Genomic DNA, 72089 nt, shown 5'->3' with positions numbered 1-72089 from the left:
TGATTTGAATCACTGAACCACTGAGAAGAATCAAATCTTTCATAGTTCATCATCATCACACATTCTTGCTGTTAGTGTATTACAATGTAATCCTGGTTCTGCTTGTTTCACTAAGTATCAGTTCATGTATGTCTTTCCAGGTCTTCCTGGTTCATCATTTTTTGTAGAACAATAATATTCCATTACCTTCATATACTATAACTTATTCAGCCATTCTCCAATTGATGGACGTCTATTCATTTTCCAGGTCTTTACTACCACACAAAGAACTGCTACAAACATTTTTGGTACATTTGGGTCTTTTTCTCTCCTTGTGACCCAATAATTGCATTGCTGGGTCAAAGGGTATGCACAGTTTTGTAGTCCTTTAGGCATAGTTCTAGATTGTTCTCTAGAATGGTTGGACTAACTTACTTTTTAAATTTTTATATTTTAACTTGATCCATGCTTTTAAAAAAAAAATTAAACAGAATGGAGTACAGATAATTAGATATATAAACTCAGATCTCAGAAGTTATTTATTCTGAGTGATTATTTTTGTCAGAAACAGAATGTGAGAAGCATGGTATTAATGACCTTTTGCTTTGTAATTAACTATAAATTAGATGTTTATTTCAAGCTTACAAAATTTTGAAACTAGCCAATTTGCCTTACAAAGAAAAAAAATTTTTATTAAAGTGAATGTCTACAAAGCTTAGAAATTATATCAAGGAGAAAAATGATTTATTTTTTAAAAGGGAAAAATCACCAGATATGTGGATGAAGGACAGTATACAGAGAGAGAAAAAGGAAGAGATTTTTGCAGGCTAGAGAAAGGAAAGTTCTTCACCTTTCACATGGGAATAGCATCATAGATCACAGGAATTTTGCATAGTATTGTAACTCCTTGTATAGTTGCTTTGTAATGTTTCATGGGGAGAGTGATAAGAGTAGCTCATACTTCTCAAAACTGTTACAGGAGGCATGGTTCAAGAATTGGGGATGTTTATCTCAGAAAATAGATCAAAGTAGGAAAAGATAAGAGTTTTGTTTTATTTTTTTCATAATTTAAAAGACTCTTCAATAGAATTGGTAGTAAAGGAAGGAAATTTGTTCCATTTATCAGACTATCAGAAGGAGGCCAATTTTGGTTTAGCATAATAACTTGGAATTGTGTGTGGAAAGACAGCATTGAAAAAGTAGTCCTGCTTAAATCAGAAGTCCTAGGTTTAAGTCCCTATTTCCATTGTGTGACTTGACTTTGGCCAAATTGCTTAACTTTTTTGGAGCTATTGTAAAGTGGGGCAAATACTTACAATGTAATAGAGTAGAAAAAATGTGGGACTTGGAGTCAGGAAAAGCCTCAATTACTTCAACTTAAAAGAAGCTTTTTAAAATTAGGCTTTGATGTTCTTTTGATCTAATATCAATATTGAAATATTACAGCAAGTAGTATGTAGTCTCTGACTTAACTTTCAGGTCTTATGTGAAATTCTTCACATATCCTGTGGCCTAGTCAAATTCTCCTTCCTGTTCTTCATATATGACTTTCCACTTTCTAGTTCTGGATCTTTTCAGAAGCTGTCCTCTGATTATTCCTAGTGAAGTATTCCAAGTATTCCTTAGATGAAGCCTTTTTTCAATCCTTGTAGTTTTCTTTAGCCCTTATCCCATATCTTAATTTTATTCATTCATTATTATAAATACTAGTCAATTGATTAATACATCCTGTGATGTTATGCCTGTGCAGTTTGGTAAATTCCTATCTACATAACATGTACTTTAAAATTTTTATTTCATTGATTCACTAATTATATCAGCAGAAGAGCTCCCTCCTTTGCTTTTTCATTTGGTAAAATTTTTGTATTTCTAGAAATCACCCAGAGTTATTTTCCTTCTTTGGTGAGGAACAGAATGGGACAATGAGAAGGCTGGATTTAAATTCAGATGATCTGAATTTTAACTCTTATCTCTAAGTACCCAATAATTTGGGCAAATCGTTTTACCTTCCTGGATCTCTTCATTTTACAGATCAAGAGGAGGGGAGAAAGGTCTTTGGGAATTCTATAAATACTTCCTCAAGCCTTGATGTTTACCTTTAATCTTTCAGCATCATCTGTCCTGGGGAGAGGGAAAAGTGGGGATAATTTGGATGGGGCAAAACAGGGAAGGAAGCCTTTGGCTTCTTAAGATTGCCTCTGCCTACTCCTAATAGCTAGCATTTATACAGAACTTTGCCAGTATTATTTTATTTTTACAATTACTATGAAAAATATCTCCATTTTACAGTTAAGGAAACTGAAGCAGACAAATGATTTGCCCAAGATGTCTGAGATAGATTTGAATTCAGGTCTTGACATATCCAACACCTTATCCACAGAACCCCTTAGGTGCCTTGTAATTGTATAGTTTTCCATTTCTTGAAAGTTGAATTTATTCCCCAGTTTTGACTTATAAAGCTGAGAAAGTCTTGTATATTCATATGTTGGAGATGGGAGAAATGATGCTGTTGATGGATGAAGGGATGTCAAATATGTAGAAATGATTAATTATTCTACATACTAAGGTCAGTTAGTCTTCCTCTTGCTGGAGAAGGGAGTGGGTGGTCATCAGCAGTGGCCTTATGATTTTCTAGGGTCTTGGTCTCCCTCCACAGGGTAATATCTCTGACTCTGTTCTGCTATTCCTTCAGGTGATGATATTCTTCATACCATTTTGTCCCTGGCAGGGTTTGTGGTATTTGCCCCAAGTACAAAAGCTTAGTATTTTGTCCTGTTAAATCCTTACTTAGCTTTTTAATCACGTGGTCAGTGCCTTAAATACAATTTAGATGTACAACAAATAAATTGTGGCACTTGGGTTATTTCCATCGTGCACATGGGTGCCACCCACTTAGATAAGTTCTCCCAGCTTCCTGGTACTCTTTGGATCCACTCAAAAACTAGTTCATGAATCCACATGGATACTTTGCTTTTATTAGTCAGAGGGCACAATTAGTTCAATACAAAGGCATTTAATGAAAAGTATATAATGTAATGATTATATATGTATATATTTTAAAAGAAATAGCATAGCATCACTGTGGAATGGCTTGTACTTGATTTTTTTGTGATAGTTAGAAGCCAAATCCTTCTCCCACCTTGCTTTTCTACTCTGGGAGGCATTTTAGAATGTAATCATTTCTTTGATCACCAGTCTTTTCTCACTTCTCCATTTCTCTCTTTGCAGCTACACTCTTATTAGCTCACTTTTTTTTTTTTTTAAACCCACCAGTAATATCATGGGCTTTATCCATATACTACATTTGCTGTTTATGGAGTTCATATTAAACAAAATGTTAGTGGCTTATTCACAATAGTTCAAAAATACCAGTTAGACAAACTCCTAATATTAATTTACCATTTTGCTTTTCCCCAAATATATGTAAAAACAAATTTTAATATTTGTTTTTAAGACTTTGAGTCCCAAATTATGTTTTTTCCTCCTTCCCTTCCCTCCATTGAGAAGGCAAGCAGTTCAATATAGTTTATATGTGGACAGTCATGCAAAACATATTTCCATATTAGTCATGTTGTGAAAGAAAATACAAAAAACAAAAAATTTTAAAAATATGTTTCAAACTATATTCAAATAACAGTTTTTTGAAGATGGTTAACATTGTTTATCATAGGTCCTTTAGAGTTGTCTGATCAAAATTGGTTGAGAATAGCTAAATCATTTACAACTGATCATCTTACATTGCTGTTACTTTATATATAGAACAGTTCACTGTGTGTTTTCTGAGCATATCCTGTTCATCATTAATCATATACCACAATTTATTTAGCTATTTCCCAGTTGATGGGTATCCCTTCAATTTCCAGTTCTTTGCCTTGAGAAAAAGCTGCTATAAAAATTTTTAATAAGGTTCTTTTCGTTTTTTTTTTTTTTTTTAAATCTCTTTTGGAATGTATGCCTACTAGTGGTATTGCAAGATAATGGATTTGCATGGTTTATATCCTTTGGGCATAGTTCCAAATTGCCCTACAGAGTTGAATCAGTTCAACACCAACAATAAATACACCAATATCTCATTTTTCTCACATCCTCTCCACCATTTGTCATTTTCTTTTTCTGTTCTATGAGCCAATTTAATAGGTATTAGGTAGTATCTCAGAATTATTTCAATATGTATTCCTCCAAGAAATAGTGATTTACAGTACTTTCTCATATAACTATAAATAGCTTTGGCTACATCTGAAAAGTCTTTATATCTCTTAATCATTTGTCAATTTGAGAGTGGCTCCTATTTTTATAAATTTGACTAAGTCCTTTAATAATTTGAGAAATGAGACCTTTACCAAAGAAACTTTTTTTTAGTAGTAATTGCTTATTATCTCCTTCCATCCTCTTCCCCTTTTTATTCTCTCTCTTTTCTCCCTGTCCCTCCTTAAAAGTGTCTTGCTTCCGACTACTGCATCTCCCATATCTTTCTTCAATCTTCCTTTTTATCAATCTTTCCTCCCCACCTCTACCCGCCCCCCCATTCCTTTCCCTTACTACTTTCTTGTAGGATAAGATGGATTTCTCTATTCAATTGAGTGTGTATGTTATTCCCTCTTTGAGCCAATTCTGATGAGTAAGGTGCGTTCACTCCTTCCATATCCCTTGTCTTCCCCTCCACTCAAGAAATTTTTTGGGGGGTTGGGGGCCTCTTTTATATGAGATAATTTATCCTATCCCTCCCTTTTTCTTTCTCCTAGTGCATTCCTGTTTCTTATCACATAATTTTATTTTTTTAGATATCTTCCCTTTATATTTAACTCATTTATATTTTCTGTAACTCCTAATTGTCCTAATAATAAGTTTTTATGAATTATAAGTATCATCTTCTCATCTAGGAATATAAACAGTTTAACCTTAAACATAAGTCCCTTATGATTTTTCTTTTCTATTTATATTTTTTATACTTCTCTTGAATCTTATACTTTAAAGTCAAGTTTTCTATTCAGCTTTTGTAAAAGGCTGAAACTCTTGAGTAGGTGCACTGGAATCAGACAATCAAGCACTTAAGGCTAATTACATATTGGACAATATTCTATTGGCATATGCTTAGAAAATGGCCCTTCCTACTATTCTGTGCTGGCTGGATCTTTTGGTGTATATAGAGAATTGTAGGAGGGATTAAGGGATAGAGTAAGACAAGCCAGAGTCACTCTTCTGGTGGATAAGGAGAGGGGAGGTAGTGGAGACCTTGTGTCCATTCCCTTCACTTCTCATAAAGACCAAGGACTTTTGTTTATCCTGACTCCGGCTGATTCTAAGGCATCCAGGGTGCTAACTCGGTCTTCACAAGCTCTGGTCTTTTCATCAAGAATACTTGAAAGATCTCTATATCATTGAATGCCCTGAAAGGTTTTATTCAGTTTTGCTGGGTAGGTCATTATTGGTTGTAATTCTAGTTCCTTTGCACTCCAGAATATCATATTTTAAGCTCTCTAATCCTTTAATGTAGAAGCTGCTAAATCTTAATGTCATTCTTACTGTGACAGTACAATATTTAAATTATTTCTTTCTGGCTGCTTGGAGTATTTTCTCGTTCACCTGAGAAATCTGGAATTTGGCTAAAATATTCCTGAGAGTTCATTTTGGAATCTCTTTGAAGAGGTGATTGGTCGATTTTTTCATTTCTGTTTTAGCCTCTGGCTCTAGAATATTAGTATAGTTTCCTTCATAATTTCTTGAAAGGTGATGTCTGAAATCTTTTAAATTGTCTCTCATGGATTTATTTTCCAGGTTAGTTGTTTTCCTAATGAGATATTTCATGTTATCTTCTATTTTGTCATTCTTTTGTTTTGTTGTTGTTATTCATAATTTGGCATTAGCTTTCATTTGTCAATTCTAATTTTTTTATTATAGCTTTTTTTATTTACAAAACATATGCATGGGTAATTTTTCAGCATTGACCCTTGCAAAACCTTCTGTTCCAAATTTCCCCCTCCTTCCTCCCAGTCCCTTCCCTAGATGGCAAGTATTCCAATACATGTTAAAATATAAGTTAAATCCAATATATGTATACATATCCATACAGTTATCTTGCCGCACAAGAAAAATCGGATTTAGAAAGAAAAAAAGAAAACCTGAGAAGGAAAACAAAAATGCAAGCAAATAACAGAAGGAGTGAAAATGCTATGTTTTGGTTTACACTCAGTTCCCACAGTTCTCTCCCTGGGTATAGATGGCTGTCTTCATTACTGAACAATTGGAACTGGTCTGAATCAATTCATTGTTTGAAGAGAGCCACATCCATCAGTCAGTTCTAATTTTTAAGGAATTATTTTCTTTACTGAATTTTTATATCTCCTTTTTCATTAGACCAGTTGTACTTTTAAAGGAGTTTTTTCTTCTGTGAATCTTTGTGCTCCTTTTTTGTTTGACCAATTTTATTTTTCAGGGCATTCTCCTCATTGGCTTTTTGTGCCTCTTTTTTTTTTTTTTTTTTTTTTTTTTGGCTGAGGCAATTGGGGTTAAGTGACTTGCCCAAGATCACACAGCTAGGAAATATTAAATGTTTGAGGCCAGATTTGAACTCAGGTCCTCCTTACTTAAGGGCTGGTGCTCTATCCACTGTGCTACCCAACTGCTCCTTTTGTGCTTTTTTTTTTTTTTTTTTTTTACCATTTGCCTTAGATCTGTTTTTTAAGATATTATTTTCTTCAGTATTGTTTGTTTCTCCTTTACCAAGCTGTTGACTCTTTTTTTCATTTTTTTCTTCCATTACTTATTTCCTTATCAATTTTTCTTCTACCACTCCTACTTGATTTTCAGAATCCTTTTTGAGCTCTTCCGTTCCCTGAGATCAATTCATATTTTTCTTGGAGACTTTGGACTTTGCTATTTTCTTCTGAGTGTGTTGATTATCCTTATCACCATGGTAACTTTTTATGGTCAGAATTTTTTCTATTGTCTGCTCATATTTCCAATCTATTTCTTGATTTTTAACTCATTGTTATAAAGTGGAGCTCTGCTTCCAGGTTGGAGGGTGCACTGTTTTTTATTGTTTATTTCCCATTTATATTTTAACCTGATTCTTCCTTGCACTCTTATTGCTGAGATTGACACTGGTGGTCTAGGCAATCACATTTTCTGATTTCCAAAGTATGAGTGCTCACCCTGTAAATTTAACTCATTAGTTGAGTTGATTCCAGCATCTCTTGGATGTCAATACTCCAGAATCTTTGGGAATAGCGAATAGCTGAAACTTCTGCCATCCTAAGTTCATTCAAAATAATTGGACTGGGAGTCCAGCAAAGTCTGAATTCACATTTCAATTCTGAACCTTAAAAACTTTGGACAAGTCAGTTACTATTATTCAGCTTCAATTCTCTCCTTTGTAGGACAGGAATAGTAAGAATGTTTGCCTCACAGGTTTATCAGGATCAAATGAGATGATATATCTATGACACTTAGCTATAATTAAAGCAGTATATAAATAAGAACAATTATCAACAGAAAGGCAACAAGCATTTATGTGCTTATATGCTAAACTTTAGAATACAAATATAAAAAAGAAAAAGCAGTCTCTGCTCTCAAATTTATATATACATATATATATATATACACACACACACACACACACACACACACACACACACACACACATATATATATTCATATAACATGGTGGAAAAGGAATTGATGGATTGCTGACCTGTGATTATACCCAAAATAGACCCAAGAAACTCGATGAGAGAAGGGGGCTGTCATGTTGGAGAGAGTCCCAAGCTCTGAGGGACATTGCAGAGTGAGAAGGAGCTAAGTAATGGTGGTGAAACCCTAAGAATTATTATTATAGCTTTCACTTATATAAACCATTTCAAAAGACTTAGTAACTACGTTTTAAGTTTAAATTGCTTTGAATAGCACTAAGACTTTTGGGATACTTTGTGTAGTACTTTAAAGTTGTTAAGATACTTAAATATATTTTATCTATTTTCTTAGTTTTTTGTTTTCCAATTCTACGTAAAGACAATTCTTAGCATTCATTTTTATGAAAATTTCAACTGCAAATTTATCTTTCCTTCCCTCCCTTCTCCCTAGAATAATAAGCAGTTTGATAAAGATTATATTAGATGTGCAATCTTGTAAAACATTTTCATATTAGTCATTGTTACATTAGTCAAGAAACAGACCAAAAGGAAAACACACACCCCACACATTTTTTCATTAATTTCTTTGATATTCTTAATCTTTTGTTATTATATCCAAATGAATTTATCCAATTCTATAATATCATATTTTGTCCTCCAATTTCATTATAACTTTGTGCCATTATAACTGGTAGCAAAATTTGTCTTGATTTTTATATGGCATTCTGGCTATTCTCAAGATCATATGTTGGGTGACTAGTACTAAGGGAATATAAGGATTGGCCAGATACATCAAGTATGTTACATTTTTCAGAAGTTAGGAGAAAGTAATTAGTGAGGAAAAGTGGTCTAGGAAGAGGAAGGAAATTATTCCCTATAATGAGTCAGGCACCAAATATCTCATTTGAGACTCATAACAATCCTATGAGTCAAGTTTTATTATCATCTTCATTTTACAGCATAGGAAATTGAAGCAAACAGTCAAATGACTTCCCAGGATCATACAAATAATAAATATCTGAAGCTGTATTTTAATTCAGATCTTCTTGACTCCAGCCCCAGTCTTCCTTGCCACCGGTTTTGTTTCTGCTCCTCTAGGAGGAGGGAGGGCAAATGAGCAGAGTAGAAAATGATGAGTGAAAGTTATGAAAATGAACATTAAAGAAAAAATAGCAAACAATAGGAATAGCATAGTCATGAAAAAGAGAAACTAAGAACTTCTGATAGGACTGGATCCAAAGTTATTCTTGCTCTCTTCCTCCACCACCACTACCATCATCATAAAATTATCAGGAGAAGAGAGAAGAGGAGGGCATGAATGAGATAAGAAAGCAATTGAAGAATCATAGGTTTTGAATCTGATTGAGATTTTGGATCATAATAACTACTCTCTGAAGGTGAATTTTGAGCCACTTGTCCCAAGTGTTATATACAGCTTTTGTTTCAGGTGTATGAGAATCCTTATGAGAGGGACTAATAACAAGAAAGAATTCATGAAATGTCTTTATGAGAAGCACTAGTGGCAAGGCAGAACTCATGAAATTTATCAAGTGTGGAAAAGCAAGGCATATCTGGGCTGAAAATCTGGCCTCCGCTGGGTGCTCTTGAACTCATCAGAGTTCCTTTTAGAATGTGGCACCGAGTATGCAGTGGTACACAGAAGCAGTCCTCCCATGGCAGTGGACTTCTTCCTTATTGTGGGCACTCCGATCTTATGAATGTAATCTAAGATTTAATAAATTATTTCAGCTTCTAATGGCTGTGATCTCATATTTTTTGCCTTGTGGGATTAAGTTGGGTCCAAGAGATTCATTCATTGTACTTGGAAGCAACTAGATGGGCATGATGTATTGAATACTGGACCTGAAATAATGAAGCCTAGAGTTCAAATCCAGCCTTAGATACTTAGTAGGTATGTTAGCCTGGATACATTACTTCACCTGTTTTCTTGATTCCCTTAATTGTAAAAAGAGGATAATGGCACCTACATCACAGGCTTGTTATAAGGGTCAAATGAGATAATACTTGTTATTTAGCACAGCACCTGACATAATAGGCATTCAATGCTTCCTTCCTCAAGAGTTCAATTCAAAGCTTGGATGGACTAACTTATTAAGGTACTAATGTAATAGGTAGATGTTTTTGTAGGACTGGTGATTTTTGAAAATAAAGAGAAGGAGAAATGTTACTACTCTGAGAAGAGTAGAAGTTAAGCTTTAAAAAAAAATAGGGTAAGATATTTCATTCTTCAGTCTATAAGCTAGTGAGTTTCATTTCAGTTCTTGGCAAAATACTAGTATGTGCTTTGAAAGATTGCTTTTTTAAAATGAAGAACCGAAGCTATGACTAACACCCAGAATGAGTCCATCAGAAGTAGATTATTCCAGATAAAACATATCTCTATTTTTGGTAAGTTTATTTGAAATGCTATTGGCAGTCAGTAAACATTGATCAAGCACTGACCCTGTGTCACACATATAGCACCTGTGTTTGGCACAACACTAAATTTGAAAAAGAAAAGTAGTTCCTACCTCAAGTAATATTCTAATGGGCGGAAAAACACATAAAAGGAAGTCAAAAAGTAGAGATGGGGGATATAACTGGCATATTATATACTTAGAATTTAGAAAGGAATTTGTCAACATCTTGCATGATAGCATGATAAGTGGGAAAATACATTTTAAATAAAGGCTTCTTAAATTTTTTCCAGTTTCAAATCCTTTTTTACCCAAATAATTTTTACATGGCCCTGGGTGTATAAATATATGAAATAGACATACAAATCAAATATTTGCTGATAATAAGTTATAATTTTGTGATGCTCAAATTCAGTTATGCAACCCCATATAGAGCTGCAAAACACAGTTTAAAAAGCTTTGGTCTAGATGATAGTAATTTAGCTTTGGAGCAAGTTTAATAACCAGATCCAGGGCAGTGATTAATGGATTAATATCAGCTTGGAATGATAGAATGCTAGGGATGACAGAAAGCTCGGTTAAATAGCCAAGAGTCAGTTCAGTATCCATTAAGATCAATAAAAACTGAAATGAAACATACAAAAAAGTAAAATACAATAGAAATAAATGTAAATAGCTATAATAAGTAAATTACTATGAAAATTCAGGATGGAATGGTGTGAGACAGTTCATCTGGGTATTTTAATGAATTAACAACGCTGAGGATGAGTTACCAATGTTACATTTCAGATAGAAAAGTTAAAGTGAACTTGGGTTTCATTAATAGAAGTATATGAAGAAGGAGGGGAATTATAGTCCTTTTCTCTATCTTGGTCAGGCCACATTTGAATTGTTATGTTAAGACCTAGACAGAAGGACTGATAAGCTAGTTTATCTAAAGGAAGGGGAACAAGAAGCTGAACAGATTAGAAACCATGTGCATAAGAGTTGGTTGATTGTAGGAATTAAAAATATAAGAAAAAGAGGCCTTAATAGATACCTGGTAGCTATTTTTGATGATGCTGCTGCTGCTGCTGCTGGTATTTGTAATGGTAATGGTGACATTTCAATTCAGGAATCATTTATAAAGTGTCTCTCATGTGCCAAGCACTGTTCTAGACATTGGTGATTCAGAGACAAAAATGAAGCATTCACTTATAGGAGGGAGGGAATGAAGCTTGTGTGCTTTTGGTTCAATTATGGAACATTTTGCTCTCCACAGCATTGAGTTAGCTGTTGCAAGTATTTTTATCTGAGCTTTATAGGTGAAGAAGCTGTGATTCAGAGAGACCTTGCTTTAAAATCATACAAATAATAATAAGAACCTAGATTCTACTACTGGAAAAGTTGTGTTGTGAAGGCACATATCACATTTTACCATGATACTGAAGTCCAAACTCAGGCCTTGCTCTGGAAAGCACCAAATTGTCACCCCATACATTTTATCTATCTATCTATCTATCTATTTATTTATTTATAGTTCAACTTTTAAAATCAGGATTTACACTTTCTTCTTTATCCTTTTTATCTCTGGGCGTGAGGTGTCAAAATGGACAGAGCTTGGGCCATGGAGTCAAGAAGACCTGAATTCAAATCTAGACTCAGATATTTGCTAAGTGTGTGATTTTGGAAAAATGACAACTTTTGTTTGCCTCAGTATATTTCTTTGTAAAATGGGAATAATAATAGCACCTACCTTCCTAATTTGTTGGGAGGATCAAATGAGATAATATTTATATAGTACTTGACACAGTGCTTGGCACATATTATATAATGTTAGGGATCATCATCATCATCATCAATAAAGGATTAAAAACTCTATTAAACTCCATTTTTCCAATAATTTGTGTGTCCTTGGCAAAGTCACTTTGGTCTCCAGATCTCAGTTTCCTTAATTGTAAAATAAATGAGTTCTATGAGATTATCTTTATTATTCTGCCACATTTACATTTAAGAATTCTTTGACTTCAGACAAATACAATTACAACTTTAGGGTTATCATTTGGTCTGTTCAATTAAGATAAAAAACAAACCTAGCAACCAAAAGCCCTAATTTTAGATTAGGTTTACTTTATCTTAAAATATAAACTTTCAAACTGATATGTCACAAAAGCAATGTCCAAGCAGGTTTCTTCAATGATATACAAATTCCAAACAATACTACTAGAAGAAGGCATATTACACAGTGCTCAAACTTGCATGCTTTTATAAAGTCCATAAAACACTTTAGAATTATGAGTCAAATGGGAAAACTTAAAATCCAAATGCTGGGCTGCCTCACTGATAGTCTATGTTGGACATCCTCTGCTGAGCCAGTGGGGCCCATCCTCATAATGCCAGATCATGAAACTAAAAATATAGCAACCTTGGCTATAACTGGTCCTTCTCTTAAAGAAATGAGCCAAATTTGTAGGTTATTCCTCCTCCACCGAAATCAAAATATTTTATTGCTCTCAGGGATGACTAGTTCTTCCAATTTCTTAGTTTCCATGGCTTCTTAGATTTTTCCTTCAAGTGGTAGTAGGCTAGCCCTCATTTAGTGCTGCTCCACTCAAGTTTATTTATTCCCCATTCTGGGATACATCTCCTCTTACCCATGCTAACCCCTGACCCTCTTTTTAGTGAATACACGAACAATACCTCGACGGATTTCCTTGGTCTTGATGCTGTAAACAATTGGATTTACCACAGGTGGGAAGAAGAGGTAAATATTGGCCATGGTAGGTTGTACCAAAGTGGGGAGATGTCGCCCAAAGCGATGCACCATGGATAGACCAATCATGGGTACATAGTACACAAGTACAGCACAGACATGTGAACCACACGTATTGAGGGCTTTCCACCGACCCTCTCTAGAGGCAATACTCAATACTGTGTAAAGGATGAGCATGTATGAGACCACAATAAGTAGGAAGTCCAGCCCAAATGTGGAAATTACAATGAAAAGTCCATAGATGTTGTTGATGGAGGTATCAGCACATGGGAGGTGGACGAGGTTGGGGTGCAGGCAGTAAGAATGGGAGAGAACATTGTGTCCACAGAAAGGTAGGCGTTGGAGTAGGACAGTCAGTGGGGCCATGAGTACCACACTCTTGAGTCCAACTGTAGCACCCATTGAAAAGATTCGAGGCAAAGTCAATATAACTGTATAGCGCAGTGGGCTATAGATGGCCACAAAGCAGTCCATGGACATGGCCAATAGGATACCCGACTCCATGATGGAGAAGGAATGTATAGAGAACATCTGGAGAAGGCAGACATTGAAGTCGATCTCAGTTGCATCAAAAAGGAAAATTCCCAATACAGTGGGAAGTGTAGAAGCAGATATACCAAGCTCAGCAAGAGCCAGCATGGCTAGGAACAAGTACATGGGCTGGTGCAAGGTGGGATTCATATGGATGACATGGAGGATGGTTCCATTTCCAAGAAATATGATGACATACATCAGGCAAAAAGGGATGGAGATCCAGATGTGTTCAGCCTCCATCCCAGGGATGCCAGCCAAAATAAATGTTTTAGGTGTGAACCCCATTATTAGACCAGAACTATTACTAGTCTGCATGATGGAACCTTGCATTACAGAAATAATTTTGCCTAATGAATAAGAAACAAAGTGCCAGTCAGTTTAGAACAATGGAGAGAACTGCCTAGGGACAAAACCCAGGACTGGGCATTGGAAAAATTACTGGAAAAGAGAATTCATACTTCTCATCCTTTGAAAACTTTAAATCTGATTAGAGAGATGATATACTTACTTTTGCAAAGACTTTTGGTCCAATGGGGAAGATGTGGTCTTTCTATCTAGTATCTAGTATCATGAGGAAGAAGTGAGTCATGTTCACAAGGCTATGATGGTCCACGTTAGACCCTCTCTAGAACTGCATAGTATATGAGCAAAGAGGTACATAGAAATCCTGAAAACTTTTGAGTAACTAACCATGGAGTTATCAGGAAAAGCTTCTTTGAGAAAATGTGAATGCAAAGAAAGAGAAGAATGTAGCTTGACAATGGGGAGAAGTGCGAATTTAGTATTATTCTGTATTACTGGAAAGGAGATGGAATGACACACTTAGAAGTTGGGAGGAACAAGTTATGTTCTCTGTAGGGAAATAGCCACAAAGTTGGGAAAATGGGTGAAAAAGAAATAAGCCAGCTGACTGATTTTTCTCTAAGACCATATTCCTTTGGCAGGAGGCAAGAGCATGGGAAAAAGCATTGGAAGATACCATGCTAAGACATAAATTTTTGGTTGCAGTTTTATCGATTATTATGTGTAAGTTTGAACATGTAACCACTACTCTGAGTATCAATGTTCTCATCTGTAAAATAGGGATAATAATAAAGTTCATTTGAAAAAAAAACACTTTTTAAACCTTAAAGTATCATATAAAGATGAATACAATATTTTCAATGGACTGAGCTTAGGACCTGGCACAAAAGTTGTTGCAGTTCAGTTATGTCCCTGTGAACCATACTATCCATGGTGTTTTCTTGGCAAAGATAACAAGGTGGTTTGCTTTTTCCTTATCCAGTGGACTAAGACAAATAGAGGTTAAATGACTTGCCCAGAATTACAGAGCTAGTAAGTGTCAGAGACTGGATTTGAACTCAGGACTTACTCCAGGTCCAGCACTTTAGCCACTGAATTCTGTCTCTCAACATTGGCTTTGCCCTATGCCTGTAATGTTCTCTCTCCTCCTCTTTATCTCCTATCTTTTCCAGCTTCCTTCAAGTCTTCCCTAAAATCCTACCTTATTTTAGCTGTACCAGACTTAAAAAAACAAACTATTATAAAGCAGCTTTGGTACAGGCTAAGAAAAAGAGTAGTTGATCAGTGGAATAGGTAGATTTACAAGACCCAATAATTAATGACTATAGTAATATGTTTAATAAACTCAAAGACTTCAGATTCTAGGATAAGAATTCATTATTTGGCAAAAATTGCTAGGTAAAATTGGAAAATAGTATGGCAGAAAGCAGGTATTGACCAACACCTAATACCCTATACCAAGATAAGGTCGAAATGGGTTCATGATTTAGACATAAAGGATAATATTATAAGCAAATTAGAAGAACAAGGGATAGTCTACCTCTCAGACCTGTGGAGAAAAAAAGTTATTTATAGCCTCAGAGAGGCCTATTTATAGCCAAAGAAGAACCAGAGAACATTATAAAATGCAAAATAGATAATTTTGAGTACATTAAATTAAAATGCACCCAATATTAGAAAGGAAACAGAAAACTGGGGGGAGAGGGAATTTTATCAAGAGCTCTGATAAAGGCCTCATTTCTAAAATATATAGAGAGAATTGACTCAAGTTTATAAGAATATAAGTCATTCTCCAATTGATAAATGGGCAAATGATATGAACAGACAATTTTTAGATGAATAAATTAAAGCCATTTCTAGTCATATGGAAAAAATGCTCTAAATCGTTATTGATCAGAGAAATGCAAATTAAGGCAACTCTGAGAAATCACCACATGCCTTTCAGATTGACCAAAATGACAGGAAAAGATGATGATAAATTTTGGAGGGGATGTGAGAAAACTGGGGCACTAATGCATTGTTCCTGGAATTGTGAATTGATCCAATTCTTCTAGAGAGCAATATGGAACACTGCCCAAAGGGCTATCAAAATGTGCATACCCTCTGATCTAGCAATGTCTCTTCTAGATCTGTATCCTAAAGTGATCATAAAAAAGGGAAAAGGACTCACATGTGCAAAACTGTTTGTAGCAGCCCTTTTTTATAGTAGAAAGGAACTGGAAACCGTGTAGATGCCCATCAATTGAGAAATGGCTGAATAAATTATGATATATGAATATAGTGGAATATTATTGTTTTATAAGAAATGATCATTAGACTGATTTCAGAGAGGCCTGGAGAGATTTTCATGAACTGATGCTAAGTGAGATGAGCAGAACCAGGAGATCATTGTAAACCGCAATAACAAGATTAAATGATTAATCACCTGTAATGGACTTGGCTCTTTTCAACAATGAGAAGATTCAGGCCAATTCCACTAGAATTATGATGGAGAGAGCCATTTGCAATCAGAAAAAGGACTGTGGGGACTGAATATGGAACATGACATTATATTTTCACCTTTTTTGTTGTTGTTTGCTTGCTTTTTTTCTCATTTATTTCCCTTTTTGAGCTGATTTTCCTTGTGCAGCATGATAAATGTGGAAATATGTTTAGAGAATTGTACATGTTTAACCAATATTGGATTTTTTGCTGTATAGGGGAGGAAGACATGGAGGAGAGAGGGAGAAAAATTTGGAAAACAATGTTTTTCAAGAGTGAATGTTAAAAACTATCTTTGCATGTATTTTAAAAATAAAAAGTTATTAAAAAATCTAAAATAAAAATAATGTTCCACCTTCTGCAAGAAACTTTTCCTAGTTCTCCTTAATTGCAGTGTCTATCCTCTGAAACTTTTCCCAATTTATCCTGGATATATTTTGTTTGAACATGGTTTACATATCATCTTTCCCATTACTGTAAGCTCCTTTAGGTTAGGTATTATTTTTTGTCTTTCTTGGTATCCCTACCCAATACTAAGGGTGTTGTTCAGTTGTCTCAATTGTGTCCTACTCCCTATGATTTTATTTGGAGTTTTCTTTGCAAAGATACTGAAGTGTTTTGCTGTTTCCTTCTCTAGTTCATTTTATAGAATAGGAAACAGGTAAACAGGGATCTGAACTCAGGTCTGCCTCACTCTTAGCGTGGTTTTCTATTTACTTTGCCATTTAACTATCTTGTTTAATCCATAGTAGTTACTTAGTAAATGTTTACTGACTGATAATATTATTCCTGTGAAGAAAGGAGGAAGGGATTTTCTTTTCATAATAATAATAATTAAAAAAAACAGAACTGTGAAAATTGGTGACTTTCCCCAAAACCATATATTCATTGATTGTGAGATAATGACTCCTTTCCAGAGTCAACTGTTCCTGAGATTCCGTATAGCTATTATAGATACTTATAGATTTATCTTTCTTGACCTGTCTCTAAATGGAATAAAATTAATGTTCTTCTTCTAATAAGGATAGGGAGAAGATTAAATATTTGGAGGCTGGAATTGAATCCAGGATCTGGAAGCTGCATCTGACATGGGATTAAAATTGGATTGAGAACTAGGGTGGGAATTGGTGAAGGAGTGAAAATAAGGGTTATGAATAGTTTTAGGAACTGGTACCATGACATGGGAATGGGGTTCACGGAAATGGGTGAAGCCATAATTATCTGACATTTTAAAAGGTTATTACATTCTACAAAGTTCTTTCCTTATTTGAATCTCACGACCACCCTGTAAGATAAGTAGGAGTATGTGAATATTACCTTCATTGTAAACAAAGGATTGAAATTATTTGCTTAGGGTCACATAATTAGCAGGATTTGAAGACCAGTCTCAACCAACTCTGAGTCCAGTGGTCTTTCCACTATATCATGAAATTGAGTTGAAGCTGGAGGCCAGTGTGCTACCTTCCTGAAAAGACTGAAATCATCTAATGTGACTTCCTTTATTTTCTTTTTTATGCCACAAAACCTCTCTTTTTTTATACCTCCCATCATTATCCCTTCTCCTCTAATTTCACACAATGAAGGAGATCTCTTTCCCAAGATTAAATTCCCTATCTATATCCTAGATCTCATCTTTTTGTTTTTAAATTGTCTCTGAAGCATCTGACCAGCAATTATCTTCTCTCTCTCATGAATCTTCAATCTTTGCATAAATATTTGAACTTTTTCCTTACTTTTTCTCCCAGAAAGTAAAAAAAACAAGCAGACTAACAAAAAAGGCACATAATACTTACCCTTGAACCCTTAAGGTGTTGTCTTAGTTCTCCCTTCACTATCAAAATTTTAGAAAGAATATACAACATTCACTGCCTTTTCTTATCAGCCATTTAGTTTTTAGTCCTGTTAACTTGACTTCCATCCCCATCATTCCCCAAGACTGCTCCTTGTGAGATAATTAAGAAATTTTTAATCACCAAATTCAATAACCTTGTCTCAGATCTTCTCTTTCCCAATCACTCTCCAGAATTTGCTACTGTTGACTACCTTCTTTCTGCCACATCTTCTTTTTTCCTTCCTCACCATTTAATCAACACTTTACATAGTTTTCTTTGATACGTCTTCTCCTATTTCTGGAGGCCTCTTTAATTCAATAAACATTTAATAATGGTGTACTATTTGCAAATTATACCAGAAAGGAGGGATACAAAGAGAAAAAAAAAAAACAGTCCACGGTACAGGATAATCTGTATCTTTACTTTTATATGTGGGTATCCTATTTTAAGATTCACTCCTCAGATTTTTTTTCTTCCTCTTTTTCTATACCCCCCGTTTTTGATAATTATAATCTTTTTTATGGTTCTAATTATCAGCTGTAATAAAGCTATAAAGAATCTATAAAGATGATTCAAAACTTTCTACATTGTCCTAATTTGTCTCCTGATATTTTGTCCTGGATCTTCAGCTTTCTGCTGCTCTTCTAAGTATCCCAAATTCAACATGATTAAAAAGAGATTAAAATGAAACACATTGGCTTCCTCTCAAAACCTTTTTTCCAACTTCTCTAATTCTATTATAGCACTACAACCCTTCCACTCACTCAGGCTCAAAATGTTGAATCATCTATGAATTATGACAATTTTTACCTCTGAAATACCTTTCATTTCTGTCTCATCATTTCTACTTCCATTATCATAGTCTTAGTTCAGATCCAATTCACCTACTTTTTGTATTATGTAATAATTCAAATAACAATTTGTATTATTAATAAAATATATTTAAATATATTTGTATATATTTAACTCATATTCAGTTATCTCTGAAATCCTGCAGGTGTTACCCAATAGATTACCCAAGTAAACTTCTTAATGCCCAGATCTGACCATGAAACTTTCCAGCTCAAAACTCTCTAGGGTTCCTCTATTTTTATTCTATGCATAGCATAAAATCTGAAGAAATCAACTCCCCCCTCCTGAAAAAAGTCTGAAATGTAAAGCCTTCCTAAATATGAATCCAATCTACCTTTCCAGCCTAATTTTATGTTTTAGGCACTGCAAATTCACATTGAAGCTCATTGTTCTTGGATCTCATCCTGCTTTCTTCCACTATTCTGCTTTTGTGTGGGTTGGCCTTCAAATCTAAAACTCATTTGACTTTCTGTGCCTACTGAGAACCTCTTTTTTCTCAAAGACTCAGATTAAGTATTACCTTCTTTGGGAGCCATTCCTGATCCCACCAACTTAAAATGGTTTTTCCTTTCTCATTTTTATGGTATTTTCTCTAAACCTCTTTTTTCCTTCCCATCCAATTGTACCTTGTATTAGATTTATTATGAATAAATAGACTTACTACTAGATACTTACTTTGCAACCTCCCTAAGGCCCTGGATTTTTCCTTTTTCCTTTTTCTGCCCCAGAATAAAGTTGAAGGTATTTAACATAGTAGATATTAATACATTTTTATTGAATTGGAAGATACATGAATGAATGAGACTGGTAACCAAATACTTACCATGATCAGAGAGGCAAATTCAGCTTCTTTTGAGGTAGAGACACCACACCCACACCGTCTCACACCTGACATCTCTTTCTTTCTGGGCATGTGGAGTGGGCCTCTACAGCTTCTTAAATCAGCTATGGGAAGATCCACCTGTGCAGCTGAGGAACTGTGGCAATAAGCAGATGGGGTGATGAAGAGAGGAGGAAGTCCTTGGAGAAATAATTATCCATGTAGTTACTATTTTCTTCTGCACTGATTTAAGGAGCTCTCTGGGAATCCCCCAAGAGACTAGAAGTCAAAATCCTCATCTGGACAATAACCTAAAAAAGAAATGTCAACAGTGACCAGAAGCACATCATATAATCTTTTTGTGACTCAGTTTCCCAATCTGTAAAATGAACCAATTGGATTAGATGATCTTTAATGCATTTTGTAGCCCTAAACTTTCTGTTAGTTGATGAAAGTTGTCAGGTGCCTAATAGACATCAAGCAGTGACTCCAAAGGAAATCAAATCTTTTCTACCTCTCTTTTCTTCCTTCTCTTTCTAGGATTTAAAAAAAAAAAAAAAAGAATGGCATATATATATGTGTGTGTGTGTGTGTGTGTGTGTGTGTTTGTGTAACTGTGTGTTATTATAGCTGTTCTAGAAAATAATTTGGAATTATGCTAAAAAATGACTAAAATGTCACAGAACCAACAACTATGCATATATTCCAATGAAATTAAAAAAGGGGGGGAAAGGTCTTTTAACTAACAAAACTATTTAGAACCATACCTTTTTTAATAATTGTATCAGAGAATTGGAAACATATTAGATGCCCATCAACTGGACAAAGATTAAAAAATTGTGTGACATGAAAATAATGGAATTTTACTGTGCCACAATGAATTGTTTCAAAGAAGCAGGAGTAATATGGAAATATATATGAACTGATTCATAATGAACTTAGTAATAACAGGAAATTAATATGCACAATAATGAAATTAAATGAAGAAAAATGAAACCAAGTGCTGCATAATTATAATAATCAAAATTGCACCCAAAGTAGAGATGAAACAATGTACTTGCTTAATGAAGAGTTGAGGCCTATAGATGTAATATTCTGCTTATACTTTTTTCCTTCTGATTTTTTTTTTTTGCTGAGGCAATTGGGATTAAGTGACTTGCCTAAAGTCACACAGCTAGGAAGTGTTAAGTGTCTGAGATCAGATTTAAACTCAGGTTTAATTGCTATGATGCATCATTGAAGGGATATGCTATAATCAATTTTTAATTTTTCAGTGTGAACATTTATATCTGAGACTTTGGTCAACACTGCAAATCAAGGCTTGATTTATTATTTTGTTGATTGTCTAGACTTAATAAAATAATGAAGAAAATGTAAATAATGCAGATTAAACTTAAACTTAAAAGTGAGTCATGCTAATTTATAAGAAATCAAGCCATTCTCCAGTTGATAAATGGTCAAAGGATATGAACAGACAATTCTCAGATGAAGAAATTGAAACTATTTCTAGCCATATGGAAAGGTGCTCCAAGTCATTATTAATCAGAGAAATGCAAATTAAGACAACTCTGAGATACCAGTACATACCTGTCAGATTGACTAGAATGACAGGGAAAGATAGTGTGGAATGTTGGAGGGGATGTGGGAAAACTGGGACACTGATACATTGTTGGTGGAATTGTGAATTAATCCAGTCATTCTGGAGAGCAATTTGGAAGTATGCTCAAAAAGTTATCAAACTGTGCATACTCTTTGATCCAGCATTGTTACTACTGGGCTTATATCCCAAAGAGATTTTAAAGAAGGGAGAGGGACCTGTATGTGCAAGAATGTTTGTGGCAAACCTCTTTGTAGTGGCCAGAAACTGAAAACTGAGTGGATGCTAATCAATTGGAGAATTGATAAATAAATTGTGGTATATGAATATTATGGAATACTATTGTTCTGTAAGAAATGACCAGTGGGATGATTTCAGAAAGGCCTGGAGAGATTTGCATGAACTGATGCTGAGTGAAATGAGCAGGACCAGGAGACCATTATATACTTCAGCAAGTATCTTCAGTCTGATAAATTCTGATGGATGTGGCTCTCTTCAACAATGTGATGAACCAAGTCAGTTCCAATACAGCAGTAATGAATTGAAAAAGCTACACTCAGCGAAAGAACTCTGGGAGATGACTATGAACCACTACATAGAATTCCCAATCCCTCTATTTTTGTCTGCCTGCATTTCTGATTTCCTTCACAGATTAAGTGTACACTATTTCAAAATCCGATTCTTTTTATACAGCAAAATAACTGTATGGACATGTATACATATATTGTATTTAACTTATACTTTAACATATTTTACATGTATTGGTCAACCTGCAATCTGGGGGAGGGAGAGAGGGGAAGGAAGGAAAAAATTGTAACAAAAGGTTTTGCAATTATCAATACTGAAAAATTATCCATGCATATATCTTGTAAATAAAAAAAACTATAATAAAAAATAATAATAATAATAAAGTGAGTCATGAATATTCTTTCACACTCTGCCTCCTCTCTCTATAACCCCTGGAGAGCTGATTTACATTTACTAGCACACCAGTGGATCTATTGAATAATCTTGAAAATAATAGTATAGAAAGAAAAGGCATGGGTCTCAGTATGCTCCTAGGAAGGAAATATCCCTTATCCAAGAGATCACACATTCATTCAAATAATGAAGACTATTTATAATGCTCTATGCTAGCCAGTTGGGATCCATAAATAAAATAATTCCTCTTTTCAGAACAGCTTACATTCTAGGAGTAGAAGAGGTAGAGCATACAATATATGTTCAGAGAAGTAAAACCAGGTGATTTGTAGGAAGGGTAGAAGTAGGTAAGAGTACTAATTGCTGGAGAATCAGAAAAAGGTTTTCTAGAGGTGATATCCAGATAGAGTTTTTAAGAAAACAGAAAATGCTTAGAGAAAGAAATACTGAGTGATATACAAATAGAACCAGTCAATAGTAGATGTGTTGTCAGAAAATATATATTTTGGAAATCAACACTGGGGGCACAATCTCTTCCTTTCAGAAATCCAAATAAAATATTAAAAACTCTCTAATCTCTATCTTGCTTCAGTTTCTCTGGCATTACAAAAGCTCTCTTCTTTTACCTCCTCACCCCATTTTAAATATGTTAACTGAGACCAAGCCAGGTTACTTGCTTTATTCAAGGTTATACAGCATGTAGCAAAGCAGACCTTTAACTTAAATCCAGCTTCTCTGACTAAATATGCTGCCTTTTTGCCATATTATTTGACTATCTCACGGGATTTGTGGAGAAATTATTGTTACTCTCTGTAGTCTCACTTTTCTGTTAAGGCCCGTGCAATTTCTGGCAATGAGGTTCTTTGGTTTAGACCTTCAAGTTGTTGGTTGAAAATTATGGCTGCAAATAACTTATTTTGACTTATTTTGCCAGAACCATGATATTCTCTAATATCAAAGTATAGTTTTTCAATAGGTGTCTAGAGATGAAAGCAAAAGGGCCTCCAGTTCTCCATGACTTTCTCCTTCCATTCTCATCTTCATGTAGCTCCCTTCCAAAGTCAGCATCTCTAGGGTAGACTGAAGAGTGTAGTGTGGATTGTCCTATTGGCTGTGTGGATGTACAGGTTTCACCTTCCCAGCACACATTTGTTTTGAAGTGTCTAGTCTAACTCAAATCTATGTGAATGCCTCAAAATATCTCTAGTGGATATGCCTGCCCTCTTTTCTAGGATTTAATCAGGTTTTGTGGGAGTTTCCCACCCTCATTTTCCAGGAAGACAGAATCTAGAGAGCTCAGGGAAGATCTTAATCCAGAATGAAATATGCAAAATTATGAGTGGAAAAATGAGTAGCCAAACTGGAGGAAAATTAATTTATTAGTACACTAAAGAAGAGCTGTAGAGATAAAAGCAGCTTCAATGGAATACATCTTGGATTTTTATAGTTTTTTAGGGCAGCTTGGAGTACAGAACTAAACAGTGGTATTCTATGGCAAAATGGAAATGGGGTGAGTGTGCAAAGCTTGCAATCATAGAAGTTGTAGTCTAGGTTCTTCCTGGGGGAAATTAATTTTTCTGGTTAGTCTTATGAAAATTCCCTGTATTGTAATGCAGGAGAAACTGAGGCAAGATTGAGTTTAGAGAGTTTTTAATATTTTATTTGAAAGAGAGAGATTGTGCTGGGGGCATGTTGTCTCCAGGGCTGATGTCTCAAAGCATCCAGCAGAGAACGTGAGGTTTCCATGAAATATATATACACATGTCTCCAAGATAGAGGGATAGACCAAGACATGGAGGAGTCAGAGAGGGAAGGGTCTATCAACCTAGTTCTGACAGGATGGGGGGAGACACTGGACATTCTGATAAGTTGAGATCAAGAAAAACAATGACAGAATTGGGGGAGACACCAAATATTCTGATAAGTAGGGAAGGTCTAGGGTCATGATGTCTAAGATAGGTCTTTCTCCTTATCTAGATTAAACATTTACAATTTATAATCTTAGTGTGGTCAGCCCTAAATTATATCAGTTCTAATGATCAGGAGGGAAGGGTGGTGTTGCAATCAGGGGGATTGAAGCAGAACAATTAGGAACTGAGGAAGAACAATTTAAGGGAAACTGAGGCAGGACAATTAGAAGGAAATCTATTAGATAGTAAAGACCTCATTTAAAATAGGATCAGACTATAATCAGGATGATCTGAATTCAAAACCAGCTTTAGTCACTCTAGCTATATGACTCTGGACAAGTCACAACTTTTGTTTGGCTCAGTTTCCGCAACTATAAAATGGAGATAATAATAATACTGTTCTCCAGAATTGTTATGAAAGTCAAATGACATGATATTTGTTAAGAACATACATAGACACATACACACATATACACATACTTTTAACATAGTTCTTGGGGTACAGTAGGCACCATATACATGTTTTTTCTTTTCTCCTTCTTTCCCATTTATCCTGTTGTTGCCAATAGGGAGGGGAAGGTAAAGTAAAAATCTTACAATTCTATTTCCTTTCTCTCAGAGGTTATTTTGCCTGGGGAAAACAAAGTTTTTCAAAACTCAGCTATCCACCTTTCCTATATAGCCAGGCAATCATTGAGGGTGTTTTTACCTATTAAGAAGACATATTCAAGATCTAAAACAAAGGCTTCTTGATTTAAAGCTTTACTACATCTCCCCCACAGCTATCTGCAGATGTTATTGCATCCATCAAGGAAGCATAACTCAAGTACATACAAATGACTCATATGAAAAGGGTATAGCCTGAGACAAGTATAGGGATACCATCAGGAAGACCATTAAGGTCTTCTGGCTCTCAGTATTTCATGCCCAGCTTATTATAATAGTCTCCTGGATGATCTCTTTTCTCAGGTCTCTCCCCACACCAGCATATTCTTCCTTTAATTTCCAATGTGATCTTTCTAAAGATCCCATCTAACCATGTTTAAAGAAAACAAAAAGTACTACTAGTATTTTGATAGGCATGAGACCTTTTCTTCTATCTTTGAACATCTTAGTGTATCTCCCTTTCAGTTGGATTTCTGAGCCAAAGATGGACATTTTATTCACTTTTTGTTAAGCATAATTATAAATTAGGGCTACACCAATTCATAGTTCCACCAACAGTATATTAGAATGTATTTATGCCCACAAAAATCTGCAATGGTCCCTTTCTACATTTCTAGTCTTCTTACATTTTATACTGTTCCACAGAGTCTAAGTGGTATAGTCAATAAAATGCTAAGCTTAGAGTCAAGAAAAACTTGAGTTTGAATTCAGTCTCAGATACTTAGTAGCCGTATAACCCTGAGAAAGTCACATAACTTTTGTTTGCTTAAGTTTCTCCTAATGAAAATTGGGAACAATAATATCATATAACTTTGAGGTTTCTTTTTTATTTTCAATAGTATTTTTCCAATAACTTGTAAATATAGTTTTCAACATTCATTTTTAAAATTTATTTTTTCAACATTCATTTTTAAGACTTTTTGTTCCAGTTTTTTTCTCCCTCCTTCCCTTATCTCCCCCTTCCCCAAGATAGCAAACAATTTGATAATGATTATATATGTGCAGTCTTTTTAAACATATTTCCATATTTGTCATGTTGTGCAAGAAACATCAGACCAAAAGGTAAAAACCATGGAGAAACAAACAAACAAAGGTGAAATTACTATGCTTTAATTCATATTCAGTTTCCATAGTTCTTTCTCTGGATGTGGATGGCATTTTCCACTCCAAAGCAATAGGAATTGCCATGAATCACCACATTGCTGACAAGAACCAAAGCTATCCCAGTTGATCATCACATAATTTTTTGTTACTGTGTACAGTGTTCTAGTTCTGCTTATCTCACCCAGCACCAGCTCATGAAAATCTTTTCAGGCCTCTCTGAAATTGGCTTCCTCATCACTTCCCATAAAACACCAATATCCCGTTACATTTACACACTTATTATCCAAGTCATTTCCTAACTGAAGGTCTTTCCTTCTTCACTCACTGTCTGGTTCCTTGCCACCACAGAAAAGCTGCCACAAACACCTGTACACGAGTGGATACCCCCTCCCTCTTTTATGATCTCCTTGTGATACAGATCCAGCAGTGAGACTGCTAAGTCAAAGGGCATACACTACTACATACACAATGATGACACATAGTAAACTCTTAATCATTACTTATTTCTTCTTTTAACTTTTGTACCCAATTTAAAAATAAAAATAAAAACTTTATTTTTTTAAGATTTTGAAAATATAATAATAGCTAATATTTGCTTTAAATGTCCTATTTTAACTTTGGAAATAGTTTTTTTTTTAAGTTTGTATCACATTTATTTCCAAATATAGCTCTCTCCTTTCTCCTATCCTTCTAGCAACAATATAAAAAGGAGAGAGATAAAGACATTAAAGCAAAACTAGCACAACAACAATGCTCAAATAATCCTTTACCTCTGCAAGGGAGATAGGGAAGTGTATTTTTAAAAATCTTCTTGGTAATTTTAACTGTAATGTTCTTGTGCTTATTATACTTTTTCACTTACATTATGATCATTTTAAAATCATTTAATTGGTTCTGCTGACTTCACTTTGTATCAGTTCATGTTTTCACATTTTTTTCTTTACATTCATTTTTCTTATGATTTAGCAATGTATGAAAATTTATATAGCCATTTCTCAGTAGGTAGATATTTACTGTGTTTTCAACTGGTATCAACTGGCTATCAGGAGAAGGTGAATGCAATTTATCTCAAGGAAAATACTACTATCTATATTTTGGTGTGCATAAAACTTTCATTTCTGTCTCTGACTTTCTTAGTGTACTCCTAGCAGTAAGAATTCTGAATCAAAGGATATAACTATCCTAGGTACCTTTTGTAACAATTTATAGCCCCAGCAACAGTGTATTAATTTGTTTGTCAATTTACAATCCCTCTCCAATATATATTTTCACCTTTGCAATTGTTATGAAGTAAAAGTTCAGGGTTGTTTTCATTTGCATTTCTTAACATAATTCCAAATTGTTTTACAGAATAGTTAGAGCACTTTACAATTTTAATAGTAGTTCATCAGTGTTCCTGTCATTTCACAGATTCTCCATGTCCAACACTGATTATTCTCTTCTTTTTTCATCTTTACCAATTTTCTGCATGTGAGATGAGATGTTAGGGTTGTTTTGCTTTGCATTTTTATTCTTATTTATTTGAAGTAATCATTTTTATGTATTTTAATAATTTTCTTTTTATTCCCAGACATGATCCTCCAAGACCTTCACCCTAAAACATACATACACATATACACGCATACAAGAAAGACACAAAAGCATAAAAAAGATAGTTGACGATGGGTGAAGTAGGGAGGGAAAGGAAAGTGGGTAAGGAGTTCAGGGTAGACAATTCAAGACTCTAACCTCAAGAATTTAGAAACAAAAGTACCAACCTATTCTCTCCCCAAAGTTTCATCCCTGCTTCCAAATCATCTCTTATTGCCACCACTTAGTGATGAATCCATGTGGAATTGTTACTCGACAACTGTTTCTGCAGCTGTGGCATTCCCTTACCACATCGGTAGCCATAGTTACTGAAGAACTGGGAAATAAAGTTTTTTTTTTACCACCAGCCTTTTTCACTATCAAATGGTTTAACAATGGAAAGAGATATCTTTGTTAGTGGAAATAACATTAAAGAAAATGCATTACCAACTATTTTATAGCTGATATCTAAGGACTTTTCTGTTTGGCTTATAGTGAAAATCCCCCTTATATGTTGTCTTCTCAAGTAGAAAGTGAGATCCTTGAGAACATTAATTATTTTGTTTGTTGATGGATCCCCAACCCCTAGCACATATGTGTTTTGCACATAGTCAGCAATTAGTAAATGTTTTTTTTTATTCATTCATTAATTCTTCCTCCTATCCTTCTCCTTTCCTCTTCCCCTACTCTGCCTAGCCTTACACACACACACACACACACACACACACACACAGTGGAAGGTGGAACAATTGATGATAAATGCAAATGACTTGGGTCACAATATAACAATTGAGTTGCTATCATATTCTGAAAGCCTCCCCAGATTGATGTCAAAGTCTTACTTTCAAAAAGAAATCCAAAGAAAAATTCTCACATGAATGCCACAGCCTATTTGAGCTTAATCTAAAATTCCCTGTGTGATCTTTCCACTATTTATCCTTAGCTGACCGTGACCCTCTTCCTGGACAGTGTTTGCACAATAGCTCGGCGTATTTCTTTGGTCTTGACACTGTAGACAATTGGGTTGACCACAGGTGGGAATAAGAGGTAAGCATTGGCCATCATGACCTGCAGCAGGGGAGGCATAGGGTGCATGAAACGATGTAACACGGAAAGACTAATCACGGGTACATAGTATGCAAGCACAGCACAGATATGTGACACACATGTGTTAAGTGCCTTCCATCGACCTTCCTTGGAGGCAATGCCCAGCACTGTTCGAAGGATAAGTACATAAGAGACCACGATGAGCATTGAGTCTACTCCAAAGGTGAAGATGACAATGAAGAGCCCCAGGATGCTGTTTGGGCGGGTGTTTCCACAAGGCAACTTGATCAGGTCTGAGTGTAGGCAATAAGAATGGGACAGAGTATTGTGCCCACAGAAAGGCAAGCGCCTTAAGAGTAAGGGCAGTGGAAGCATGAGCCCCAAGGTCTTTAGCCCAATGGCAATCCCTGTGCAGGCAATTCGAGGTAGGGTCAGGATGGCCATGTAGCACAGTGGGTTGTAGATGGCTATGAAGCGGTCCACAGACATGGCCAGTAAGACTCCTGACTCCATCATGGTAAAAGAGTGCATAAAGAACATCTGGAACAGGCAGGCTTCAAAGCTGATTTCATTGTTGCCAAAGAGGAAGATGCCCAAGACAGTAGGCAGTGTACACGTGGTGACACCGAGCTCAACTGATGCCAACATGGCCAAGAAAAGATACATGGGCTGATGAAGAGTTTGGTCAACCCGAATTACATGGAGAATAATGCCATTACCCAGGAAGATGATAGTGTACATCAGGCAGAAGGGAATAGAAATTCTGATGTGCTCCGCTTCCAGGCCAGGGATCCCAACCAGAATGAAGGTCTGAGGAGTGAATGCGAAGGAGTTGTTGAGACCTTGCATTGCAGAACTTGTCCTATAAGACCAGAATTTCCTAAAGGATTGTAAGCAAAATGTTAATCAGCCAGGGACTACTGCCAACAGGACTCTGTGGGCTCACTGTAAAGAACACTGACTTTGGAACCAGAGGAGTAGGTTTCAAATTCTGCCTCTTTCATTTAACTGTTTATAGGATCTTGTATAAATTAGTGAACTTCTCCGGTTCTACAATGGTCAAATGAGAAGTTTGGATTAACTAATCTACATAGAAATGTTCATATAGAAATTTGTGATCTTATGCACAGGGTGTCCAGAGAGGGCAGATGAAAGGAAAGGAGTAGAGAGAGTCTCATCCCTAGGCTACTGGGTAGCATGGTGGATAGAATGCTGAACCTGGAGTCAGGAAGATTTAAATTTAAATCTTCTCTGATACTTACTAGCTGTGTGTCCCTTGGCAGGTCACTTAATCTCTATCTACCTCAGTTTCCTCAACTGTAATATGAGACTGTAATATGAAGGAACCTACTAGCAGTTCCTTTATATATGGTGGTTGTGAGGATTAGCACAGTGCCTGCAAATAACTGATTATTCCCTTTCCCATTGGGCTCTTATAGTTAAACATACATGATGGTCTTCAAAGTGTGATTCAAAAATCAAAAGAGGGTGATGCTGGACTTAAGTTTTAGAGCATTAGAATGTTACCACTCCATAGTATCTTTCCTATTTTATGAGAAACAGTTTTGTATAAGAGAAAAAAAGAGATAAAAATAAGAATGAGGAAAGAAAGAAGAGAATGGGATAAGAATGGAAAAAAGAAAAAAGAAAGGCATAAAGAAGAAAGCATTTATCAAAAACTTACTATGTCCCGGATATTTGCTAAGTTAGCTCTCAATAGTCAGAATACCTGAATATGAGGAACAGTTCTCCCACTTACTGCTTATGTAACATTCATCACTCTGAACCTGTGTCCTCACATATAAAAAAGGAAGTTAATGATACTAATGCATGTACTTGTTTATTTACCATTCATTTTTTAAAAATTGAGTTCCAAATTTTTCTTCTCCTTCCCATCCCTCCCCACTCAATGAGAAACAGAGCTATATATGTGGTGGTATATACATGTGAAGTATTTCACATATTTATTATGAGGGCAAACTGATTTAAGGTATACAAAGCAATTTGTAGCCATAAAACATACACAGACACACAGACACACACACACACACACACACACACACACACACACACAATCTATCTACCTATTTATCATAGATAGGGATACAAAGATAAAAAGAAAAATAGTCTCTGCTCTCACAGAGATTACATTCAACTGGATAACCAGAATGTTATTCAAAGCCGGTTGTGGAGATCTTGAGATGTTGATTAATTAGAGACAAATAACTGAGAAAAACTTGAACACTGGGGCATTCCTTGGACTTTATCAGGACACAGAGAGAAAACTCAAAATAATCTGGGGTAATATTGTATTCAATACTTCTGAGTCAAGTTTCAGGTGCTTATGGAGAAAACAATTTCAAACTGGAACCAGAGGGTAGTTTGGAGTGCTCTAAAGAGGAACAGAAGTACTTCAACAATGCTTCAGAAGTTAGTACTGCCCCATTCCCAAAATCAAAAGAAACAAAAAATCCCTCTAACAACCAAACTTGCTAATAATTCCCCTAACCTTTTTTTCTCTTTTCACCTTTCCTTGTTCTACTCTCTTTCTTTATCCTCTTCCCCCTTCTCTTCAGCAGCTACCTGATTGAACTGGGTTTCCTGAATCCTAGACAGGAATCCTTTTTAATTCTTTTTCAATCTCAATCAGGTCCCTCTATATCTTTTATGAGGGGAAGAGATAGGGAAAAGTTGTATCCTCTTTTCCAGCAAAGACAAAGTCTAAGAGATAAGTAAGAATTAAGATGTGAGGCTAAAAATGGGAACTGTGATGGATATTAGAATGTAGGACTTGTTCCAAGAAGACTTGGTCCCAAAATCTGGATCATAGACACTTACCAAAAGAAAAGGAGACTCTTTGGAAACTCTATAAGTAGGTCCCTGGTGTTTTGACATTTGTGTGTCCTTCGCTGTAGGTGGGTAAATGTGGGCAAAGAGCTTCATTTTATGAGTCCATGAAATGTGTGAAGCCTCCAAGGTACAGAGTAGACTGAAAAAAGAAAAGCCTTTAGAACGAAATCTTCTACTCATCTGGGGATCAATTATCTAGGTAATTAATTACTCACTCTGATCATGGAGACACAATGATATTGAGAGAATAGCTAGGCTAAAATTAGAACTAGACAAGGAAGGTTTCATGAAAATAAAACAAGAAGCTCAATGTCAGACAAAAAAGTTCTAAATAATTTTTTTTCATGTGAGGTTTTCATATTGAATTGGGATAAGGTGTTCATGATTGTTCCATACCAGGAAAAAAAAATATTGGAAGCATTCAAACAGAGGCTTGATGAAGACCTCTTTGTCAGGAATATTGTAGAGAAGATTCCTATACTATGGGAGAGATTGGATCATATGGTCCAGAGAGTTGAATTTTATGTCCGAAGAAGATTTGTATTCAAATCTTGTTCCTGATGCTTACTTACCTGAGTGTTCTTGGGCAAGTCATTTCATTTCTCTTAATTTCAGTTTCCTCAACTATAAAATTAGGAATTTTGCTTAGATGATCCCTTTGATGTCTTCCAGGTCTAAATTGATAATACATTGTGACTGTGGGTCACTTCCCTTCTCTTGGCCTTAGGTTCTTCATATACAAAATAAGTATTTGTGCTAGATAAACTTGGAACTTCCTTTCAACTCTAGATTTATGTGTGCATGAGTTTATAAATTGATTTCTGAGGTCCCCAGATTGCCTTGATTTATTTTTTTTTAATTTGGAGTTTTTCAGTTCTGGTATTTCTTTACATAACAGCTATTCATGATATCATTTCCTTTATAGGTTTCTTGCTTACTTTTTCCTTTTGTGTAATTCCAATATTGATTTATCTGACTGGGAGCTGGACTTATATCTAACCTTTCTCTTTTAGTTTTCTTGCCATCTATTCTCTTTTGTTCTTAAAAGCAAATAGTCAGGCCTCATCTATTCTTCTACCCCAATATGATCCTTCACCATTTTGTTTCCTTCCCACTAAAATGCTGACTTCCTGCTACCCCTCACCTCCTCACTTTTGGTCTAGACCCCAGGACTGGGCAACTTCAGTGACTTCCTTGACTCAAGGGATAAGATTCTAATTGTATCCTAGCAGCATAGAAACTTATATGTGTCTCTTCCTTAAGATGAGGAAACTAGATTTTTTGGAGAAAAGGAAATAAGTATTTAGTAAGCACCACGCTAAGTGGTTTACAAATATCATCTTATTTGATTCTCACAAATTCTGGCAGGTAGATGTTACTGTTTTCCCCTTTTCCAATTGAGGAAATGGAGACAGGCAAGGGTTAAATGACTTGCTTGGGATCATGCATCTCCTGAGTGTTTGAGGCTAAATTTGAACTTAGGACTTCCTGACTCCAGGCCTGAAGCCCTATCCACTATGCCACCTCCCTGCTTGGGTATAGAAGCCATTTGTCCTCTCAGGAATGATGATGTAGGTCTATAAATTACACTAGATGTAAGGTTTTCTTATGAGTTGAAAGAAAAGTTAAGTGGTGGTGATTTGTGACTTCCTACTGAGTGGTACTGAGGCCACTATTTTTTTTAATTTCTTTTTTTTTATTAAAGCCTTTTATTTCAAAACACATGCATAAATAGTTTTCAGCATTCACCTTTGCAAAACCTTGTGCTCCCAATTTTTTTCTCCCTCCCCTCCACTCTCTCCTCTAAATGGCACATGTTAAACATGTGCAATTCTTCTATACATATTTCCACATTATCATGCTGCACAAGAAAAATCAGATCCAAAAGAGAAAAATTGAGAAAGACAAAATGCAAGCAAACAACAACAAAAAGTGAAAATGCTATGCTGTGATTCACATTCAGTCCCCATAGACTCCTCTCTGGGTGCAGATCGCTCTCTCCATCACAAGGCCATTGGAACTGATGATTACTATTTCTTGATTTAAAACCAACAATAGAAATAGAAAATCCTGTTTTTTTTTTTCCTTCTGGTGCCTATTCATAAGTAAGAGAAAGTACAGATGATTACTATATATGTCTGGTCATTCACATTGGCAGAAAATCTACTGCTAGAAGTAACACAGAAAGCATTGCTGAAGATGTGAAATTCAGATTAAGAAACTGAAGACTTCATGGGAGCAATGTCCCCTTTATGATTGCTGCCAAGGTCAAAGACTTCATTAGAATAAGGCAGACTATTAACAACTAGTTAATGAGTTTTTTTTTTTTTTTCTGAGAAAGAAATAGGGATTTGGGGATGGAACTTTCCAAATAGTTCTCCAGTGTTAATTCATGAGGTTTTTATCTTGTACAGAGTTCTGTCCCCTCACTTTGTAGTATCTCCATCACTGGGGAGGGGAAGGGGTTTAAGTCATAATTTAGTTTGATATTACAGACCATAGTTCAGATTCCACATTCAAACTCTGCACCATTCTCATTGGAGTGTATGTGTGTGGTCGAAGAGACTCAGATTCCAGACGCCCTTACTTCTCAAGACTTCCGTGTTTAGGTGGCTCTCCTGAACATCACCTCCTGGAATCTCTCTTGGAATCACCAGGCTTGAACTCTTGGGTCCCATGAAGATTATAGATGGCACTTAGAAGCTGAGAAAGACAAAAACTGAATAGGTACAATCATTCCCAACTCCTTTTCTTGGAACAGTTGTAGAAGAGGGAGCAATTCAGTTTTTGGTGTATATACTGTGAATTAATTTGGATTTTCATTCTCTGGCTGTAGCAAGTAAGATACAGGAAGTCATTCAAAAGAAGCCATCCTCACTCAAGGAATGGGGATACAGAGAACTCCATGGTAGGCTCTGTGGACTTGCTCCAAAATGACTTCAAGAGCACTTCCATGCTAGATGATTGGGAATGCCTAGACAAGCCTGGGTCAAACACTGAAATCTTAGAGGTTAAGGGAACCTTAAATGAGATAATAGAAATTCTTTTCTGATCTGTGTCTTCATCCTAGATTGAGGACTTCAAAATCATGTCTCTGTGATGACCTCATCCTGAAATTTCTCTCAGTATCCAGGTTCTCATCACTCTGGAACATTCAATTAGCCTTCTAGCCTCCTTAACTTGGATTATCCCTCTGTAAAAACTGCCCCCTTCTCCCACTGATGAGTTTTTTCTGGGACCTCCATTTTCTGGAAAAGCCTAGATTGGCTTTCATTTTCCCCTTGGTCTTGCTCCTGGTTCCTGGCATACTCATGACAGGCCATCTCCCTCTCCTCCCTTTCAGTTGCCTTTTGTGTGTTGTATTTCTCCACTAGACTATAAGTTCCTTAAGGACAGAGAATCTTCCTGTTTTATTGTATTTTTATGTCCAATGTTTAGCACAGTATCAGGACATAGTAAATGCTTAATCCTTCTTTCACCCTCCCTTCCTTCCTTCCTTCCTTCCTTCCTTCCTTCCTTCCTTCCTTCCTTCCTTCCTTTCCTCTTTCTCTTTTCCCTCCTTTTTTCCTTCTTTTCTTCCTCTTAGCATCTCTAACCATTGCTCCTGTTTCCTTCATCAGATCCTCATCTGGCACGAAGTGCCTTCACTATCAGGGATGTCCTATTCAGTATGCTCACCAGCTTCTCAGTATCCTTTTAAAAAATATAAATTGAAGATGGAATACCGCAAGACTAGCACTTTCTTTGTTTGGATGCTGTTCCTCAATTAAAGTCATGTTGACTTTTTTTTTTAGCTTTCACACAAGTGGCCCTAATGTAGGGATTTTACATTGTTCCTGTTTGATGACATCCTATTAGATTTAACTTGATTCAATATTCTAGTAGTAGTGGAAGAATTTGGGGGGGTCTGGTTTTGACATCTGATCTGTTAGCTTTCCCATAATGCTTTCTATCATTTACATATTTGACAAGAATTCCATTTATGCTTTCATTCAACACATTAGTGAAAATACTGCACAGAGGATAAAATGAGATAGCATATATAAACTGTTCACAAAACCCAGCAAGAAAGGACCAGGAATAATGTCCCATATGGATCAAGGCTAAGAGGAAGTTCACTGATCTGTGATTGAAACAAATCCAATGTGAAAGTCAATTTTATGAATTAGACCAAGTCAAGATAGATCATGTTGACTGAATTACATACCTCTAATTCTCCTATCTCTAAAGAATTTGTACCATCAGATTTCTCTTAGTACCATCATGTAGATTTAGCATCTAAATTGCCTGAGTATGTGCTACTTATGATTAAGAACAGGAGGAGGGACATATGATATAACAGTAAAGACTATGGACATAAAGTTGAAAAAGAATCACCATAATTTTATAGGATCAAAATCAAAATTTATCAGAAATATCTAGTCCATCCTCCCACCCAAGATAAGGGAAGCATATTTTATGGCATCATTCAGCCTTTTCTTTAACACTTTCAGCTCACTTCTCAACAATTCAACATGTTTTATTATAGGCAAAACTTTTTGTTTCTTCACTCTTATCTGATTCATAGGATTATTGTACCTTAGAATCAAAGATCAAGGACAAACTCCTTTTTTTTTAATTAATAGAGAAGAAAACTAAGGCTCATAGATAAATGATGTCACACAGACAGCTAGTGATATCATCAGTCCCTGGGGATCATGCTTCCTAACTGCCAATCTAGGACTTTTTCAGTGATCAAAATGAGGCAAAAGGTAGAAGTAGAGATCACAAACAGAAAAAAAAGTATTATTTTGTGTAAGGATATGAATTTATATGAATTGATGCAGACTACAGTGAGCAAAAATGGAATTAATACCAAAACATAAATATTATAAAAAATTAATAATTTTGAAGACAACATAAACTGATAATGAAACTAGCAGAACCATGAGAATAATTATACATTGACAACAACACTAAAAACAAACAATATTGAAAGTCATATGCTATATTCAATCTAATGACAATTCATGATTCTGTAAGACCTATTAGAATATTGAAATATGTTTTCCATCACAAAGAGGTGCTAGATTTTAGGATGCACAATGAGACAAATGCACTTGTGTGTATGTGTTTGTGTATGCATCCATTGGGGAAACTTTTTTTGCTTGACTATGAATATTTGTTATAAGAAATGTTATTTTTTTTTCCGTTTTTCTCAAATAAGTTGAGAGAGAAAAATAAATAAGAAAATAGATTCTTGCTAATTAAAAAATAGAAAGATGGGGATTGCAACAAATATTAAATGTTATATGAACTTTTGCATGAAGTTAATTTTATTTAACTTTTTATTTTATTGCAAGAGACCTTATAAAGAAATAATCACTAAATGTTAGGAAACCAAAAAAAAAAAAAATGGAAATTCAAGCATCCCTGGGGAGACCTAACATATTTTAGTATTATCAGTCATTAAAACCTCAGAGAAAATAAGTTTACCAAACAGAAGAATAGGGATCCATCAAAATAGTGACTCCTAAAGGAAGTTACCCTACCTGACTGGAGACTCTATAAGGGAGAAAGTTAGGTGGAGCAGTAGATAGAGGAGTACATGGATTTAGGAAGATCAGTGTTCTAAAACTGTCTACAACAAGAATTGTATAATTCTGAACAAGTTATGTAATCTCTGCTTCAATTTCTTTATCTGTAAATCAGGATAATAATAACATTTGCTCCCTAGAATTGTTGGAGTGATCAAATGAGAAAATATTTGTAAAAAGTGTTATATAAATGTTAGTAATTACTATTAAGGATAGGGAGTATAATTCATTCATTGCACCCAAGGTTACTTTTGGTTAGATTTTTGTCAATTAATCCAAAAAATTAAGTAGTTCCTATTTTGTATTAAGAATTGCTCTAGGCACTAGGGATACTAAATGAAGGAACTTACAGAATATTGAGAGAGACAACATTTACATATATAGCTATATTGGAAACATAGGCACAATAAATACAGAGTAATGTTGAGATAGGGAGAGGTGCTGGTTGCTAGAGGAAGTAGTGAGGACATGTGAGAAGAGATATTCACATGGAATTTGAAGGATATTAATGGTTCTTAAAAATCAGAGAAGGAGGGAGAGACTCCCTGAAGAAATGGCAGCAGTTCCTTCTTTGACCAGAAATTCCAGAGAGCAGAACTATGTCTCCCTTGTTAGAACAAGAATTCTGTTAGGTAGGGGCTATATTGCATTCCTGAGATTGGGACTTCTTCAATATGACCATTTGGATTGTGGGTGGTCTCCACCATTAGACTGTGACTCCCACCAGAGCAGGAATGTCTTACCTTTCTCTATATCCATAGCACTGAGCAGAGTGCTTGGCACATAAGTTTTTAATAAATGTGTATTGACTAACTGGATTAGAGACTTCTCAAAAGTAGAAAATACTGTGTACCTTCTTTTATTTCTCTCCTAAACACCTAATACAAAATCATTGGTAGAAAAGCCATTCCAATCTGTGTTAGAGACTCATACGTCATTGACCCCTTGATCCTACTGAGAGGATCCTGCCCACTATGTGTTTTTACTAGGAAAAGAGAACTTCCCTTGCCTTGTTCTCTGATTTTAGATTTGACCTCTTGGGCACAGGCTTTGCCAGTTGGGGTGAGGTCTTTCCTTCCAAAATCTACTATCATGAACATTTTTTCTGGAGCAGGATCTGGACCAATCCATGACGGATCTGCTTGGTCTTGATGCTGTAGACAATTGGGTTGACTACAGGGGGGACCAGGAGATAGACATTGGCCAGGAGGAGACGGACAGCAGGAGCAGCATGTTTCACAAAGCGATGGACCATAGCTACCCCAATCATGGGCACATAGTACACAAGCACAGCACATATGTGCGACACACATGTGTTGAGAGCCTTGCGCCTACCTTCCCCAGAGGCAATGCCCAGCACTGTATGGAGGATCAGAACATAAGAAATGACAATCAGCAATGAGTCCAGTCCAAAAGTGGAGGTGACAATACATAGCCCGAGAATGCTATTGGGGCGTGTATTCCCACAAGGCAACTGGATCAGGTCTGAATGGAGGCAGTAGGAATGGGATAGGGTATTGTGACCGCAGAAGGGCAGGCGCTTCAGGAGGAATGGCAGTGGAAACATGACCACCACACTCTTTAGTGCAATGGCAACTCCCGTGCGGGCAATGCGGGGCAGAGTTAGGATGGCTGTATAGCGCAGTGGGCTGTAGATGGCTATAAATCGATCTACAGACATGGCGAGCAAGACGGCTGACTCCATGATAGAGAAGGAGTGGATGGAGAACATCTGGAACAAGCAGGCATTGAAGCTGATCTCATTGGCATTAAAGAGAAAGATGCTCATCACAGTGGGTAGTGTGGAGGCGGAGACTCCAAGCTCAGAGAAGGCCAGCATACCCAGGAACAAATACATAGGCTGATGGAGGGATGGATTGCCATGGATCACTACTAGAATCAGGCTGTTGCCAACAAGGGCCACAAAGTACATGGAGCCAAAGGGGATGGCGAGCCAGGGGTAGACAGCCTCCAGTCCAGGGAGGCCTGTGAGGAAGAAGGTCTCTGGAGTGAAGTAACTACTGTTGAATATCATCCCCAAAGCCAGGTCTTTGAGAAGTGTTCAGGAAGGAATCTGGGGTTTGATAAACACATTTAAGCATTATGCATGTAAATCATGAAGAGTCAATTAAATAATAGAGGTACTAGGGCTTAACATCATGGCTCAGCTAGTTGAACTTTTGCAAGACGTGAATCAAAAAGTACAATTAAGCCAAGTATTTATTTTTCAATTCAATTTTTTATAAAGCATATATATGTACATACATACACACACATATATGTACATATGTGTACATATATAAATGACTCAATCTTTAATAGTCCTACATATTTAGTGATTTAAGGCAAAGTATAATTTTATATGTGATTTAGAGAAATATAAATACTTAGGCACATTTTAATACTTCCTTATTAAACTAACATTTATCAATCATTTTTAATCTGATTTTTGTTTTAGGCAATCAGGGCTAAAAATAAAACTCATACTGATTCATGACCCTTAGTTCCCAAAGACTGTGCCAGTGAAATGGAATCAGGGCTTACCAAATTAAGAAAATACAGAATGTTTGCCTTAGGACACACATTATTTCTGTCTTTTGAAGATTAGCTTAATTTAGTGAAAGCAAGCTCATTGAGAGGTGTTTTTTTGGTCTAGAATAACTCCTGAGGGCATATCTGGGTTTTCATCAATAGAGGAAATACCTACATTGATGAAATCTCCAATCTTTTGAATTATTGAAATAAGATCTTAGTATCAGACTATCTTTTATCACACTTTCAGGATATTTCAATTCACCTTTTGATCTGTCTGTCTCCCAAAAGAGCATTGTTATCTCCTTATTATCTCCACTTAAAACCTCAAGTGCTTCATTTGTCTATCTACCCAATCAGTTCTAAAATATTCATTGGTGAATTAATTTTCTGTTAGTGACTGTTTGATCCATATGACTGAATTTAAATGGATAAAAGAAAGGATTGTTATCTTTTAAAATGGTTATTAGCAATACTGATTATTTTGAGTTTGGGTCAAATACTTTAAAATGTATGTATGTAGATAAATAGATGATAGATAGATAGATAGATAGATAGAAAGACAGACAGATATGTGTGTGTATATTTTTCCAATCAGGAGAAGAATTTTTCTGATCCTATGAAAGATCTGATTTTATCTGTTAAAGGAGAAATCCCCTAGTTTCCCCCTTTCCTCCTAGGCAATTTTAAATTTCCATAGAATTCATTCCTTTTATTGTGGTTCAGTCACTTAGTTGTGTCCTGACCCCATCCTATCCATGGAATTTTCCTGGCAAAGAAACCTGAGTGGTTTATCATTTCTTTCTCTTTTGCCTACAGCTAATAAATATTTGAGACTGTATTTGCACTCACCCAGAACTCTCTTCACAAAGTCATCTAGATAAGCTCTGAAAAACTCTAGTTAATTCCCAAATTTGCTTATCTTTTAGAAAAAATACTTTTCCCAGAAAGTACATTTTAAAATACTTTAAAGAAAATGCAACTGCATTTTTAAAAAAATATATAATTTCTCCATAGACTCGGATTCACCAGGTTTGGGGACCAATTCCCCTAGTTTCCTCTCATAGATAGAGAATTCCTCAAAAGTAAAGGCTGTTTCACTGATCAAGGAATTCATGGGTAATCTATTATAATTTATTTCCTTTTCCTAATGAAGTAAAAATAGGGGAATAGCTGGAATCAACTGCATTGTCAATTATTACCCACAAGAAAGTAGAGTGAGATAGATGAGCATTCCCTAAAGGGAAGGGAGAACTTACAGTGTGAGGAATTCGTGTGAGGCTTGGATTTCTGTTCTAGGCAGGCAGGGCTTCTCTCTTTTCTCTAACACCTATCAAAACTCCTTTGTATCCCTGTGGGGTGAACTCCCTTCTCCTTTGTCCATCACCTACATCCATGCATTCTTTATGACTGCCGGTATTTGTATAGATAGGCTCAGTGACTAGCTAAGAACTCAGTGTTACTTGCTAAAAAAGGAGAAAACAAGGATCAAAAAGGCTTATGTTAAGCTAAATGGAAAAGAGTATCTTTTTTGAGCTTTGGGGATAACCTATGCTGCAAGTTAAATTTTGAGCTGAATGAGTGGCAGTTTAGTATTATGGATAGGATCAGCAGTGGACAGTAGCACTGGATCTAGAATCAGGAGAACCTGAATTTTAATTCCACCTCAGACAGTTACTTTCTGTGTGATGATTTTTGTGAGATAGCGTAAATCCTATGCCATCTTCATATTCCCTTGATGTTCCTGTTACAAGGAATAGGAATGAAATTTAGTTATATGGGCAGAAGAACACAGGTTCACAGTTCCACAAGAAGGAAATCTGGTTGCCTTAGATTAAACCTGAAAATTGAAGAATAAAATTTCTAAGAACAAGCATCTGAAAAGCATCAAAAGTACCTTCCATGCTTTGCAGAATTTATGCCTGGGCTTTTGCCAGGGGCTCTCAAAGGTAAAGAGGGAGACAGATAGGAAAGTTCCTTCCTAAAGAGCTTTTGGGCTTAGAAATCCATTCCTTAGGGGTAGCTGCCGTAGGTAGCGCTCCAGGCTTGGAGTCAAGAAACCCAAATTCAAATCCAGATTCAAATACTAGCCATATGACTCTAGGCAAGTCACTTAACTCTTTTTGTCTCACTGGCAAACCACTCTAATACTTTTGCCAAGAAAACCCAAAAGGGTCATGAAAAATTGTATATGATTGAAAATTACTCAATAACAACAAAACCTGGTTTTTCTTCCCCTCCCAAGACTACTTTCAATGTTTTTTTTTTTTTCCCACACCTTTCAATTTTCTTTGTGATTCTTTCTCATCTTTCTCCTATTCCCATATTCTTTCCTAAACTCTTTACCTCTATAGTTAGTTAGATAATTTTATTTCTATATAATTAGTTTCCTTTGAATTCTATTGTTATATTTATTATTACTATTTCTATTTTTATTTATTTTTGCTTTTATTTATTTATTATTGTATATTGCTCTGAGAAAGGGGTCATAGACTTCATCAAATTGTCAAAGGGTGTCCATGACATTTAAACAAAAAGGTTAAGAGCCTTTCAGAAATTATCCTTGGTAGCACAACAGGGAGTGGTGCTTCAATTTTATTTCGTGATATTTAACTCATTAAAACATACCATATTGTCTCAGAAGAACACAGACATAGTTTGCTATCTGTGCCTGTAGGGAGGCTGGGATGACTTAGCCATTTGGAATTAAACTAGGTTAAACTGGAAAGGCTTCCTGTAAGAGGTGAATATAGAGAAAGGTTTGGAAAGAGCAAAAAACTGTTTGAGAAGATGGAAAGTATCCAGGATTGGAAGAAAGGCTGGAAGGGGACATATGAATCACTTCATTCCCTACCTTTATTCTAAGCAGTCAGCAGCTCCCAAGAGTTCTTTCCAGAGAGATGGCTCTAGGAAAAGAGGTTCCTTTTTTAGCCAATGATTCAGTGACTCCTATAGGGCTGGTCCTATATGCAGACCACCTGTTGTTGTGATATGATGAGGATAGGGAAGGACTCTCTCATCTTCCTTTGTCTACAAAACTCCATCAATAAAGAGATCCATCTTTGGAGGTGAACACTGCTCTTTCTGGGTTCTCTTCACCCCAGGATTTGCACATTTAATTTCCTTTATTTAACTGTTATGTGTTTATCTGATATCTTTGCTCCAATCACTTGCTTCAGTCTATATCCTTCTTGACCTTTCTGGAGCATATGCTCCAGATTATTACTACTGATTACCTTCTTCTCTTTGATAATTTCTTTTTCTCTATGTTTTTGTGATAGTGTTGTCTCTTGGTTCTCTCTCCTTATCTGACCTATTTCCAGTCCACCAGGCAACCCTTCCCTTATTCTACCTTCTCTTTTACTGTCTAGAGTATGACAATTCTTCCAATTATCTAGGCTCATGACTTTTCACTCTTTTCACTCTTACCTCTCACCCTTTTATTCAATTAGTTGTCAAGTTATGTCATTTTAATCTTCATATTATCAGTCATAAATGCTCCTTTCAACTGATGCTGACATTATCTTGATACAGGCCCTCATTACTTTATGTCATCAGGATATTATGATAGACTACTGCTTTAGTAGTAATTTGCAATAAATTCTTGGTCTTTCTGCCTCAAGTCCATTCTTCACTCAGTTGGAAAATTGGTTTTCCTAAAACATAAGTTTAATTGTATCACATCACTCTTCTTTACTCCAAACTAATGGTTCCCAAAGCCTCCAGGACCAAATGTAAAATTCTTTGCCTTTTAGAGTTCTTCATAATGTGGCTGCTTCTTATCTTTTTCAATCTTCTTACACCTTACTCTTCTCAATATATTCCATGCTCTAATTTCATTCCTTGTCATTCCTCTCACATGATATTTCATTTCATGACTCAATGTTTTTACTGGTAGTTCCCATTCCTGGAATACTCTTCTTTCTTATATCTGACTTCTTGCTTCCCTGACTTCCTTTAAATGTCAACTTTCTGCAAGAAGTGTTTCCTAGTTTTCCTTAACCTTAATGCTTTCCCCAAAATTTATTGTCCATATACCATTTTTGTAATTATGTTGTGTTGTCTCCCTCATTATATTGTGATCTCCTTGAAAACAAAGTCTGGCTTTTTGCTATTGTTTGTATCTTTAGCTCTTAGCTCAATGCCTGGCATATAGTAAGGCACTTAATAAGACTACCTTACTGACTGACCAGCCCGCTCAGTTCTGGTACAAGTCCAAAAATCCCTCCAATCTCAAATTTCCCTCTCTCTTCAGTAATTCACTAGGAAGTTATTTACTCTAGAAGCTCTGAAAAGCTAAGAGCATAGCCATTATCCCCTTGTCCTGAGAGTTCTATAGCTGCAGACATGGGGTTCATGCCTTCAATGAACAGACCCTACCTCATTTCATCACAAAACTTTCCCCCCTAAACCTCTCAAAGTTTACTTTAGCCATCCCCCTCCTTTCTACTCTCCTAGACTTACAAGAACCCACCTGCCTCTCCAGTGAGGTCAGTTCTGAGACTGATAAGGCTGGCAAGTGGTCTATTTATCCTGTTTTGTGAGTGTGTCCTTATTGCCTCATTTTCTTCCTCTCCACCCTCCGGCCTGATAGAGCCACATCAGCTGTCACAACTCCAGTGGGAATACAAGATGGAAATAGATGAGGCTAAAGAGTTCTTGAAAACACCAGAGATTAAATATAGCAGTACAGAGATCAGAGAATTGAAGGGAGGGGGGAAAGGAGGAGAAAAACAAGAGTCATTACAAAAAGTAGAATAAGATAATAATATATTTGTATATGAATGTTCATGTCTCTAATAGATGGAACACTGGATTTAGAGGCAGAAAAGCTATTTCAAATTCCAGCTCTACTTCTGGTTATATATACCTTAACTTCTTTGGACAATGAAAAGTTTGATATAATTGTTCCTAGTTATAAATCTATGATCTTACAACCCAGTAAATTCATATGACTGATGCTAATTCACTCTAAAAACATGGGACACCACTGGTCCCATTCTAGCAGTACTGGGTCTTATTAAAAGAGTCAGTTGGTTCCAGTGCTACTTATGATGCCCCATAATGTTTTAGGATTGTTCTTATGGCTATCTATGGCTTCGAAAACATAGCTCTGACACTATGGTGTCATTAACAGTCACATTCTTAGACCAAATGAATGTTCCGAGTACCCAGAACAGAGATAGAGCTTCTAGCCAAGGGTGTCTTGGGAATACAGCTCCTTCGTCTAAGGATCCATTCATTCACATAGGAAACGTTGTCACGAACCTCCTGGTTGCATGGTCTTGGCTTTCTCTTTTCTTGGAAGTCTTGATTTTAATACCCATATCCAAACTCTGAAGCAAACATGTACTTAAAATAGATGACATAATAATAATACTAGCTAACATTTATATAGTGCTTACTATATACCAGTCACTGTACTAAGTGCTTTACAATTTTTGTCTCATTTGCTTCGCAGAACAACTCTGCAAAATGGGTGTCCTTATTATCTCCATTTACATTTGAGGAAACTGAGGAAACAATATTTTAAGTGACTGAAGGGGGTTCACTAATACCTAAATTGTTAGTTGCTTAGAAGAACTGGGATAGCATTGAGCATAAGGCAAATAACAATAGAGTGGTATCCATACACAATTCTCTCTCCTTGCCTGATGCTGCTATTTGTGTCGCTATTGTTATCTGTTGGTCTGGTGATACCATTCAATCATATTCAATGTTGTGCTATTGTTCTTGCTATGGTCACCTGATTCTCTTCCTCTATTCTCACCTGGTGAGATTTCTGATAAGTAGCATCTTCTTATGAGCTATCTGCCATCTTCTGCTTTCTCCTGCCACCTGCTGGCGACGCTTTGAAATGCAGTTACTCAGTGAATTCTGAGCAGGCAAAGATAATCTCAATTCATAGCATCAGGGACTGTTTGAAAGCTTCTTCTTTTTTCCTTTTTCTTTTTTTTGACTCATAGTCAGCCAGAGAAACATTTAGGATATTCTAAGAAGCTGATGCATTTGAAATCAGAAGACCTTATTTCAGATCTTGTGGTTTTTGTTTGTTTGTTTGTTTTGGGGGGGATTCCATTTTTATTTGAAAAAAGAGTAAGAAAAAAATAAAACCAAAACCAAATACAAAACAAAATAGAATATTGTCATGTACCCAGTAGAAATCAGGGATGATTCAAAATGTATAACAACAAATTACCAGATCAAGAAAAATATATATATATATTATATATATATGTGTATATATATAATATATATATATTAGTAGAAGAAATTATATTCACGAATGTCCATTTTTTCTTTACTTTCTTGTAAATAATTCCACTTGATGATTCTGCTGAGCTAGCTTGAGGGTATTTGGAATTTAGACAGTTTAATCACAGTCCCAGATCGGTCTCTGATTGTATCAGGAGGACAATAGTTCTTCCCCAAGTCTTCTTGATTTTGTTCCAGTTTTTTTGTTCTGAGGAACAAATTTGTTTTATTTGAGGGGGAAATCTGGACAGCTTGAAATTTACCAACCTATTCTGCCATATAACCAGAATCCTTCCTGATTTCAGATCTTGAATTTATCACTTACTCCTTACTTTTAAAAAAAAAATGAGGACATAGGGCTGATTGACCTTTAATGCCTCTTCAAATTTGCTAGTGACACAGTAGAAAGAGAATTGGATCTGGAGTCAGGAAGATCTGAGTTAAAATTAGACACTTCTAAACTATGTGATATTAAGAAAATAAATCACATAATCTCTGCCTTAACTTGCTTATCTGTAAAAATGTTAATAATAATAGTTATTATGACAATAAAATAAGGATAATATTTGTAAAGCATTTTGCAAATCTTGGTTGTTACACAAAGGCTATTATTATTATTATTATTAATTATATTAAATTCTGTCATTTAAACTCTATTTCTGTTTTGAGTTACCATTTCCCACTCCCTGATTTTGGTATGCTATTTGACTTGAGATGAAAAAATTCTTTTAGTTTTTTCAACCCACACAATCACGTTCAGCATTGCCCATGCAAATTATGGATTTGTGTGAGGCTGGAAAACTTTACTGTTCTTTTCTTACACTATCCAATTTACTAAATAGTTTTGGAAGGTGATCCTTCCTAATAGGGAAGTATATAATGATAAACTCAACCTCAGAAAAGATCTAAGAACAGTTATCCCCTCTTGGAAAAATAGGTTTGACAACCTTTAGATTGAAACTATCTTATTAGTGCTCTCTATATACTATTGGCACAGAGAGAAAAATTTCAGAATGGCCACGTATTCCTGAATAACATACTTATTTAAAGGCAAATGGTTTCAGTTAGGATTCAGAGAAAACAAATGGTATAATGCACAAATGGACAAAAGGCAGCTTAGTTTTTCCTAGACCTAGAGATAATCTGAGAACCAGAAAGCCCATCGTCTCCGAAACATATGCCAGATTCCAAAGAGGCACAAACTTTGTTTCAGAGAAAGGAAATTAAATATTAAAAGAGGAGAAAATGATGAGGTCTTCAAAATTAGGTGTGGTTAGCAAAGAAATTGATAAAAATTAATCCCATTAGCAAGCAATAAGAAAGTTCTGATAATAGAAAGTCATTTTAGTTCTTTGGTCCCCTGTTCTAAAGGTAATCCAATTGGAAATCCAAGATAAGTCAAAACTCTGAGACTAAATTTTCCCTATAAAATAACTTATGACCCCTGGTTTTGTCACTACCTTCCTGGTGTATTTCTCCTTATCCCCGCTTCGCTGCCCTTCCTCCCCCCATCCCCTGTGTTATCTCCCCTAACTCCACTATGCTTCTTAGTTCTACTTCTCCTTACAGCTAACTAACTTTTTTAGGGTGCTAAGTCCCTTTCAGAATTTAGCCTGCCAACTAAGAGCATGCCCCAATTTCATGGGATACTTGTGTTTCACACTTTATTTATTGACTCTATTTCATATTTACCATTCCTGATATCTATTGTATCCCTTCATTTTGTCTGTATCCTATTCTGCTAAATAAATCTACCCTTTGCCAAACAGAATGGCCGATGTGAATTCTTCACATGGCCAAATCCCAGCTTTTGGTGCCTGCCATCATTTAATGATAAACCCCATATCATAGATCATATTATAAAGGCCTCTCATACATCCCAAACTAGATGTCCATTAGATGACTTTAGTTGAACATGTCCAAAACCAAACATTATCTTTCCCCCTAAACTCTCTCCCCCTTCCTCTATTACAGTAGAAGGCAATACCAAATTCTCAGTTTCTCAGGCTTACAATCCAAGAGCAATCCAGAACTCTTCACTATCTCTCACCCCCATAGTTAATCCATTGCTAAGCTCATTTAATTTCACCTCTGAAATATCTCTTGAATATATCACTACTGGGGTATAGCATCTAGGAAAAATATAGCAGTGATCCTGAGTTCCTCTGACCTTAGAGTGCTGTTCTAACAATCTGTCAGTTCTAAGTTTTCTGGCCTTAGGATAGTGCTACAAACATTACAGACTGTCAGAAAATCTGTTGGTCAGTGATAACCAAGTTACTGAGTCAATAATAAATAGACCACCCCTCAAACCTACCTGTAAACCATAAAACTAGCACATTAGTATGTGAGATGGATGCTAGACTCCCTTCCCCAAATTAACTAATCAGAGACATCTTAAGGTACAAAGAGAAAGCATATATTTAGTCCCAGCACCGAGAGGTCCAAGTATACCAGGGAAACATCTCAGCTCACAACATGAGCCTGACCTGACAAGCAGGACATTAAATAGTTTTTGGCCAATAATTACCAATATTGTCTGCTTTCTGTGGGTCACATCACTTCCTGTCACTTCCTAAAACTGACCTAGAAAAAAAAATCTAAGAAGGAAAACAAAAATGCAAGCAAACAATAACAGAAAGAGTGGAAATGCTATGTGTAGTTGATTCTCTTCATTACTGAACAATTGGAAGTGGTTTGAATCAACTCATTGTTGAAGAGAGCCATGTCCATCAGAGTTGATCATTGTATAATCTTGTTGCTGTGTATAATGATCTGGTTCTGCTCATTTCACTCAGCATCAGTTCATGTAAGTCTCTCCAGACCTCTCTGAAGTCATCCTCTTACATGGTCTTGGAAAAATAGGTTTGACAATGGTCATTTCTTACAGAACAATAATATTCCATAACATTCATATACCATAATTTACTCAGCTATTCTCCAATTGATGGGCATCCATTCAATTTCCAGTTTCTAGCCACTACAAAAAGGACTGCCACAAACATTTTCTGCAAATTCTTTCGAGGCATCCCAAGATACCGAACTGTGACCTCAACTTCTTGGGGTCTCCTTCTAAACTTATATACTACCACCTCCTATCCTCTGACTCTACCACTGTTCACAGGCCCTCATTGCCCCATGTGTAGGCAATTATAATAACCTGCTGGTGAATCTGCCTGCCTCAAGTTATTATTCCCTGACATATACTCTTCCATCCAGAAACACTGGCTTTTTGAGTGTTCCACAAAATACACACTTCATTTATTGGCTCTGGGGATTTTCTTTGACTTTCTCTTATGCTCAGACTGCTGTCCCTTCTCTGCTCTGTCTACAGACTTCCTTAATTGCTTTTAAGTCCCAATTAAAATTCCATCTCTTCTAGAAAGCCTTCCCCATGCCCCCTTAATTCAAATCTTTCTTCTGTTAAGTATTTCTTATTTGTCTTGAATATAATTTGCTTTGTATGTATTTACATGCTATTTCCTCATTAGATTGTAAGATCCTTGAGGGCAGAGACTACTTTTTGTGTGTTTTTGTCTTTCTTGCACTTAGTACTGTGCCTTAGCACTGGCTTGTAATAGAAATAAATAAAGAAATATCAATAAATGAGTTTTAATTGTTAGGAGGTCTTACTTGATAATTAAGGCTACCAGTGTTGCTCATGGCAGTTTGGTTATTGATGGGTTTCTAAACATTAGTTTATTACAGAAAAAAATTAAGAAGTTGAAAGTGGGTGTGAGACTAATATTGTTCCTGGTCTTTTGTATGGGTGTAAGGATAGGGCAGTGTAGTTCTGGGCCCCAAGCATAGAAGAAATGAAAATCTCTAGACACAGGTTCCCATGGTATAGTGGAAAGGAGAGAAGATGAAATCAGATCAGGAATAAGGGAAGCTGACATTGGTAGTCCTCAGTAGGCAAGGTTATAAAAGAGACATTGATGGATACACCATAGAATATCAGGGACTGAACTCTGAGTCTATAAAATAACCTGGGGGTGAGGATGAAAAAGGAAGAGTAAAACAGATTAAAAGTCAGAGTAGAGGGGGAAAGTAGGGAGATTATGAGGAAGGAGGGAGAGAAAGGGGGAGGGAAGTGAGAGAAAGAAAATGAAATGGGAAGAGTAGGGAAGGTTGATGTTGGGGTTATCTCTGGGATTCTGTACTCAGCTTCCAGCACCTGAGGCCTGAGTTTTCCCTGAGGATAGAAAAAGGAGGAGGATAAATATACCCAGAACAGACAATGGAACATGTCCTCTCAATGCCTCTACTTTCTGTTGTCTGACTGCTGATTTCATCCTGCAGTAAGAGCCAGTAGGACACAAACTTGGTCACTTGGAGAGCAGCCTGTGAGTGTTTCATAATTCAGATCTGTTCTGATTATTCATGTCATGATGCTGTAAGGATGGGGAGGGACAGAAGCTGGGGAAGGGATATATGACTTTCAGGAAGAGTGGAAAATACACTGAATTGGAAAGCAAAGGACTTGAACTTGATCCCCTGCTCTACCACTTCTTAACTCTGTGATTATGAACCTCTCAAGGGCAGAGACTGATTTGTGTCTTTCTTTGTCTTCCCAATTTTTTTTCCTTTTTCTCTTCCTTCCTTTCTTCCTTCTTCCTTCCTTCCTTCCTTCCTTCCTCCCTCCCTCCCTCCCTCTCTCCCTTCTTCCTTCCTTCTTATCTTCCTTCCTTTTTCTTTCTTTCTTTCTTTCTTTCTTTCTTTCTTTCTTTCTTTCTTTCTTTCTTTCTTTCTTTCTTTCTTATTCCTTCCTTCCTTCCTCTCTCTCTCTTTCTTTTTTCCTTTCTTCCTTCTTTTTTCTTTTTTTCTTCTTTTGTCTTCCTTTCTTTCTCTGTCTTCCCTCCCTCCCTCCCTCTTTCCTTCCTTCCTTCCTTCCTTCTTTCCTTTCTTTTTTTGCAGAATAAGAGGATAAGACTAACCTCTAAGGACTACTTAGGTTCTGACATTTATGATTATATGACAGAAATAGAGGTAGAAACAAGAAGAAGAAGAGAGTTGGAGCATAATTACCACACTGCAGCCTAAGGAATCTTTTGGGACCCCAGACATCTTGGAACATCCAAGGGAACATCTTGGGCTTTCATAAGATCATAATGTTAGAAAGAGCCTCATAAGTCATCTAGTCTAACTCCTTCATTTTATAAATGTGGAAAACGAGGCATAGAAAAATTTCAATAACTTGCCCAAAGTCCTAAATAAAATACATGTTAGAGAGGAGATTTGTAATCTAGGTTCTCTGATTCTAGAGTCTTCCCATTATATCATGCCACCTATTCATCTCCTAGCAGCCTATTGTCTACTGCTTTGGGTTCTTTTATTGCCTGATCACTTTTCAGAAGCTTAAAAAGGCACAGATTAGGAGCCAGAACACTTGGGTTCCCTCCAGTCATTTCCCCATTCAGGCTAGCAAATCCATAGTCTCCTGTTTAATCTCATATGTCTCTCCATTCTCTTCTTTTCTTCCTTGCTGTTACACATGCATGTTTTCTTGACTAAATGGAATATATGGAATCCCCATGGCTCCCCTTCTCCTTCCCTCCATATTTCCTTGTTCAGCCAGAGACACTAAATAATAAAGAACAACAAAATAATTTTTAAAATCCTACATTTGGATGAGAAGTGATTATGAAAGTTTCATAGACTACAGAGCCATGTAGAAAGATGGGGATTGGGAAAAGGACATTGAATTTGGCAATTAAGAGCTCATTTGTAACTTTAGAGAAAAAAGTTTGAGCTAATTGTTAAGAGTTGAAAAACCAGATTGTAGAGAATTAAAAAGAAAGAAAGGAAGTGAAGCCATCTATAATAGATGGTCTTCTCAAGGAGTTTAGCCACAAAAGGAAAGGGAGAAATGGGACAATAGTTAATGGGATTAAAAAGATCAAATGAGGTTTGTTTGAAAGGGAGGCAGAGAGACAAGAGCATGTTTGGGAGAAGTAGGGAAGTAGCTAGTAGAAAAAGAGATGTGGGGGATGGATGCTAGACCCCTTTCCCAAATTAACTAATCAGAGACATCTCCCTTCAGGGAGAGGGCCAGACACACACCTGGGAGCCATCCCAACTCCCACCATGTACTCCTGGAACCTGATCAGCCAGAAGTAGAACATCCAGTTAAATAGGAAAAGACTCAGTCTTTTCATTAGATAGACTAAAAGTACACAATCATCCTTGACCAATGGTCACTAATGTTGTCTGCTTCCCACGGGTCATGTCACTTCCTGTAACTTCCTGTCACTTCCTATAATTTAGGGTCTGACCTTTTAGAGATAATGTGACTTCCCAGGGTCCTTCTTGGACTCAGACTCCACGGCCTGATATCCCAGTCTGGAATAGGGATCATGTGACTTACCTAGTTTCAAACTGAAAAAGCTTCATTTAATCAGTCCCATTCAGAGATGTTGAAGACAAATAAGTGAAGAGGGCCATAACAGAGGGAGGAAGCTGCTGGAGAAGTTGGTTTGGCGAGGGATTACATGCAGATTGTTTTGCCTTAGCAAAGAGAAATGCAGGCTCCTCATGTGATAGTAGAATGCATGAGGACATTCAATGCCTGAAGCATCTGAGTGATGTAAGATGAAGAACATGGGAGAAAAGGTAACTGTGGGGGAAGTACCTAATTTTGTTCAGTAAAATATCAGGCAAAGTCCTCAACTGAGAGAGTAGAAGGAGGAGAATCTGTGGGAATTTCAAAAAGGAATTTCAAAAAGTTTGAAAAAGCAATGTACACAAAGACAAACCTCAAAGCACTCTATCAGCATAATCAACTTCTCAATCAAAGAGTGTTTAGTAAGCACATTCTATGTGCCAAGCACTGTATTCAGTGCTGGGAATAAAAAAAGCAAGAGCTTTTTTTCTGCCTTCAAGGAGGCAAGATTCTAATTGGGGCACAATACATACAATAAATAGACACATACCATTATTACTAGACAGTCTCCAGCTTCTTAAAGTATGATTCACAACCCCATATGGCATGTTATAACAATGTGGAAATCACAAAATTATGATTTATTATCAGTGAATGTTGGTTTGCATATATGTTTTATATGGTTATATATTTGGAGTCAAGTAAAAATTTATGGTGCCAAAAGGGATTGTGAGTGGTAATGTTTAAAAAGCACCAAGACACACTATGATTTTGTGTCAACATATAAAGGCCAGACATTAGAGCATAACATCTTAGCAGAATTTCCTAAACCCAAAATAAACTTTACACTGAGAGATGTAGAGATTCAGGACTTTTATATTGATCAAAGATGATTTGGGGGCGGAGGGGAAGAAAAAGTGAGATGGGAAAAAGTGTTCTTTTCTTCCTACTTAAATTTCTCACCACCAATTCCCTATCACATAACTATCACCCAAATGATTTTACTGTTTTTTTGTACAAATTCAAGAAGAAATTGAATCTACTTATGAATCTTTAAGTTAGACTTTGAAACTCTTGTCTACAAAAAATAACATAGTTCAAATCTACTCCAGTATATAAAATAACAGTATTTTACTGTTATTAGTATCCAATGGACTAGTGATGAGTCTTGTAACACTCAGACAATTCACAGATCCTAGAGAAAAAAAGATATTGAGGGCCAGAGCTCTGGAGAAGTATACTTGAAACAAGAATACTTACAACAAGTTGTTAATTCAGTGCAATTGATGAGATGATGACTCTCTAGTTTACATATACGTAGTACTTAGCATGGTGATGTAATGGTTTTCTAGTTCACATATTAATCAGGATGCTGTAATGATGTAATTATAATATGGTATTTAAGAGCTGAGAAGGACTGGAAATGGGACATTCTATTTTTGACCATCTTCCTGGTGACTCTCTTGCTTCCTGCACTCCTCCATTAAGATCAAAACTGGTCCAGTCTTCTGGGCCAGAATAAAGACTCTAGACTCTATTCCTGACCATTCTCATGGTGTCTATCCTGCTGAGACCAAGGTCTATCTGAAGGACCTCCAGAAAGCTAACCAAAACATTACAAGAAGGAATGGAGACAAAGGAAATAAGTAGTCAGATGGCATTTCCCTTGCAGATGGTAATGACTATGGAGAAATATATGTTAAGGAGGATAGTGATTTAAGTGTTAATGAAGACAAAAAATGAGTTCTGTTTCTGATATGCCTCTTGTTAATAAATAACCAGAAATTTGGTTTTCTTTTCAGCTTGCTTTTCAGAAAAGAAGCCTAATTTCCTTCATTCCTCATTCTATGTCCCCAATCAATGTTACCCATTTCCGCCCTACTTTCTATCTCATTGGTTTCCCTGGTTTGGAGGCCATTCAACATTGGATCCTTATCCCCTTCTGTCTTATGTATTTGCTGGCCATCTTGGGCAACTGCTTCATCCTGTTCATCATTAAGACAAACACTCAACTTCATACCCCCATGTACTACCTCCTCTCACTGCTGGCCCTAAATGACCTTGGCCTCTCAGTATCCACACTGCCTACCACACTAGTCACCTTCTGGTTTGGTTCCCAGGACATCTATTTCGGTACCTGCCAGTTCCAGATGTTTTGTATCCATTCCTTCTCCTTCATGGAGTCTGCTGTGCTCCTTGTCATGTCATTTGACCGTTTTGTGGCCATCTGTCGTCCATTGCGGTACTCAGTCATTGTTACAGGCCAGAGAGTGACTCGGGCTGGACTTGCCATTATTCTCAGGGGTCCTGTGGCTCTACTCCCCATTGTCCTCCTCCTGCAAAAATTTCCATACTGTGGAAGGAGAATCCTCTCTCACTCTTTTTGTCTACACCAAGATGTGATCCGCCTGGCCTGTGCAGACACTACCTTTAACAATCTGTATGGGCTGACATTGGTGATATTCACTGTGGTTCTTGACTTGGTTTTCATAGCCTTGTCTTATGCACTCATTCTGCACACTGTGATGGGTCTGGCTTCCCGAGAAGAGCAACTACGGGCCTTCCAGACATGCACCTCACATCTCAGTGCTGTGTTGATCTTCTTTGTGCCCATGGTGGGGCTGTCTTTAGTACACCGTTTTGGAAAACATGCTTCACCTGTTGTTCACCTCCTTATGGCTAACATCTACCTATTCGTGCCTCCGATGCTCAACCCCATCATCTATAGTATCAAGACCAAGGAGATACGCCGGGCGATTATTAAACTCATGGTACAACTAAAATGAAGTTCTAGTCACTGGGGTTAATGGAAGTCTTCCTGGGAGCGGGGCAGATAATGATTTCTTTTATATTCAATTAAGTTTGACAAATGTTTATTAAATGTGTGCTGGGAGCTATATTTTGTTCTCTATCTTGAGAAAAAACACATTTTAAATGAACAATTTCTACTCTCATAGAGATTAGCATTTAGTAGATGTGTAAGACATTAACACAGGTAACTATAAAACAAAATATAATATGTTCATTGTGGACAGATAGACCTGTTTCAAACTTGGAAATATCAATAATAATAACATGGTTTCTACTCCCATTAAGATATATCTAGAAATATTGAATTTGATTTATTTCTTCTATATCTCTGGATATAGGTGTCTTTGTATGTTAGCTTATAAGGTATGGAATATAGAATAAGTTTATTATATTAAGTTATTATATTATATTATTATATTAAGTTATTATATTATATTATTATATTAAGTACCTAATGTTTTAATTGAATTAAGTTTAATTCAATTCTGAACCAGAGGTTTTGGCTGTTACTGTTAGCTAGTATTCCAGCTATTAATGCAAAGATGTGTATTCACATTATTAAAAGATTACTTGTGAAGTTGAAACTGGGAGTAGAGTGGGAAAGTTGACACAAAGTGTTATGTGAGATCAAAGCACAGAAGATCATTATTCCTGGGCTAAGCCTTCCTAGAAGTTTCATGTAAAAGATGATATTTGAACTGTGTAGGTCTTTGATAATATAAGTCAAAGTTTTTCAGAACTAGAGACTTAAAGGAACAGTAGATGAGGATAGACTCCATTCAGGATAGTATCATTAGATACAGATAGTACTAGTTTTTTCAACTCAGAGACCCTCTGACTTGGATCCCTTTTGGGCTTCTTCAGTACAGTACATTTTTGATCCAGTTTTCTTCCCTCTTTATTTTTCCATAACATTAATAAATTTTTCCAGAGGACTTCTCTTCTTCTCCCCTCTCATTTGCTTAAGTCTTTCTCCCTGGCATACCACCCACACCCCAAACTCTCTTGGTTATTAAAGAAACTTGTCTCTTCTGCTATTCCAGTTCCCTTCTAACTTGGTGGTCAGAATAGTTCCTGAGCTCAGATTTCCCAAATCATAGTGCCACAGAAATGAAGCAATGAATGACAGGAATATGCCATTCTTTGAGTTTTGATGACAACTAAGTACAATTATTGTACTTATAAAAGCACAGAGCCTAAGCTATGTAGTAAACCAGGAATTTTAGACTGTAGAAGGCTCATAGGGATAGTCCAGTAGAAAGGGTGTTGGCCTAGAAATCAGAAATATTTTCATTCAATTCTGACATGAAACATTTACTAGCCATGTGACTTTGGGCAAATTAACCTCTCAGTGCCTGTTACTTCACTTGCAAAATGAGGGGATTAGATTTGAGGGCCTGGAAAGTCCCTTATAGTTCAAAATCTATGATATGACTTATGTTAAGATGAGGAGAGGGAAAAGGAACAGATTGTGGAACTGTGTGACTTAGGCTTAGGTGGGGAAGATTAGTAGAAATAGTTTGTAGTTATGATTAGGATAGCTAAGTGATGTAGTAGATAGAGCACTAGGTCTAAAGTCAGGAATATCTGAGTTCAAATCTAGGCTCAGACAATTACTAGCTATGGTTAGTCACTTTTATCCCGTTTACCTCAGTTTCCTCTCTGTAAAATAAGCTAGAAAAGGAAATTACAAACCTTGCTACTATCTGCCAAGAGAATCACAAATGAGATCATGAAAGGAGAGATACAAGTGAACAACAAAAATGTGACTAATTGTATGTTACTTTTATAACTAAATGTGTAATATATTTCACATTATAAACTTGTAAATATTTCCTGGTAAGTACAGTGAGATCAGAGAAGGAATCGAGATTTATATAATCACTTGGGTGATTGGGTGATTGGGTGTCTGATGGACAGGTGAGAAACACTGAGAAACACTGACTGAAACTGACTCTGGCCAGAGCACTTCCCAGGGTCATCAAAATCAAACTAAAACAAACTGATCATAGCATAAACATTTCAAAACGGAGCCAGCTTCTGTGATCAAATAAATGTCAAGTTGGGCAAAACCTTGTCAGTGGCAGCCTTTGCCTCTCAAACAGCACTCTCTATTCCTGGGACAAACTGAGGTATTTTGATTCAGAATCATAGATCTTTCTTGTTCCTAGCTCCAATTCAATTTGATTCAGCCATCATTTACTATATTTCTATACTGTGGTAGGGATTGAAGATAGAAACAAAAACCTACAAAGCTGAAACACTAAGTCAGAACTAACCCCTTTGCTTTCTTTATAAATCATCTATTCTCATAAGAAGTCAGACTTATTTCCCTTGTTCTATCATAGATTGAGCTGAGATTCAGGGGACCCCTGTTTACATATTAATCTATCTGCTACACAAATTCATAGGTGGGGCTTCCTTTGATCTAAGTAAGCCCTAAATTAGAATATAGACAAAGTGCCCCTGGGGAAGGAGATTCTAGAGTAAAGATAAAGTTCCCTGGCACACAATTCCAATGCAGGATGAACAAGAATCCATTTAATACAGGAATAGAGTCTTAGATCTTCAAAAATCAAAGCATTATATAAATTAAAGGACAGCTAGAATCCCTGCTTTTTAGTGACTATCTTAGGATTACAGTACCCATATCTCTAGATATTCAGTGCTTTCAGCTATGTATTTTTGAGTCAGGGTTCATAGTTTAAAAATTCAAAGAGATTGTCTTATATTCACAAAAGACTTAATGCCAAAACAGAAAGACAATCTCTGAGAGAGACTGGCAATTAAAAGAAGTTTGGGAGAGCTTTATATTCTGAAAAGTTGGGGCTTCAGTTGAATGCGATGAGGTGAGATATTTCAAGACAGTTGTAAAAATCGAGTAAGGCTTCATTTATTTCAGATTTTAAGTAGGTCTGAAGAACTTTAAGTATTGAGTCAAGGGCATACTTAAGTCCTCTTCCTGCTATCCTCCCATGACATCAGCATCTCCCTATTTCAGTCAAATATGGGCAACTATGTACTTATTGGTCAAGTTCAATTTCTTGGGTAGTTCCTGCATTTAGAATGTAAAATCCTCAGCCAGTAAGGATGAGGGTCAGTGGTGGGAGGGGGTATTTGTGTTAGGGATTAAAAGTGTTGACCCTGCCCACTATGGTGCTTACTCTCTTTGATTGTCTGCCCGATGAGTGGGCCGTCCTTCCAGCATGAACATAGAATAAACTTTGCTTTGCTTCTAGAGATCTCTCCGGCTTTTTATTAAATGGTGACCCCTCATCATTTCTGAACCACACACAATCAAGTAGGTTAACAGCCCACATTCTGAGAGCAAGGTACAGAGAAGGAAGAAGCCAGGATGTTGTTTCATTCAATTAGAGAAATAGGATGTTTTTTTGTCTTTCAGACAGGATGGAATTTTTGCAGGAGACATGTAAGTAGTAACAGATCAGAGATTTTATTGCTCCAAACTCCTTAACTGGATGTGAAATTTTGAGTAGACCTTGTACTCTGATCCATCATTTTCAGTTAATAAACAATTTTTATTAAATGTGCTCTGTGAGCTAAGCCCTGTGCTAACCACTGAGGATGAAAAGACAAAAATGAAACAATCTCTTCTCTAGGAATTTACCTTCTGTGGAAGAGGCAAGAGGCAACCTATATGGCAGAAATGGCAAACACAAAGCTGGGGGGGGGGGAAAGGGGGGAAATGGTGTGTGGTGACCCTACAACTTTCCTATGAGTGGCCTGAACCAGATTAAAATATTGTTGTTGTTTGACCTTTGTCTCCAAAAGGATCATGACATTAGAGAGTTGAAGCCATGACATGCAAGTGAATTTGATTCCATTGAGGGGGCACTGTGCAAGCTGACCTGCCTCACTTTTCCCTCCAGAGCCATCTGAGTCCAGTGGCCAGATATAGTTCAAGAGTATTAGAGGTGGCCCTGCATGAAACAGGAGACTTTGGCCTTTTTAAGTTATGGTCTTCAGCAGTAATTAGGAATACTAATACATTTTAAATTAGATACTAATACATTTTAAACACTAAGTCAATATGTCACTGTAAGAATCCTTATGTAGAACTTTTTCAATTTAATTTTGATACCAGTGATATGAATATGCAATGGTAATAAAAAATACATGATAAATACAAAATAATTTAAGGAAAAGTTAGATTTGAAAGATGGGGGAGCCACTTTCACTGCAAACAAAAACGCTTTTATTCCAAGCCATACTCCATTCTTAGTTCCAGTCATGGGTTGTTTTTGGGTTCACAGTTCTATTCTCTAATTTCCACATTTTTTAATTTTTTTCACTTATTCATTGAATGATTATTTGTTACTTGTGTCCTGAACACTGTGCTCAGCTCTAGAAGAGAAACAAAGTTTATTAATTTCTTTTTATTTTAAATGTTATTTTTATTTTCAGTTCCAAATTCAGTCCTACCCTCTCATCCTTCCCCTATTCATTGTGAAGATAAGAAATAGAATACTGAAACAATCAAGTTTTTTGGTCTCTGGTAATATTCTCTGTTCCCATGGGGAAAAATTAGTACATAGGAAAATAGATAGGCAAAACAAAAGTAAATAAAACTCCTAATTTTACAGAGAAGGAAACCAAAGCCCAGAGGATCCTGATTTGCCCATCATCACACAGCTAGTTAGTAGCAAAGGCAAAATTTGAACAAAGATCTTTGGACACCAAATCTGGCATTTCTTGTTGAGGCAACAATCCACTTTCCTGGATTGGTTGCCTTTTTGTTGTATGGAGAGAAGTAGCATTGTGGACTAAGTCCTGATCTGAGTAAAAAAAGGCCTGCATTGAAATTCTGTCAGAGTCATTTAGTAACTCTTCTGTTTTGAAAAATAGAAATAATGATAACACCTAGTTCATAGAGTTATTGTTGAGGCTCAAATGAGAAAATGAATCGGAAGGGTTTTATAAAACTTAAGGTGCTGCATAAAAATTATTAGTCTACATTTCTCTACACTGCTTCTCAGGCTCTACCTCTCTCAAAAGGCAGGTTACAGAGGAAGAAATGATTGGATCTAAATATAGATTGATGCATACCTTTTTTTTTTTAACTTTATCTTTCTTGAAGATTTTTTGGGAGGTGGAGATCTATCTTCTTTTGCAACAAGACTTTTATGAAATATTTTTCATAACTTCAAATATGTCTTCTCAATAAGAGGGCATGGGATAGAAAGGGCAGAATATGGAATTCACACTTTGAAAAATAAATGTAAAAAAAATTTTGTGTAATTGAGGAAAATTTTTAAAAATTGAAGGAAAAAATAAAAAGATAGGATTAAACTAAATGATCCTTCAAGTATCTTTTCACTTCAAATCCTAGGAACAAAACGTGGCATTGCTATAATCTCTGAGTGGAAAGTGAGGACATAGGCTTCATAAGCATGTGATAGATATCAGGGACTCCCTAAGTAGCATTACATCAGTGATTTAGAAATCCCTGCTGAATCTGAAGTCCCAGTGATAATCTATGAAATGGGAGGTGATATAAATATCACATCAAGGGAGGGGAGCCCACAGACTCTAGGGTATTGTGGACAAGGGCCTTAAAGATACCAGGTAAGCAGAGAACAGGCCTGGCTCTATAGATGTGAGCAGCAGAACTCCAGCCATCAGAGAGAGCAGGTAAGTGAATACTGAAATGAACACTTGGAGAGGGTAAGTCTTGGTGTGCAATTCAGATTAAGTTAGGATCCTTTGTCAGTATAAAGAAACCTCAGAAGAATGTTTTTAAATGCATAAAATAAAAGAAATATGATTGCAAAAAGTAACTGATTATGCCAAAATAAATAATATTGCAAACTAATTACATCAAAATATAATCAGTTTACTTATAATTGTCAGAAAAAAATAAGATCATAGACCTTATCCAAAGAAACTCTAATTGTCATAGAAAAATACAAGTAAAGGAGGCTATGATGGGAGAAAGAGAATTAAAGTTCATGGGAGCACATATTCACATACCAATGCACAGAAAATGGGAAAGAAACTATGCTAAAGATTTTTAAAATTCTATTTTATTTTCAGTTCTGAATGCTAATCCTTCTACTTGCCAGCCTACTCCACAGTTGAGAAAGAAAGACAACAAAACAGATTACAGATAGGTATAGTTAAGTAAAAATAAATTCCTACACTGTATGCTAGATATTTTACCAAGAGGAGTTAAATTTAGTCTCACAGTTATATCACTGACATGGTTAGAATGTGAGACATGATTAGGAAGGGGCTGGAAGAGTGACTTTATTGGCATAGAGAACCCTTAGGGAAGGACATTTCTTCTGTTGATGCTGGTCAGCAACTTGTTTCAACTTCAGTTCCTAGAGAGTCATCAAGAGATTTAGTCATTTACCTAAGATCCCACAGCCATTATATGATGAGGTGGGATTTGACCCTCACTCCTCTGGGCTTTGAAACCAACTTCTACTTACTGAGCAATTTTTCCAGTCATGATTAGTCTGCTAATGCAAGAATATTTTGCTTTTTAATGGAACAAATTAGATGTTTAAAAATATAGATGACAAGATAAATCAGAAATCTCTCTAAGTACATATGAATATTGAGGTGAGATGCATACATGAAGTCATTTGGGTGAGGACCCACAGGCTGACTAAGAACATCACTAATGGGGTGTCCTGCCATGCAGAAGAATTGAATGAGGAATAAATGTTGCAGATCACTAAGTTTTCCAGAAATAGAATATGTTTGTACTAAGCTTTATAGAAGTAAAATATGTTTGTACTTTGGGACTTGAATGACAATTGGACATCTGCTTCAGTGAGTAGGTATAATAGAAAGAACATTATCAGAGGACCTGAGTTTAGATTCTCTATCTCTAGTAAAAGAGGAAGTCATTTATCTTTTCTGAGCTTCATTTTATTGATCTGTACAATAAGGAGGTTGAGATTCTTAGATTGATAGCTGGATAGGTGACTAAAAGCAATCCCCTCATTTGACAAATAAGGTAAATAAGTTTTAGTGCCATATCCATGATCACACAGACTATAAGTGTCAGATACAGGATTTGAACACTAGTTTTCTTAACTTCCAGACCAGCACTCTATATGATATGTGTCTTAATATCACTGAATTCTATAATTCTATGAGATCATGGTGCTCTCTCTGAGTTGAAAGATAAGCATCTAATAAATTTCTGGACAAAATTCTGGGCTTAGAGTCAGGAAGGCCAGAATTAAAAATTGGTATCAGACACTTAGTAACTGTGTGATCCTGGGCAAGTCACTTAATTCTATTTGCCTCAGTTGCTTCACCTATAAAATGAACTGGAGAAGGAAATGGCAAACTACTCCGGTATCTTTGCAAAGAAGAGTCCAAATGGGATCACAAAGAACCAGACATAGCCAAAATGACTTGAACAATAACAAATTCTTGCTTTTTTCTTCTGCATAACTTTGCTCTTCAGAAGGTGGAAGAACTGAAGAGAACAGTTATTAAGGACCTGCTTTCCAAGAGAAAACTGGAAAAGCAGAAGGGGTCAAGTTAGAAACAACTTTACATACAAAATATAAGGAAGATAGAGATAGTATAGGTGGGAGGAGGGATTGAAGAGTCAAGTAAATTTTTTTGAAATATGTTGACTTTGGTATGGATATGGGTCATTCAGTGTGTGATGTCACCAAGGCAGTTTCTGTATATCACAGTAACATGGGAGAAAAATAGGACTATATATGTATTCATCTTGGAATCATCTTCATAAGCTGATAATTGAACATAAGGAAGCTAATAAAATAGCCAACAAGGATGGTATAGAGGGAAATAAGAAATGGGTCTTAAATATAGCCTTGAGGGACACGCATTTTTAATAGAGAACTTGGAAAGGAGATGAGGATTTATCAGGAAAATAGTAGGAGAAACTGAATTAAATAGTTTCATGAAAACCTAGAGAGGAGAAAGTATCTAATAGTACAATATGATCTATTCTGCCCAAAGCTAGGGAAAGGAAAAGAATAATGAGAACTGAGCAAAGGCCATTTGATCTGGTAATTAAGAGTTTATTAGTAACTTTAGAGAAAACCATTTTAGTTGAATGACATCAAAAGCCAGGTTGCAGGAAGTTTGATAGTGAAAGGAGAAATTGAGATATCTAATGTAGACAGCTTTCTTTAGCTAACATGAGGATAGACAGATAAGACAAGAGCTAGCTAGGATAGTAGAATAAAGAGACTTAAAAAAAAATAAAGGACACAGTATGCTTATTGGTAATGGAGTTGGAACTAGAAAATAGGGAAATGTTAGAAGTAAGAGAGAGCAGAGGTTTTAGAGGGGACAGTTTTCTGGAGAATACAAAAAAGTTATGATAATATAGGATTAATGGCACATTTAAAGGGGTGGCCTCTTCAAGGAGAAGGGTCATCTCCTCATTTAAGACCAGAATGAAGAATATGAATATGAGTAATATTAGTGATATGAAGTAAAGGGGAGAATACAATTGGAAACATTGCTCGACCTTTTATCTTTGGTAATGTATGATGCATCAAAAGTCCTTAGCCCATATGGGAAAGGGATGGGGTGCACATGGATAATGATGTATTTAATACATTTGTACTTAAGTTGTTTAGCAAAACAATAATTTATGTGTATTGTTATGTGTATGAAATTCATTTTGTTGTAAGTATTGATTATAACATCAAATTCTGATTATATTAAATGTTCTGGAGGACTCTATGAAGTACGCCATAAAGTTAAGCTGAGGGCTATCTCTAGTCATCTGCTCTATATCTTATCACTAGACCCAGATAGCTTTGAGGCTGTTGATTTTACACAGCCCACTCTCATTTATATCCAACTCACTTGCATGTCATGGCATCATTTGACTGATGTCATGTTCTCTTTGAGAATGAAAGACAATTTATGTGAGTAGAGCTCTTAGTTGAACAACATGGCCTCTCTTCCTTCCCTTCCTCCTGCCTTTGGTCTCTCTTCCTCCCTCCCTCCTTCCCTCTCTTCTTTCTTCTCTCCTTCCCTCCCTCTCTGCCTTTCTTCCCTTCTTCCTTTCTTCTTTCCTTCTTTCTTACCTTTCTTCCTTCTTTTCTTCCATTCTTCTTTCCTTCCTATTTTCCTCCCTCCCTCCTTCTTTTTCTCTTTCACTTTTCTTTCCCTTCCTTTTGTCCACATAGGGTATCATAAATTTACTTGCAAGTGTTCTACCCAAAGAAATGTAAAATTTTTTCCATAATCATTTAATTTTTTTCCCTAAAACTTTTTATTTTTAAAACATATGCATGGATAATTTTTCAATGTTGACCCTTGCATAGCCTTGAGCTCCAAATTTTCTTCTCCTTCCCCCTAGCTCTACCCCTAGATGGTAAGCAATCCAATATATGTTATACATATTAAAATATATGTTAAATCCAATATATGTAAACATACAATGATCTTGCTGCAGAAGAAAAATCAGATCAAAAAGGAAAGAAAATAAATAAGAAGCTAAATGCAAGTGAACAACAACAAAAAGAGCGAGAATGTCATGTTGTGATCCACACTCAGTTCCCACAGTCCTCTTTCTGGGTGTAGCAAGGTCATTAAAACTAGCCTCAATCATCACCTTGTTGGAAATAATCACGACCATCAGAATTGATCATTGGATAATATTGTTGTTGCTGTGAACAATCCAATCTCCTGGTTCTGCTCTTTTCACTTAGCAGAAATGGATGATTCCCCTCTCAGATTGGATGATTTTTTTCCCCCTTATTTTGACTCTACAAGAGGTCATTCTTTATCTCAATTCTTATCTAGAACTATTAAAAGTTCTTAGCTTAAAAAAAAACCAAGATCTCCTACTGCATACCATCTCTAGTCATAGCAATCTATATCTTGCTTCTGGATCCAGATGGCTCTGGAGGAGAAATTGAGGCTAGTGATTTTGCAAAATCCATCCTTACTTAAATCCATTCACTTGCATGTCAAGGCATTATCTCCCAGATGTCATGATCCTCTTCAAAAACACAGGACAAACAACAATGTTTAGGTAGAAATGGCCTCTGCTTAAAATTAAATATTAAAAACATAATGATGCATTTTTTGACATTTATTAATATTTCCCAACAGATACAAACACTTCTTCCCCTCCCACAACCCACCAAAAAAAGTTTAGTTAATTTCTGATATTTTTTTAATGGGAGAAAGTTAGAAATTTAGAGCTAGAAGGAACATTAGAAATCACTATTTAGCTACCTCATTTTACAAATAAAATAACTGAAGTTAAAAACTTTACAGTGAATTACTCAAAAAGAAACATTGATTGGTACTAAAAGGATGAAGGAACTCATTGTAGATGGCCTTTGCATGGGCGATCATTTGCAAAGGGTTAGGTATGTCTAGACCTTTAAGGAGGCACCTGGGTAGTTTTTTTTTTTTTTAAATTGGATAATGAGTCAAAGATATTAGAATTTCTAAGAAGCAGGGAATGCTCATTGGAGAATAGATAAAAATAGATGTAGTAAAGGTTATAGCATCCCAGTTCTATACTTATCTACAGCAGCAATGCAGTTTGAGAATAATAGCAGAGAAAAGTCACAGTGGAGGCAAGATCCAGCCTTAAGGATTGACCAGGGATAAAGAAAGGGATGGTAGAATTGAATAGGGGAGAAGTATGAAGACTTTGAGTGAAGCCTCTGCTAAAAGCAATGATTATGGATACTCAGCCTGTTGCCAAGGTAAGTGATGGTTTGGGATTAATGGGAGAGACTGGCCTTTTTAAAAATTTTGTTTCATTAACTACTCCACACCAATTTGTCCCAGGAAGAATTTCCAAGGATGCCTAACCTGCCCAGGACCAATTTCAGCTTTACCACCTTTATGCTGACTGGTTTCCCAGGTCTGGAGTGGGCTCACTGCTGGATCTCTCTGCCCATCTTTGCAGGCTACCTTGTGGCTGTCCTGGGCAACATCACCATCCTCCACCTGGTGCGCACTGAGAACTCCCTGCACCAGCCCATGTACTACTTCCTGGCGATTCTGGCAGTGACAGACTTGGGTCTGTGCATGTCGACTCTGCCCACCGTGCTGGGTGTGCTGTGGTTTGATGCGCGGGCCATTGGGCTGGTGTCCTGCATTCTCCAGCAGCATTTCCTCCATTCCTTCTCCTTTATGGAGTCTGCTGTCCTTTTTGCCATGGCCCTGGACCGCCTGGTGGCCATTCGCTTCCCACTGCGCTATTCCAGCATCCTCTCTGGCCCCCGCGTGGCCCTGGCTGGGGCAGTGCTGGGTTTGAGGAGTGCTGTTATCACAGCAGCCCCCTCGCTCCGCCTCTTCACTTTCCAGTACTGCCGCCCGGGGGCCCTCTCTCATGCTTATTGCTTACATCAGGACATGATCCGGCTTTCCTGTTCTGACACACGCTTCAATAGCATCTATGGTCTGTGCATTATCATGTTGGCCATGGGCTCTGATGTGCTCTTTATCCTGGTCTCCTACACCATTATCCTCTGCACCGTGCTCTCCATCGCCTCTGCCAAGGAGAGACTCAAAGCCCTTAACACATGTGTGTCCCACATCCTGGCCGTGCTGTGCTTCTATGTGCCTGTGCTCGGCTTGTCCATTGTTCACCGCTTTGGGCGCCATGCTTCTCCCGTTGTGCATGTGCTGATGGGCACAGTCTCAGTGCTCTTCCCACCCTTGATGAACCCTGTGATCTACAGTGTCAAGACCCAGCAAATCCGTCGAGCCATCCTCAAGGTGGTCTCTTTGGGGAAACATTGATGAGGGACTTATATAACATGCCATGGGCAAAATGCTGAAGACTCTTCAGAAGTATCCTGTATTCAGGCAACAATTTATTTAATATTATTACTTTAAACAGGAGACAATAATACATGAACTACACTCTGAACACTTCTATGCAACTTTTGAACCTAGAATATAGTGATTTCAATAGTCTAGGACATATGTGAGAAAAGTTTTAAGGTAGTGACTGAATGAGTGGAGAAAAGAGAGTAGATTAAAAAAAATATTGTAGTAGTAAAAACACTGATCTAGGACATTGATTAGACAAAAAGAATTGAAGAGGATCATGAGGCATAGAGGCTGGAAGTCTAGGAAGTTGATAGTATCATCAATACATGAATCAATTAGGAAGAGTGGCAGGGGTCTTTTATTTTGATGTTTTGGTGGGTGGAAAGTCAGGGATGATAATGACATGTTTTTTGTAAATATGGAATTTGAAATCACTATGGGATAAGTAGGTAAAAATGTTCTTTAGGTCACTGGAATTGTGGTGTAAGAATTTATAGGAGCAGTTTAGGGTAGAGGTGTTTCTATGGAATTTATTAACATGGAAGTGATCACTGAAGTTGTATAAATAGGTATGGTCAATAATAGGGAGAGTATAATGAGAGAGAAGAGATAAAAGAAAAGGGCAAAGACTTTAATAAAATTTACCCTTAGAAAGAGGCCTTGGAAGGCCTGTACTAATCTGACTTTTCCCTATCTTCATCATTAATATTGGTCAGACGCTATCATCATCATCATCATCATCAGTGGATGGATACAGAATAGCATGTCCGGCCTGGAGTCAGGAAATCCTGAGTTCAAATCCATCCTCAGACATTTAAAGCTGTCATTTCTTGTTTGCTTCAGTTTCCTCATCTGCAAAATGAAGAGCAAAAGAAAATGTTACACTACTCCAAAATATTTGGCAAGAAAACCCATGACTGAAAAACAACTGAACAATAAATATTTAAAACTTTTCTGAAGGATGGAGAATTGTACAAATTGAAAAAAATTCATTTAGATTCAATAAAATTTTATTCAGCTCCAAATACCTAAGTACTTATGCTATATTACACCTTAAGAATCCAAACAATCACAGGATCACAGAATTAGAGCTGAATGAGACCTTAGAGTGTAATGCCAGAGAAACTGAGGTACGATAGAGATTAGAGAGTTTTTTTTTTTTATATATATAATTTATTTGAAAGGGAGAGATTGAATCCATGGATCCACATGGATCCATGGTTTGGTCCCAGGGCTGAATGAGACTATCATCTCCAAGAATCCAGCATCCAGCATCCAGCATCCAGCAGCCAATGTGAGTTCTCAATGACAAATTTATACACAGTAGCTAGACATAGGCAGGGAGGTGGAGTCCAAACTCTGGTGAAGGGGAATCTCCAGGTAGGATGTATCAATTCGGTCCTGACAGTATGGGGTATGTGTGTGTGTAGGAGGGGTAGGACCATAAATTCTAACAAACTGGGAAGTAAGAAAGTATCTGACTAGAGACACAAAGTCTGGACTCCCCCTTTTTGAGTTTACACATTGACAATTTATAACCTTAGAGCAAGTAGCCCTGAGTTATATCAGTCTTAATGAACCAGAAGTGGGGTTTGCAACTAAGGGGACTGAGGCAGAACAACTAAGGAAATCGAGGCAGGACCAATTAGGGAAACTGAGGCAGAACAATTTAGAGAAACTGAGGCAGGACCAATTAAAAAAGAACTGTGGCACACCAAGAGTTAGTTGATTCCATTTATACAGATGAGGAAACTAAGGTACATAGAGATTAAATGAATTGTCCAAGGGTGTATGAGGTTAGATTTGAACTCTGCTTTTTGTTCTTAACTCCAGATCCAGTGCTATATCCGTTATGACAAATGAAACATAGCCCCTACTCTTAAGGAATTTATTTCCTGATGGATTCAATTTATCAAGCATCTATTTATAGGAAGGGAAGAGAAAGTATATAAGCATTTACTAAGTGACCATTGTATGTTAAGTATTTTACAAATATTATCTCATTTGTTCTTCATAACATCCTGAGAGAAAAAGAATATTATTATCATTCCCATTTTAAATTTGAGGAAATGGAGATTAAATTACTTACCCAACATCAGCAAGCTAATAAATGTCTGATGCTGAATTTGAATTAAGTTCTTCCTAACTCTTAATATGTTAAAAAAATCTTATAGACAAAATACGTAGACAAAAAATAAACACATTTCTTCTTTCAAGGAGTTTATATTTGACTCAGGTAAAAAAAATTCAAACAAGGAAAAATGTAATATATACAAAATAAATATAAATTAAATTCAGAGCATTCAACAACTTGGGCATGCAGGAAAATCCTCTTACTAGAGGCAACTCTTAACCTTCAAAGAGCTAAGGAAGTCAACAGCATTCTAAGCTTGAGGGACCTCCTGGACAAAAGCATAGAGATGGGAGATGCAATCAGAAATACAGAAGATTTAGTAAGTCAGTGTGACTGAAAGCAAAATTTTATATGGGAAAGCAATGAGACCTTAGTCTGGAAATTCATTTGTAGCTAAACTGTGTTTAAATGCCAAACAAAGGAATCTGGACTTTTTACATGGCAATAGGAAAACCTAGAAGCTTCTTGAGCATTATGCATCTTCTCTATGTCTCTCTCAGGTTGTCTCTGTCTCTGTGGCTCTCTTCCTGCCCTTCTTTTCTGCCTCAAGTATCTCTCTACTCCAATTCAGTCTCCACTCAGTTGTCAAAGTTATTTTCCTAAAATAATGGATGATCATATCCTTCCTCTATTCAATAAATTCCAGTGAATCCTTTTAACCCCCAGGATATATAAAATACTTTGTTTAACTTTTAAAACTCTTCATGAGCTGGTTCCTTCCTACCTTTCCAGTCTTTTTACAATTCACTCCCTTTCACATACTGTATTATCCAGTAACACTGACCTCCTTGCTATTCTTTTCACAAGACACTATCTCCCCAATCCAGACATTTTGATCACCTCAGTAATCAGGGCTGGGACTCTCCCTACTCATTTCTATCTTTTATCTTAACCTAATTTTCCTTAAGTTTCAGTCAAAATCCCACCTTCTGTAAAAAGCTTTTCCTGAGTCCTTTTAGATTATTTATTTATTTTAAATGACCTTCTAAAATTTGAGTTCCACAATCATCCTTTTCTCCAAGTCCTTCCCTCACCCTCTAAGAAGACAAGCAATATGATATAAATTATACATGTAAAATAAGGCAAAATATTTTCCATATTAGCTATGCTACAAAAAAAGCAAAAAAAAAAAGTCAAAAAAATTATATTTCAATTTGTACTCTGAGTCCATCAGTTCATTTTCTTAAGAGGGATAACATTTTTCATCATGAATCCTTTGGACCTGTCTTAGATCATGGTATCTATAAAAGTAACTAAATCTTTCCCAGTTGATTATCATTACAATATTGCTGTTACTGTGCCCTGAGGTGATTGATGAAAGTTTAACTGGATTCCTTCTTCTACTTTACCATTTTGTTCTGCCCCTCCTGGATCCTTTTTAATCTTAATATCTTCCCTATGAGAATACTCCCATTATTTATTATATTTATTATTATTATATTACCAGAATTATTATATGGGTTTTGTTTGTACATTTTTGTTTGCATGTTATCTTCCTCATTAGACTGTGAGCTCTCTGAGAATAAGAGCTATTCTTTTAAGCTTTTTTTTTTTTTTTTTTTTTTGTTTCCCCCAGGGCTTAACATAATGCTTGGCACACAGTGGCACTAAATAAATGTTTATTGACTTGACTTGTGAACTCTAAGTTTTGTTGGGAGGCTCAAAAAAGAAAATACATTTGAAAGGTTGTGTAAATGTTAGAGCAGTATATAAATGTTAATTATCATCACATCTCATTTCCTTTCTCTAAAATATGAAAATTAGACTAGTTGATTCCTAAGGTCTCTTAGCAGTAAAACTTAAAAATCTTGATCCATTTGGGCAGGGAAGGAGAGAAGGAGGGAGGAGCCCTGACCCTCTCCCTCCCTCCCCCCCTCCCAACTCCCCAAGACCTGTGAATTCAAAGGCTTCCTATGAATATAGGAGTCCCTTAAGAGTCACTATTAAGCCTTAGCCTGAAGTCCTAGAGGCATTGTTTGTGCAGTTACTATAAATATCTCAGTAGCAAAGGGTGGCCCAAAGGCTATCAACCACCCTAGGGAAAAAAGATTGAGGTACTAGATAGGCAGAGCACAGGTCTGGGGTTCTGCAGATGTGGGCAGAGGAAGCCCAGCTGATAAAGAAAGCAGGTGAGTAAATATGAAGAGTATAGGGACTGGAATTCAGCCCTGCCAGAAGATGATCTCTAATGGCTGGAACAGAATCTTGAATTATTGACCTAAGGAAATAGGAGGGGATAGGAGAGAAAGAATATTAAGTATTAACAATACCTATCACTTACATTTTTGCAATCTTTTTACTTTTCAAAGACTTTTATATTTTATTTTTATTTTTTGCTGCGGCAATTGGGGTTAAATGACTTGCCCAGGGTCTTACAGCTAGGAAAGGTTAAGTGTCTGAGGTCATATTTGAATTCAAGTCCACCTGACTTCAGGGCTGATGCAACCACTGTGCAACCTAGCTACCCCTTTTCAAAGACTTTTATTTTTCTTATTAATCAATCAATTTTTGAGACTGGATCTGCTTGCGCAGACCCTGTCATTGGCCCCACCCCATTGCTAAACTTCACTTTAGATCTGAGTTAATTCACCCCTTCTCATGTAACCTGCTGGTCTCTTATCTGGAAAAGTTCATATATTGTTCAAACATGGTACTTGATGGGCTTCAGTTGTACCGCATCTCAGAACTCCCAAACCTAAGTGATCCACCAGTTTCAGCTTCTTCAGTATCAAGACCTGTAGGTGTGCATCACTACACCTCTCTTCCACAAATTCACTTGATCTTCAATACAGTACTTTGAATCAAGGAGGTTAATTATTAGATAACCCTTTTTGATTCAAATCTCTTACATGAAAGATTTGTCTCATGCTATATAGCTTTTCAGTAATAGAGCCTGGAAATACAGACTCTTAACTATATATCTAGCAGTCTTTCTACTATTTTCAAATCCCACATAGCAGATTTCAAAAAATAGAACACAAGAGAAAGGTTTGAAGCTACATGGAAAGAGATATAAGAGAGAAATGCTGTAGCTCAATAACTGAGTGAGATACTGATGGTGGTCATTGTGGAGATTCAGAAGGGAGACCTTAAAAGGTTGGAGTGGCAGATTGGTATAGAAAGGTGTCTCAAAAGATTTGGCAGGCCTGAACCCATCTCTAAGTCAAGGGGCAAAGTTTATTGTCATTGTAATGCCAAGTGAAGTGGGCTAAATTCCAAAAGGACAAGAAGACAAATTTATCCAGTTCTTCATGTCATTAATATGCTAATTTTATGGCCTAGAAGTAGAAATGAGGAGTATTCTATTCACTATTGTCTCAGGAATTTGATTATCACTTGTAATGCTAGAGAAATTGAGG

At 36.4% G+C, this 72089-nt stretch overlaps 5 protein-coding genes across 5 annotated transcripts; 2 read left to right on the top strand and 3 right to left on the bottom strand.

Moving 5' to 3' along the window:
- Window positions 1–7625: 7625 nt before the first annotated feature.
- LOC127555321 (olfactory receptor 51I2-like) lies at window positions 7626–16593 on the bottom strand. The gene has a single exon (XM_051987549.1). It carries the CDS (start codon window positions 13638–13640, stop codon window positions 12663–12665), a length of 978 nt encoding a protein of 325 aa, XP_051843509.1. The 5' UTR covers window positions 13641–16593; the 3' UTR covers window positions 7626–12662.
- Window positions 16594–28304: 11711 nt separating this feature from the next.
- On the bottom strand, window positions 28305–29261 carry LOC127557478 (olfactory receptor 51G2-like). The gene has a single exon (XM_051990790.1). The coding sequence runs from the start codon at window positions 29259–29261 to the stop codon at window positions 28305–28307; it is 957 nt and encodes a 318-aa protein (XP_051846750.1).
- An 8667-nt stretch (window positions 29262–37928) lies between these two features.
- LOC127557477 (olfactory receptor 51A4-like) lies at window positions 37929–41274 on the bottom strand. Its single transcript, XM_051990789.1, has 3 exons — window positions 41268–41274; window positions 41049–41114; window positions 37929–38887 (listed from the first exon to the last, which is right to left on the bottom strand). Exons 1-3 carry the CDS (start codon window positions 41272–41274, stop codon window positions 37929–37931), a joined length of 1032 nt encoding a protein of 343 aa, XP_051846749.1.
- A 12580-nt stretch (window positions 41275–53854) lies between these two features.
- LOC127557476 (olfactory receptor 51M1-like) lies at window positions 53855–54793 on the top strand. Its single transcript, XM_051990788.1, has one exon. The coding sequence runs from the start codon at window positions 53855–53857 to the stop codon at window positions 54791–54793; it is 939 nt and encodes a 312-aa protein (XP_051846748.1).
- Window positions 54794–65618: 10825 nt separating this feature from the next.
- Window positions 65619–66563, top strand: LOC127557474 (olfactory receptor 51L1-like). The gene has a single exon (XM_051990787.1). The coding sequence runs from the start codon at window positions 65619–65621 to the stop codon at window positions 66561–66563; it is 945 nt and encodes a 314-aa protein (XP_051846747.1).
- The last annotated feature ends 5526 nt before the right edge of the window (window positions 66564–72089 follow it).

This window comes from Antechinus flavipes, chromosome 3 (genome assembly GCF_016432865.1).
Source record: "Antechinus flavipes isolate AdamAnt ecotype Samford, QLD, Australia chromosome 3, AdamAnt_v2, whole genome shotgun sequence".
Taxonomy (NCBI): domain Eukaryota; kingdom Metazoa; phylum Chordata; class Mammalia; order Dasyuromorphia; family Dasyuridae; genus Antechinus; species Antechinus flavipes.
This window is presented reverse-complemented; position numbering and strand designations above follow the sequence as displayed.

What these genes read in the sequence shown, in the direction of transcription:
- LOC127557477 (XM_051990789.1), bottom strand. An exon ending in CAAAAATCATCACACAGAAA is followed by an intron (nt 38,888 to 41,048) that starts GTAACTGTCTGA and finishes CACTTCTCAAAG; the next exon opens with ACCTGGCTTTGGGGATGATA.
- LOC127557476 (XM_051990788.1), top strand. Translation starts at nt 53,855, where the DNA reads ATGTCCCCAATCAATGTTACCCATTTCCGCCCTACTTTCTATCTCATT.
- LOC127557474 (XM_051990787.1), top strand. Translation starts at nt 65,619, where the DNA reads ATGCCTAACCTGCCCAGGACCAATTTCAGCTTTACCACCTTTATGCTG.
- LOC127555321 (XM_051987549.1), bottom strand. Translation starts at nt 13,640, where the DNA reads ATGCAAGGTTCCATCATGCAGACTAGTAATAGTTCTGGTCTAATAATG.
- LOC127557478 (XM_051990790.1), bottom strand. Translation starts at nt 29,261, where the DNA reads ATGCAAGGTCTCAACAACTCCTTCGCATTCACTCCTCAGACCTTCATT.